The sequence below is a fragment of the Poecile atricapillus genome, chromosome 1 (genome assembly GCF_030490865.1).
Source record: "Poecile atricapillus isolate bPoeAtr1 chromosome 1, bPoeAtr1.hap1, whole genome shotgun sequence".
In the NCBI taxonomy this organism is placed as follows: domain Eukaryota; kingdom Metazoa; phylum Chordata; class Aves; order Passeriformes; family Paridae; genus Poecile; species Poecile atricapillus.
The window spans coordinates 28,993,832-29,065,920 of NC_081249.1; positions in this window are offsets into that span (position 1 = coordinate 28,993,832).

Here is a 72,089-nt window from a genome sequence, read left to right on the forward strand (position 1 = left end):
ATCTCACAGACTTTCTTCTTCTCTCCTCGCTTCACGGTTACCATTGCATGTCCTCTTGTGCAAATGGTATCAGTTACTTCCACAGAAGAAAGATTCCAAAAATGCACATTTTCAGAAGTGAGATGGCATTGTATCTTCAGGCATTCCTGTGCTTATCATCACTGCTCTTCCAAGCTCTTTAAAAATGATCATTCCAGAACTGAAGTCTGATCTGCATGAGTAAAAGATGAGGCTGGTGCAGACAGCTGTTAATTTTTGTGCAATTTTTTATTCTAACCCCAAATGTTCATTCAATAGCATCAGTCTGTAAGACCAGGGTCTTTGTCAAACTGTGTAAAGAAATAAAAATAGCACCAATACAATATATTTCTGTTGTGATATATAGCCTTCTTTTAAAAGTGGTCATCATGATTACATGATAGTTTTGAAATAGTGTTTTTCCAGCTAAAAGACAAATTATAATCTTGGAGGTAGAATATCTACATCATCTTATCTATATCTATACCTGTATTTGCCTGACACTCTTTTCTAAGCAATCATAAAATCTTTACATGTCATTGTATAACAGCACCTCTAACAGCAGGGTGGCCCCATGACACAAATCTGTCATACTACTTCACTGAAATAATGCCCAATAAAAAGTTAGATCATCAATATTGCTTCCTGTATGTAGCATTTAAGTTTCCCCTGGAGCTTTGATCTGTGAACTGACCCAGTCTAATCCTACTTAGATTTGAGTTCAGAACATATGGAATAGGTGGCAGGAAGTCAGATGCTCAAGAGATAGAAATGTTCTATCTGTTATCAGTCCCAGAAAATAGACATGACTTTTCCAGCCCTCTCAAACAAAACTGCATTTTACTCTGCAGGAGTGCAAAACATTATGTAAAATATTTTGTTTCTTGTACCTCATTACTTAGAATTATTTTACGTCTTATTACCTTCAGGTAGATGATTATGATACAACTTCAGATAGTAACTCTTTCCAAATAAAAGGCAAAAGAGCAGTTCACAAAGAGAATGCAGCAAACCCAATTTTAGTATTCATTCCTATAAAACTGTGTAATTTTTTCCTTGATGGACAAAGCAATGGCTTCCTTCGTCTCAGTAAGTCAACACATTTATTGCATAAGAGGTACAGGGATCTTTATTGCATGCAATTTACAAATTAGACATGAATATGCTCCCTTTTGATTCTGCTTTTTGGTTTGTTGGGTTTTTTTTTTTCTGTCCAGCTTTGGTTGTCTTTTTGGTTTTTTTTTTTCATTCTCCAGTGTAGCTCAAAAAATCTAGATAAAACTTTTTAACAAAAATTTACTTCAGATTTGTCACATAAGTATTCTCACTAAACTTTACCTCTGTGTGTAGCCCTATGCTGGAAAGGTATCAGTTGTTCCAGGGTGATGCTGGTTGACTCAATAAATCATTCTCAGAAAATTCTCTATTATATCTTCTCACCAGAGTAGGCTCATCTGCAAGTGATTGACAACAACTCAGCATTCATTTGGGTTTTTTGATTTATTTAAATACATTCATTACTGCTCCAATACCACAATGATGTGTATTAAAAATAGATGATACATAGCTAATCCTAGCAGTTCCATAAAATTGTAAATTATTATGTGGTAACTTTGCTGCAATGAATAGTCACATAATGCGTTCATTGTACCTTTCGGAAACACTACGGAAAGACAGTTCAAAGTCCACCTCATAAAAAAGGGTGTGCTTGAGTGTGGTAAAGACAGGGCTAAAGGAGGGTGAGAGTGCTATTTGTAATGGAACAGGGCTATCCAATCATCTCACTGCCACCCTGTTAGACCAAGCTGTCAATCAATCATTCGTTTAATAATCACCCATAGAAATCATCCCTAAACCCAGGTTATTTAGCACTTTATGCCCATTTAAAGCGCATTATGACCTTGTAGTTAGCTTCAGTTATGCAAAATATGTATACTACATTTTGCATACAAATAGCAAAGGCATGAAGTTAATCATGCTATTTCTAAAACAAAACAGCCCTAATGTTAAGTGAATGGCTTTTCTGCCATGGTTCAGCCAGGTAATGAAACATGTGCCTGAATTTAAGCACATGAATCACTCTATTGATTCAAAAGCACTCTGCAGGTGCCTAGAGTTCAGTGTGCACTTGAGTTTTCTGATGGATCAAGGCCTCCATCAGTTACAAGAATGCACAGAAAGATGTTTTTCAGGTGCATTTCAGGATTGTATGAATAGAAGGACAATAAGAGAGAAAATGACAAAATGAAAAATAAAATAATAATTAAAAAAAGAAAAAAGGGGCTAAGTCAAGAAAAGGAAGATACCAAGAGAAGAGGGATACCAAGAGGCTCTGTCTTGCTGCGATGTGAGCCCTTTGGGAAGGTCTACAGTGCTGCCCTTGCACCTGGGCATCAGCAGCTTTTCCTAACCCTGCCTTTTGGCTTCCTCTCAGATGCACTGTGCTGCATGCTGAATCTGCAGTTGTACCTTACTTTTGGTAGCTTCTTTCTACAAGTTTTCTTGATTGTGGCTCCACAAACCACCATACCCTGGGGTAGAAGAACAGTGTGAGCGGACAGTTGTGCAACTTGTAAACTCACTGCTGCCTGCTGAGTGCAAAACAGCGAATTAAATTGCACATGAAAATCATTCCTTCATGTTTTAGGCAAGATGGGAGAATATTGGCAGATGTAATACAGAGGCTTCTCATGCAACCCTGTTTAACAAAAGAACTGTTATTAATTTTTACTGTGACTGAGGGAAGATGAGTTTCTTTAAAGTGTATTCAGACAAAACTGTAAATAGCAGAACCTTTGCTACAGAAAGGACAAGTCTGAACACTAAAAGCAAAACTTGTGTCTAAAGAAGATGGCCCAGCTCCCACAAACTGCAAAGAGGCAAAAAGGCGCCTTTAAGAGCACAAGATTTAACCCAGGCATGAGCAAACACAAGGCAGTGGAGCATGCAGGCATCATTGGTGAGTAGGCAAACAAAAGAAGGCCTCCAGAGCAAAATGTGTTTTAATTTGATATTTGTAGGAAAAAGGGGGATAAGGGATTTAACTGGTTTATAAGTGTTAAAGCAAAGGATAAAGGAGAATAGCAGACTAAAATTTGAGGGCTTTTTGAGGTCCAGATGAAGTGAGAGAAAGAGTCTTGGGGGTAAAAGAGAAGGGATTGGTGAAGAAAGGAACATAAACAAACTAGTCCACGTAGTGCATGGGATACAGAACTGAGTAAGTCACTTGTGACACATTGGAACCCATGAAACTAAAGTCAGAGGAGTACTAAAATTTATAAATAATGGACATATCTAACTAATATTTCCATATCTCTCTTAACAGGTCTCACACTCCTATATCTCCCAGGCTGCAAGGAGAGTAAATAGTTAATTCTCTGAATAAAATATCTCTCCAGCCTACTTGTGATCAGTATGCGCTGAAATGTTCCTGCTCAGACAATCCCTTTGACCCAAGGAACATATAGTGCATTTATTAGTACTCTGTGCTACTGTCCAGGGTAGAAAGGGTTCAGCTCCTTCTAGTTTAGGCAATGTGCTGTTTCCTACTCTTCACTGCCTGACCTCAAACCCTATGCTAACAAGCTTTCCAGTTTTCCACTGTAAGCAGTGATCTTGGAAAAAAAAGAAATAAAAAAATTTAAAGACTCTAGAAGTGAAGAAATCCAACAAAAACTAGTTAGATCATGAAAAGTGCAAGCAACTTCAGTGGGATTTGGGGGTACCAGCATCCTCATTATTTGCTCCAGGGCACTGTAAGGAAATAACACCAGCTTCTTGTGTTAGAGGAAGTCTTCTGTTAAAGCAAAGGGAATGCTGTTTTGCTGAACAGCACAAACCAGCACAACAATAGTGTTTATAAAGAACTTCAGATGCTTTACAATAAATCTGGATGTGCTTAAAAATCCCATAAGGGTTTTAAAAAAATCCGAATGTGTTTTCTCAAGTAACTATTTAAAGCATATTAGAGTTTATTTAATTGCATTGGGATTTTTCAAAGCATATCAGGGCAAAACAGTAGAGTATAGGCCCCAATATGCTAATTAATAGCTAGCTAGACCCCTGAAATAAACCTGCTACACTTCATTAATCAGACGGTAATTGAATTGGCACAGTACTTCTGTGCAAACTATATGTAGATTGAACTACCAGTCCTGCCAATGGAGAGGGTATCTTCCTCCACACAAGTATGGTTTTGGACAATGCACCAACATTTTTTCTGTGAGCAGTTGGCCTTTATGATATTTTTCTGCATGGAAAAATCTTATATTACTGAACTCAGTAAATTATTCTTCATGCTGAGACACTTTTTAAGGTAAGTACATTTCGATGACCACAAGTTCAGCTCAGGACAAAAGAACAAATCAGAGCTGACACACATAGCTTTGTCATCTAATGCCATCTGCTTATTAATGTCATTAGGAAATAATAGTGTTGACAGATGTTTCATTTACAACATTTATTTTCAACTCTATGAAAGCTACCTACCTGGGGATTGAGCTGGCAAATAGCAACTACTTTTCTTAGAGAAAATAAAACAAGACACTTTCCAGCAGACACCATGAAGTGGAATTTTGAATATTCCTTGTCTGTAGTCAGACCTGATAAAAGACTTAACTGGATAAAAAGGAAATGGACAGAAAAAACTGTTTAAATTTATAACTTTTTAAAGTGAAATAACTACTGAACATTCCTTCAACTTTGGAAAAGAGACCACATATTCGTGTATGACCCTGGGCAAGTCACTTTGGTCCAAAGTACTTTTCAAGGTAATTGGCAGAAGCTGAAAGCTAGGTGCCAGAGGCAGCTTCAACAGCACTGAGCTATTTAATTCCAGTTTAAATCAGCGGGAGTCAAGCGCTCCAGCATTTCTGAAAGTTCAGAGATATGTATCTATGGGTCCCTCATCCGATCTGCTATTGCTTGCCCGTCTTCACTGCCATAAACTTCTGTAGGACTGTCCACAGGCTTCAAGTCAGATATCCATTTGAACATATGTCCTAAACTAGATCCATAGCATTTGGCAGCTTTGAAATTTTCAGTATCTTCTGTTAGTTTGCAAATGGTGTCATATCTACCTACCTACATACATTTCATTAATCTCTAGAGGTGTGCAGCACTTATATTCAGGAAAAAGACACTTTTTGATTTCAAGCAAACACACCAAGTTTCAGTGGTAAAGTAAGACAGAGAAATTTCTAAGCAGGTGAAAATGATAAAAAGATAATGAAAACACTTGAACATTCTTAATTAGCTATAAGAATTACAATGCACACCAGCTATGATGTGTCATACACTGCATGTATGTCAGAGTGTCAATACACTCAATTGCTATGGCAAAATAAACTAATGAGCAGAGAAGGATGGGATTATTTTTAAGATACAGTTGTATTAATACATGCCCATCAAGACAACAACAACAAATTAACGTCATGTTTAAGGGGAGAAACAGCTGTGATAGCCACATTGTTTATCAGAGGAAGACACAGTTCTTTGATCTAAGAAAAACAAAAGAAATTACCTACTGTTTTTTCAATGAACAGTTTAAACCGATTAGGTATTTTGAACTTCCATGCCTATTGAGGGAAACACTATCCTTAGACTTGGCTTGTTAACAAATACTAGTGTAACACTTTGGGGAATATACTCTCCAGCTATCTTATTTCTTCTAATCATTGTCCCCTTTCACTGGAGAATTTCACATTATTCAGCAACATATGGACCAAACATTTCTTCAGTAATCATGTCTGAACAAAGTAATCATTCCCTCATTAACCAATTATTCCTCAGAATCAAATGAAACAGACATATTTGCTAAGACAATTTCCTTTAATAAACCCTATGGAACCGTACCTTGTGCATACCCTACCCAAGTAGTTTAACTCAAAGATCAGAGTGTAGATGACAAAGAAGGATTCTTGTTTCACACTGGCAATAAGTGATCTCAGGAACAAGGTTAGGGATTAAATTAGTATCAGATTAAAGGAAAAAAAGCAGTTTTAAAAGGGTGCTAATCACTGTTTTTATTCCATGCCATCCTTTTTCTCTATGCTTAAAGCTCAGAGCACAATCCTTCTTATTTCAGAGAAGGTTGAACTATAGGTAGAAAGACAGCTCCAAAAAGGCCACTAGTCTATGCGATACTCAAAACGTACACAGAACCACAATGGAAAAAATGTTTCAATGTTGGACAAAAAAAACATACCTCCAAAATATGTGGGAGTTCAGAAAGAACACAAGCAAAATGTGTCTGGTGAGTCTTGAAAATCTTCTGGCTGTTTGGATTTCTAAATAGGCTTATAAAGAAAAATCTGAGCTTGAGAATTCAAAGTAAAATTTGTCAAGCTGGTATGCATTTACTCGTTGTGTACATTAGTTTCTTTACCTCTTTGTCAGAATATAATTCACTTCTCTCTTTGGTAGCTTTGATATTTCATTATAAACCCAGAAAACTGAAAATGTAATGTTATTCTAGCCTCCTTTTTAGTAGTGAAACAGACAGTTACAAAATAAACAACGAACTCTCTCCTTAAGATATAGCCAGGATTTCATCATTCTCCAATTCCTTTGTTTCATCATGCTGTTTTCAGAGAAAAAATACAACCCAATGTGCCATGGGAATGGTCAGCTGAAAAGCCATATCCTTTGTTTCACTTGTCTAAAACTTCCAGGGCTTGAAAGTTGTGACCAATATCTTAAAATCCATTTTGAAAATCTTAAGCTCTACTTAAGTATTACTCTTATATCTTACAATGAATTTTGAAAATTTTTAGATTCTTCTTAATTATTACTATCTTGAGATATTTCTGATTTGTGGTCTAGAGTTGGAATGGGAAACCACCTTCTTCTCTAACAAATTCTCTAGTGTTCTTTCTGCAGTAACTTGAAACTTAGCAGTACTATCCTCAGATCCCTCCTGAGCTTGAGTGCAGTTCATTTCGTGCAATTTTGTTCCTCATGAGAATAATTGTGTTACCTGAAATTTTCATTTCTGCCATAATTGTCAGTCTGTGACGTCCCACACGTTATCAGAGTGTCTACCAGAGCATCCCTGCTTCCTCAGCCTTCAGCTTGGTGGTTTCTCCAACACAGACATCTATCTATAAAGCAGTTCATTGGACTGCAGTAGCAGCCCATCTGAGTAACTATTGAAGTCAACATGTACTGCAAAACTTTAGATAGAAGCTGGGTAAAATAATCTGTTAGCCTGTGCTCATCTTGGTGAAAGAATCTGTCTTTTTGCATTTTAGAAGTCTTGAGTTATGTTGCCCTTACATGTTAATTCATTTGCTAAAGCAAACTTTTTGAACTGTAGTGCAGATTATGCATGCAGGAGACATTACTTACAAAAGAGAAGTATGCTAATTATAATTAACCCGTGATTATGTCCTTATTCAAACTAAAAATTAGCTCACAGTTGGGACAAATATGCCAAAAATACCTTCAAAAATGTCATTCATATACCCAATGGCCTGTCTTCATACTTGAATTATCTTTCTGGTAGTATAAGGGTATTGTTTTCAGAATTCTTACGCTTATTTTTTTTCTCTGCCCAAAATTCAGAATTATTAACCAGTAAGTCATTCACAAGTGCCAGTAAGACAGACTTCCACAAAGTAATGGTGACAGCTGTCACCCTATTGTGAAACACTGTAGAAAGTTTTACTCTTTTCTCCTAGTGCTGAGGATATGGACACTTTTGATAGGGCTGTGTTGTTCTGTCTGTAATTTTCTGAATATCAGCATCAAATCAGAAGCCAGCTGAGTCATAGTTCTCATGCCCAAGGGATTCTCAGATGATGTCACCACATCTTTTATGTTATTTTTTTTTTTTAACAGAAACAATTCACTTTCACTTCTGGCTTAGTCTCAGGGTAAATAAATACAATAATAATTTCTCCTTATATTTAGATGTATTTCACTCACTATTATAGTGTTGCAGTGGTTCCATTTCAGCCATCATTCTATGACAAACAAATAATTAGACTTTAAGAATCCACTGAGAAGCATGTTATCATCATGGAAACAAATTATTTACTTTAAAAATAAGAAAGCACTAGAATACATTTTATTGTTGTTATTATATTATTATTATTATTATTATTATTTTGCTCTATAAGTTTTTGAAACACAACAACTGAAAAACCTTTGGGGGATTCATAAGTCTTTCTATATAATTTCTCTTCTGTAACATATCATATATGTGATGACACCTCTGTGTCTTTCTGGAAAAACATTAAATTAAATAGGATCTTAATTCACACGCATTACTTTTGTTTTTCAAAGTGATTAGATAGTAAGCAAAGACACTTTAACTCCCTTGCTATATGTGCTACTTATACAAACTTGGGATCACTGTAAAAATGTAGTGCTTTCACTTTTCCAAAGCAAAAGCTGCTATAAATGAACACTCTTGGCCACTTGCTTCCACACAAAGCAGGCAGCACATTCACTACAAATCAAACCAAACCAAGCAGGTGTTGCCTGTGAAGCATTGACATTAACTGTATTGACCCATAAGTTATGCAGTTGCTATTATATGTCCTTTCATTAATATTGTTCCAGAATTGCTATGACAAGCCAAGATCACTAATGTACACTTTAGGTATCATGAACAGTATATTTTAATATGATAGTTTTAAGAGCCTTGACCTACATTTCTAAAAATTGATATGTTGATGACCCAGAGGTTTAAAGTTTCCCACATTCCCCCATGTCCCCCATGTAGAATAGGCTGTCATAGCTCTAGGAATATCTTTATCGTCTCTCTGAAGAAGCACCTGGACATCAAGGATATCAGAAGAAAGCTACTGAAATTCTCTGCACGATTACTACATATTCCTTCTAAGAATTTTGCTTCAATTGTCCTTTGTTGATCTATTTGAGAAACTCTTCTGTCTGCCAGCTGAGTGCCTCAACAACTCTGCAAATGCTTCTTATCTGAAATAAGGCATATTGCCATTGGAGAGTGGGACACCTGAACAAGCAACTCATCTCCCCTCCCCAAACTTTGCAGAAAATATTCGGCTTTTCCTATGCAAATTGCATAACATTACACACTCATTTATTCTTTTTACAGGTATTTTTCAAATTTCTACTTTTTTGTTTTTGTCTAGCCTTTATCAGTACTTTTTTTTTTTTTTTTTTTTTAAGTGGGACCAAATATAGCTGTTTGGTTTTTTTGTTTTTTTTCCCCATAATACATGAAATATTCAAGCACATGTTGAATTTGACAATATCAGCATGATCAACCCATGTGACAAGATTAACTTTGCTCTGCTTCTTTTAAAAGATCATCTGGAAAATTCATCTTTTGATCCTGGGTTAGAATTCTTTTTGGGGAGGGTGGGGGACATGTTTGTTTTTTCCCCTGCACCCAAAACAGAAGAGAGGGCAGGTGCATGCACAGCACACATAGCAGAGAATGCAGCACAATCCGGGAGTGTGGGAGCGGGGCTGCAGGGTGAAAAGCAGTGCCAGGTGATGTCCCTTGCTGGGCCCCAAAAGCAATATGTTTGGAGAGGAAAGACAATATAACTGAGCTACTAAGCCCCCTCTCGTTGCAAGGCTAATTAGTTAAAGTGGTTTGCCAAGTAAGTGCAATATTACTGCTTTTGGAGCTAGCTCAGTTAGATACTATTTTTGGAGGCCTCTCCATGTTAATTAAACATATTTCACTGCATGTTGTGAACATGTCATTAGCTTTCTTTCTATTTCTAATTAATGAAGAACCTTGACCACAGCTATGCATCATTATATTAAAACTTTATCTTTTGTCCTATAAACGGATATATTACAGAAATTAAATAAATACAGCAATGCACAGGATCTTATTATTCACTTCCAAAGAAACTTAAAAGCTTTCACTACTAAAGCACAGGTAAAAAAACCCACCAAAACTGCAATCAACCAAAAATATCATGCAGCCCTCTGTACAGAAATAACAGTTATCTTTCTGTTTCTTTAAGGTAGTCTGAACAAAACTACTAAACTAGTCCCAAAACCTAATGAGAATTCAGAGTAGGGTTTTTCAAAGAAATACTTATTTGGGTTTGTTTCAGGCAATTGGTTTCAGGTGATAGTATAATAACCTGTGAAGAATCTCCTGGCAGGAGCTTCTTGTGGATACAAATACATTGCTGACACTTTTCCAAGTAGATTTTGAATGCTTCAGCATTGGAGCAGAGTTCAGCTACATAATCCACTTTTTGATGATCATATCTAGTAAGGTGTCTCTGCCAGGATTACACTGACTAACAGGCTGGTAGCCAAGGTCAACACATGGTACACCTTTTCTATTCTTACCATAAATAGGGATTCAGTTGAAGGTCTATGCTGAGGAAGCCCAGCCTACTCTCTTTGTAGTGATGTGTCCTTATCAGGGCATCACAGAAAATTATGGTGTAGACAACTTTGAAAAAAAAGGTGCTGAGAAAAATTAATCTTGAGATCTCAGATTAGTTATCACTTTACTCAAGGGACAGTGTGTTCCAGAGCTAGAGAAGCACTCTGGTGGTGAGATAAGAGGCAAAGCCTGTTTGGCACTGCTGATCTTGCACCTCTGGAGCATGGAGGGACAAACTCCAAAACCTTGTCATACAGAATCAGTCCCTGCTTCCACTGTTTAAGACAAGGATGTTCAATTTAATTTTTAATTTCAAGGACAGTCTGCAGTCTTTAATATTTTGCTTTTTTGCATATGTTTTAGGTGCATATTGTTCTTGATATCAAACCCTGTGTGCTTCTCACTTAACTTTAACTTTCTCCTGTATCTTGGATTCATCAAATAATTTTAGAAATTTTCCTTGTTAAAAAGCACTGAGAGACTGTGCAAAGATTTTCTTTGCCTTAAGAAGTCAAGAAAAAAAAAACCCCAAACAACATGCACTTCAGCAAAAATCATCTGGACAGCATGACCTGAGCTCTTCACATTGATGCCAGGGTGACTGGTATTTGACCATGAATTTAGCATGGTATGGGCAAATGGACATTTGTTGTCCATTTATTGTTGGTAGTCCTTTGATACAGTGCACAAAACTAGTGTACTGGAAGAAAAACTTTAGAGTCAGATGAATTCTGTCATTTATTGTGAGCACTGTGCTGTAGAAAAAATATGCTTGTAACCAAAAATTTCCTTTGCTGGTAGCCCTTTTCTTGGTCATCCTAATTTGTTGAAAAGGCATCTAAAACCATTCTTCACATCATTCTCTCCTATAAGCACTTTCAATAGAGTTTGTCTCTGCTTTATTGATCTGAAAAGCCTTTAAATATTTGACCTAGTAAGGAAAGTAAGAAAAGTAAGAAAAGTAAAACAGTAAGAAAAGTAAAACAGTAAGAAAAGTAAGAAAATCACACTATGAAAAAACAAACATTCTCTGACTGACATCCTGTCACAAAAATTTGTCTGGGAGGTTTTTGAGAAACACACACACACATGCCCATATATATGGAGAATATATTCATCAGCTTGAATACCAATGTTGTACCTAAAAATTTAAAAAATAAAATGAAAAAAATCTCTATATTTTTTTTTTACCTGAAAGTGTACAAATGGTGACATAATGTGGTTAATAAGGACTTGAAAGATCTGAAACTTCCAGGAGAGGTTTGTGGGTTTTTTTATTACGTCAAAGGTATTTTGTTAAAAACAATTTTCAATTAGCTTTTTTTTTCCTATATGTGACTGATTTGGGTAACATATGAAGAATATTTTTTTACATGGGAAATAATTCAAAAGTTTAGAAAAATGAAGCTTTTCTTCATGAAAGTGTTAAAGCAGAATATTTCAAACTTTCTGAAATATTTTGTATTGAAACTAAATTGTTAAAGAAATAAACTTGCCTTACCCAAAATATTTTATGCTGATTAAATAGGATTTTTCAATAGAAAATAAACAAGCATTCTTCTAGAAAATATGTTTCTAAATCTAGTCACAGTACATTTGCACGTGGCCTTATCCTAACCCAGATGGATGGGGTCAGGTTCTTATGTGATTCATTCAGGTTGAGTTTTATATCCACTATCCTTGAGTGCCCTCAGACAATACAGCTTGATATCAGTTCAAGGGAATTGCATTTCAATCACTAGAAGGTTCATAGAAAGTGATCCTAGAAAAGGCATAAACACAACAACCCATTTCTAAAACTGAAGTGAATATTCATCTTCTTTTTTGCAATACTCATTCAACTTCATAAAATATTCACTGTTCATAAATAAATCAGCGCACCTTAGAGCTACAAATACATTAACTAAGTTTCGTTTTCTGTCACTGGGGCTAATTTTAGAGCTGTATGAAAACGATTAAAATGTTTTCACAAAAAATTTGGCTTGTAGATTTCCATTTTGTTACTGGCAACGCCTCATCTGCAGAACACTTTTTTCTGCTCACTCTGTTTACTGGTTCACAAAATTTTTGCATTATTAAATGGAAGCAAGCAAGGTAACTCTGTCATTGCCTTCCTGCTGAGTACTGTAAGGAAGGAAAAAAAAAACCTGGAAGCAACTGTGCTAGGTTTTTAGGACTGTGGTCCTCCTCCCTCCTCACCAACCCGGTGAATGTGACTGCAAAATCCTGACCCAGGTATCAACATAAAGTGCTTTTCCACAGGTTTCTGTATGGCAATAACATGTCACTGGCATCAGGATTTTAATTATTACTGCTCAATGAAAATATTTTGCTTAAGGCAACCCACCAAAATGATAAAAAGAAAATGTAGGAAAAAAGCACTATGATTTTCAGTGGGAGGCTAAGTTTAGAGCTTTGTGAAAATGAACATGCTGAAGGAAACCAGAAAAATCCCCAGGATTTTGGTCACAAGGAAAAGATTCATCTCCATCCAACATTAGCAGCAGGACTGATGGAAAAAAGAAGACAAGACACTTCTTGCTGCACACATGGCACTACACTAAACGTTGTGTTAGAACTGCTCTGCCATTGGATTCTCAGGGGGTACTGAAGCGTGTCTGATCCTGACAGGCTATGGAATCCTGAAGTCCTACGAGTCAGTATGATGACTCATTAAATGTGCTACCAAAAATTGTTAAATTCACACAGGAATCTTCTTTTACAGAACTTCTAGCTTGCTCCTCCACCGTCACACGTCTCACTGCTCACAGATGAAGTGTTACACTATCAAACTTGCAGGCTCACAGAGTCAGTCCCTGTACTGAAAATGCCAGAAGGAAAACATATTCTGTACCCAATAAATCATATACCCTAGCATTGGCCAAAATAGTCTCTTCATTTTTGTCATCCCCAGTCTGAAACAAGTGTGCTGTTTTTCTCTATTTATATATTACTCCTCTTATCATCAGAACTATGATACAAAGCAATATACATCAAACTTATAGTCAGCATCCTCAAGTTCTACATAAGTTCATCCAGTGAATAAATTATGGAATGGAAAGTCTACTCTGAAGCCTATGCAATAATTTACCAGTCAAATCAGTGAAAAGAAAGGAAAAAAAATAACATAAAACCGTTTTTATACTTCACTAAGGTATTCTAAGTAGAACTGGAAAATATGAGATAAATGTCTCCTAACCACCTTAATGGGTTAACTGGCTCTATTGAGGGCAAGGAAACCTGGCAGATTTTCACCAGCTGAGAGCCTATGCCAAAGTTTTCTGATTTTTTTAATTCTGGCATGAACCTGTTTTCCTTTGGTATTTGTCTATTCCTGGCATATGTCCCCCATTCCTTTTATGAACAATAAATCAAAGAAAACATTTAATTCTTCTGAAGCGTCTACCTCTCAATAAATTATCCTTCTATTCTCTTTGAGGCACTGCCGCCTCCTTCACTGACCTCCCATTCCTTAGACGCTTGAAAAATGCCTTAATATATATCTAAACTTTTCTGTGATCCTCATTTCATTTTTCACCTTTGCTTTCCTCATAGTTTTTTGCGAAATTCATTCTCTAATACTCCCAGATCTCTCTCTTACCTGGGTGTTTTATACCTCACATATGCCTGTGTCTCAACCCTTAATTACTTTTTCACATCTTTATTTACCCACATTGACCTTTTTTACTTTCTAGTGTATATATTGCTGGATAGGACACGTAACCCTTGGCCACACATTAATTTATCATTGCACATTTTCCATTTCCCTTCTGTGGCCTTTGTACAAAATTCAATTACTTTATTGCATTGGATTTCAACCAAATCTTACCATATGTTTTCAAATTTCTTCCTCTGAATTTCAGCAACTTATCACCAACCATTTAGCTCTGACTTTATTATTAATGATAAAATCTGGGTTCCAAATATGTAGCCAGTTACACATACTCAGATGCACACAAGTTTTCTTTCCAAAGGTCCATACTGTGCAGCAGGCTGGGAGCCCTGTCAATGGAGCTCTACACCTACTCAGCCTCACACACAGTTGGAGAACCAAGGTCCTACTGAATTCTGGATTATTGCCAGGTTTTCACTGGGCATATTCTGGAATTTAATCAACACATAGTACTTATTCATAGGTGAACAGTATGTTTAATTAATTTCACTTCTTATTCTGTTCAGGAAAATAGTATTTTTTATTTAGTCACCTCCTTTTGCATCTATGAAATACACACACTGTCCCCTCAAACATAGACAAACATTTTATGTTTCTGGATTTCTGTTTAAGTTGTGGAGTCAGAGAGTGAGCAGTCGTGAGCCTGCTGGCACTATTTATTTCTGTGTTGCTGTTGGATGGCAGTGGCCCTTGTGATTGGGCTTCCTAACATAAGCACCCTGCAGCAGCTGCTTTTAAAGGTCTTTTTCAATAAGCAGTGGTGCCAGTAAGATGAAACCAGACTTGAAGCACAAAGAGGATGCAATCACAGCCAAATATATTTACTATGAAAATGTAAATCAATAATCACCGAAAATTATCTCTAGGGAGGGTTTTCCAGTATTATCCAGAGCAATCAAGGAATTGACCACTTATGGCAGCACTTCTACAAACAGATTTTTCAAGCCAATTGAAAATTAATCCTTTTCAAATTCCTGGCCAAACTGAAAAATAGATACATATTGTTTCTATTTGGTGTATACACGTTTGTCCAGCCATAAGTTCAAAGTGTATGAAAGACAGGTACTGCCATTTCCTGGGATAGAAATATCATGAGTAATAGCTATTTGCTGAGTATTAATGCTGAAACAAGGAAGCTGGCTTGGGATCTGAAGCTCTCCTTACCTGGCAGAAAACTTTTTTTTTTTTTTTGGATAGATTGTGTGGTTTTTGTGATTGCCAACAGCTGAGAAAGATCTACTAAATACAACTAAATAATTCATTAAATCAGCCTTAAGATGAATCAGATAGGGCATTCAGAAAGCAAAGGTACATAGGTTCAGGATTTATTTTGCATAACTTACTGAGCTGATAGCTATTCCCAGTCGCAGAACTAATTATGCTAAGCTTTGGTAAGTTTCATCTTTGCCATCTTTTTTCCCACAGTCTTAATTTCTCAGCTCTCTCAACCTGTTGCTTCATCCTGAAGAGTCTAAGGTCTCTGGCATATTGCTGCAACCTCTGATACAACAGGAAGCCCTCAGCAAGCAGAACTCCACAGGGTACTTTCATGCAGAGAAGTAACACTGGATTAAATTATATGTGTAAAAGCTAGCAGAACTCTGGAAGGATTCAAGAGCAGTAGGGCTTGTGCAGAGGCAGAGGAAGTTGCAACACCCATGTAAGATGTGACACTTCCAGAGGCTTTGGCAGGACTCCGCTCTGCATATCTGCTACACAGATGCAAATGCACAGCACATGCTTCTCTGTAGAGCTGTTAGCCACTGTTGCTACAGCGCACGAAGAGGGCTATTAGGCAGAAAGGATCACTTCACAAGACTTACTCATCAGCTGCAAGGAAACACCGGCTCATCGTGTGGACTCGCTCTTGTCTGCGTACCTATGTTCAGGATATTTAATGTGCTGAGAAGCAGACACGATCTGAAACATCCACCATACGCAGATCCTGAAACACAGTTTCAAGTAAGATCTTATTTGTGCATTTCAGCGCTTGTTAATCATATTCATTCACATTCCTAGCAGGCATATGGGGAGAGTCTATACAGAAGCCAGCCAAGAGGAAGAAACAACTAAAATAAACAGATGGGTGGACAGGGAGGAAATAATATTAAGTAGTTAAATACATAATATAGTGTCTGGAGAGAAAAATAAAAGGGCTAAGAAAAAATATCAGGGAAGAACACTTCTCTCCTTCCTTACAACACATGCAGAGCAAGTGATAAAGGCTTTTGGGGAAAAATGCTGTGTCTGTAAACAAATAAAGAGATTCTAAAGATTAATATAGGGACCTAGCAGCACATGTAGAGCAGATAATCTCCATTTTGTGTTACCCTGGAATAAATAAAAATAACTATCCTGTCCTTCAGTGAGGTTCTTCTAGATTTACATTAACATAATTGAAAGCAGAATCTGGCCCAGAAAGAGGATTATTGAATTTAACCAAAACATTATGATGAAGTGAAAAATCAGCAGAGGCTAAAATAGTGATGGATATAAACTCCAGCTGGTCAAATAATGAAAGACAGATTCATGAAGATGTGACTCAAATCAGATTATTTTGCTACCAGTGAATTTACTCTCTTCATTACTCTCCTAGTATCTTATTTAAAAGTTTAGTCATGTAGTCATGGCAAACAAACAATACTATGTGAAAACTGTCAGTGGAGTAAACAATTCACCAAATGAACTATCTGAACTACACAGGAAAAAAAATGAAGTATTGGCTATTGGTATTCACTCAAGTGCAGGGAAAGCAACTCACAAGCAGACAAATTCTTTGCATCTCTGATTCATCTTTTACTTCACAGCCAGATCTGGTGTGATCATGCCCTCATTAGGTGCAGGGCAACACCAATAAAAGGTGAACAATACAAATCTTTCACTCAAGGATTTAAAGTCTGGTTAATGAAGAGCACATACAAAAAGATACAAAGAGCACATACAAAAAAGGAAACCATAATGTGTATATTGGGAACTCCTTAATGTCTCTGAGATGACTCATAGTGATGGTGGCAAGAAAGAAGGGATGCAAGTTGGATCAACTCCACTTCCAGTTCAGCAAAACTCTCTTCCTAGCACACTAGTACAAAGCTAGCAACAACAGTCATCACAGAATAATGAAGAATGTTGAAGCACTGGTAACCACAGGACAGAAGCGTAAAAAATCCAGTGTCTGGATTGGGTCCAACCTGCCTGGAATAATTTGAATTTACAGAATTTCACATTACATTTTAAATGCATATCTGTAGTCTGTGTAGCTGTGTAGCAAAACAAGACATTGCCTTAACAGAAACAAGTAAGCTCTCCTTTCCTGTTTGTCAGAGTGAGAGAAAAAAACTAAGAAGGACATGAAGAAAAACTGAAAAGAGCAAAAAAGGATGTCTTGGAAAATAGTGATAGAGTTACCATTCAGTTAGAGTCTCCTGCACAATGGCAGCTTCATGGCTGTGCCCAAGAAAGCAGACTGCCTTTTCATGAAAGTTGGTGACATTTGCTGCTTAGATGCAGTAGAGGAAAGAACAACAATGCAGCTCTGCTCTCTACCTTTTCCAAGTGGAGAAGATATTCCAGGCTCTTAGCCAATTAAAAGGGTTCAGTGAGTGCATGGTACTTCCCTTTTCATTCCTGCTGTCTTCTCCCCTGTACCTAAAGGAGAAGAAAACTATTTTGGACCAGTATAAATCCCAGTAATTCAGTGAATCAAATGTTCATCTTTTAGGATCTGAAGTAGATAGAGGAAATACTGTAACTTAAATGAGCAGACAAAAAGCCTATCTTCCTAGATTTTCTAATGACAATCTACTATGTGTATTTTCTCTGTGAGATGTTCCCCTTCATCCCAAGAAATATGGTTATTCTACACATTCACTCGAATGTTGCTATCTAGACAACACAGCTGTAGGTACTGTGAATGCAACAGTTACTGGTTTGTTCTTTTGTTTGTTTGTTTTTGGGGTTTTTTTTTGTTTGTTTGTTTTTAGTTTTGTTTTTTGTTTTTCCTTCTTAAACATGAAAATAAGTATAGAGGAAGGGGAGGAGCTGGGAGACAGTTATTGTGTTTCAGAGGCACAAAAAAGTCTGAGGAGAATCACATTTATGGAGAGACAATGATATTATTTTGCTTTAGAGCTTGAGGGGAGTGGTGAGGGAATTCTGTAAAAGAAAAAGGTCTGTTCTGAGGCTGCTTGCCTGGGGATTACTTTGGGTTGCTGCTGGGAGCAAGGAAGAGATATCCGGAGGAGGAGAAAATGGTAATAATAAACCACAGGTTCTTGTGAAGATGGGAAATGGATCTCAGGGAAGCACAAAGTTTGCTGTGCTCCTCGGGCTGGGCTACGCTAGTGTCATGCTAGGTCAGTGACTTCCCAGAGCAATGAGCTGAGTTTCCACATTCTTCTGTCTTAGGACATTGGTGTAGCTACAGACTTACACTGCACCACTATCTGGTATTATTTCCAAGTTTATGAAGCCAGGAAAAAAAAAAAAAAGTAAATTAATAGCACAAGTTGTTAGAAAATAATTTTAAATGATGGTATGCAGGTTTTATTCTCAGGATCTAAAACATTTACTATCAGTAGTTTTAACCTTTTCACCAAGAGCAGCAACTTTCCATTTGGGCTTTTTTTGCATTCAGATTAGCTTGACATTCCTCTACTTGTTGCAAAAAGAGAACCTTTTGTAGACTTACAGGCTTACAGGCTGCAAATCATGGGATTTTTCGCAAGCCATTTAGGGTTTTAAACCCTAAACCCTTGGGGTTTTAAAAGATGTACCCAGAATTTTATGTTGCCTGCATCATCCCTCAGAAGATTAGCACAAGCCCACTAAATTCAGGGTTAAATTTAAAAATGAACATTTCTTATAATTCTTTATAGATTGTTTTCTCCCTTGAAAGTACACACCTGAAATTTCCCACATAGTAGGTTCCCCCAGGAATGGAACACCACACTGTGCTCCCCATTTTTGGATGAGATATTGCCATACTATATTCAAAAGGCTCATATGAATTAATTGTTTTGGAGGAAATGACTCTTCACTCCAAAGGGAGTAGAATGGATGAGAAACCGGATTCTAGTTTCAATAAGTTTTACTAGCAGATCTGAAGAGTTTCCTTTCTATTTTTCATAAATAATGATATTTTCCACTACTGGGAAAATTCCCTTGCTCTGTGTTTGTGTTTAACTGCCACTTGTAAGAATTATGCAGAGACTTCAGTAGGAAAAATTCAGTTCTTCAATTGTGTTCCAAAAGCATGGGGATAACTTTTCTTTATTATTATTGGTCTAAAAAGCATTAGTATTGACTTACAGATGGTCACCTATGCTGGAAGCTTATGAAAGAATCTTAAATTGTGGATAGATTATTCTAAATTTAGGGAAACATCAACTCCCTAATGCTAAAGGTGGAGTCATGCTGCTAAACATATTAGTATTTCTTAATTCAAACACCTGTTCTGCCTGAAAGATACATAAAAAAGCTCTTATTTATTGCTTGCATCTCCATTTCAGATTTAATCTCACTATAAATTCATCTCATGTTAATTTATGTGCAAACAAAGACACACACATTTTAAATATCCGAAATGCTGGAAATAAACTTATTTTTAATTTTGTGCTTGTTTTCCATTTGTCAACCAGCAAATGAAAGGACTGAATAAATCATGCACTAATTGCCAGCGGTGCTAAATTTAGTGTGAGATCTGGAATCCTTTTGATCAAAACCGCTGAATATGAAATCGTCCTCAGCTCTCTAGGCAACTTTATCCGCCTTTCTATTCTCCATCTGTCAGTCACCTGGGAATTTGTGAACTATTCCATATGTCAGGCTTGTCAATCACAATGGAATGTGGGAACTATCTGCCTACTGCATAGGAATTCTTGTTAAAAATTAATCTGCATTAAACTAGATGTTCTATATTTTGAATACCTTATTGTTTAGTGTTGCTAAACATTTTTACCTATATAAGGCTAATGAGAAATTATATTTGACATGATTATTTGGATATGTTTTTGCAAGATTTTTTTATATACACAGAGAAGTTTTTTTTCACTAGTTCTGGAAGACTTGGGAAATGTTCGTTTTTTTCACCTATTTCACTTGTTATGAGTTTTCTCAATCAGTTCCTCAGGGTCTGGAATTTTAGATTCTTTTTCTTGGCCCAAAGGTGATTTTTGTTTCTAAAGAGGAGCAAGGAAGTTTGCTACAGCCACCTATGACTCTATAATTTTAGGGAGAGAAAATATATTCTCTCCAATCTCCTCTAAGTTGTTCTCTAGAACTTGTTGAACAATTGAACCCAGAAATTAAAATGCATAATCTACATTAACAAAAACATAATATGGACATGGACAGTTGTTTCATGAAATGATAAGTGGAGGGAGCTTCTATTTTGACTTAAAGAAATTTTATTTAAAAATTCTGTTTGCTTTCCCTGTATTTTCATAAAGAATGATTTAAATATACCTTTTGTTATAATGGGGCGAACTAAAAAAATCATGTATTGAAACTTCTGCTATTAATAAATGAATTTTAATAAATCACTTCAATTAAAGTTGAAATCACATAATTTTAAGTAGAATCAGTTCTAGTCAACTACAATTTGCTAAATAAAGTTGAAAGAAAAGAACAACATTACATAGCCTTTCCAACAAATATTCCAAAAATTTTGGATTCATGTTTATGGTGTTGCATTGCATGCAACTGGGTTTGGTGGGTAAGGAGCACCTTGCTGAACAGCTCTTACAGTGGCTTCTTTTCTTATTCCAGCCCTTCCCTTTCTATGCCCTGCTTGCTGCTGACATTTTTTTTCTGTTAGTCACCCATTTGCAGTGGCCCAAATGTTCAGGTGGGCGGGGAGCTGAAGCTCACCTGGCTTTTCTTGCATGCAAAGGGGACACCCACTGAAAGTCAGCTTGGAGCAGTGGCTCTGGTAGCCCACTCAGGGCCAAGGCAGCATCCTTCTGCCTTTAGCTGCTCTTTTGCTACACTTAAAATTAGTAATGTTCATATCCAAATCAGCAAAATAATAAAGTTATCACTGACAGGCATCTTACATTATGTACACTTTCTCTTTTCTAGTTATGTAGCAGCAGCATTGCACAACACATTATTTTTTCTTCTAATGTCCTCATTAAAAGAAAATGTAAAGTTTATACATGTTTAAACCACGAAATATATGCATATTTTTCTGTATGTCACTTAAAATCAGGCAAATATCAAAATCAAGTTTCTCCTTTATCTTCAATATATAGAAGAAATGCTTGAAGGTTATTTAAAGGATATTTACAAGCATAACTTATATAAATTTTTAAAAAGTTATTTATCATATGAAAAGGCAGACATGTAATGAAAAATGATTTTCCTCAGACTTATAGTACATTCCTTGATAATTCTAAGTTAGAAACAAAAAATGGTATTTCACTGCAATGAATACTAACACAATTTGTTTCTCTTATTATCTATTGTCTTAGTACCCTTCTCTAAGGCACATAAACATGAAATTTACTTTTATTTGAATTGTGATTGTGTTACTATGAAGTTTTATTTTAAAAAGCTATACTGTCCCTTTACAAAGTTTTCATGACTTGTATTTCATAGCCTCTCTCAGAAACTAAAGCCCAGTTTTATGCTGTCTTCACAGTCTACCTCTCCCTTCCTATTCTGTACTTTTGACTAGTAAAATTTTGAGTATTTCTACAAACAGCACCACCTTCTTTTTAGCAGTCTTCTGAACTTCTGTAAGGAAGGAACTTCATAAATGCTTCTGAAAAAATTTCAGGTTTTTTTTAACTATGTCAGCAATTTAAATAATTTCTTCCTTTTTGGCTGTTAACAGTATCATATTGTAATAAAGATGCAATAGTTAAAAAAAATTGAATATAATAAAACAGCATAGAGTATATACATAACACTGAAAACACACATAGTGCAATTGAAAACCATGTACTACAGACCAACGTCAAAGGAAAAGAGTCTGCATGAGCAAGGTTTGGTTCTAAATCCCTCTCCTACCTTGAAAGGTACTGAGTTTTTCCTAAGCTTTATTTTTTTCTTCCTTTTAATGAGATTGAAACTCAGGAAAGAACTTTGCCTCTAATCCCATGACTACTTACATTTTTATTACAACCTCTCAGTTAGGACTCTACTTCAAGGCTTTCTGGAGAAACAGACACATTGTGTTGCTTGATAAAAGTGTTGTACTACAGTGGCTTCTCCAAAAAAGCTCACTAGTCTGGAGGAAAATTATTTTTCCTTTCAGAGTCCAAGATCTTTTGTATGTATCAAACTGTAGCTGTCTCAAAAATTTGTCACTTCACCTATGCATTACCTTCATGGTTTATTTTATGTTGTCTTGAAAAGAGGCTGGAGGAGTCAGTGGGTGTCCCCACCAGACACTGCTTCTGTTGCTTTTCAAGGGAAAATTAGCAGGAGCAGTTGTACCTCATGTTGACTAGCCATTATTAGATAGTAAAAGCAACATGTGCATGCCTTCACCTCTAAATTCTAATGATTTGAAGCAGAACTAAAAAGGAAAATTAGGAAATAAACAGAAAATTAAAGCTGAGTCTCACCAGTGCATACAGGCAAAAAAAGCTTAATGCACTAGGTGACTCAACAGTTGCCCTGTTTATAGCTATCCCAAACCTGCTGGCTGGTGCAGGTAGGCACTACAATTTGCTGTCTGCAGGCCTCACATGTAGCTTTACATCAGTCTTCAAGAAAATTGATAGAGCCTGGAGACAAGGCTCAAAAACAGCTCAGGCTCATGCCAGCTGGCAAGTCTATTTTGAAACATAAACATTTCTGACATAGGATTTCCTTCCCTGATTTTTTTCTTTCCTATTAATTTTCCAACTGAAAAGTAAAAGAAAAACCCAAATCCTAGTGATTTTCAAAAGTTTACTTTCAAATGTTAAATATTTTTAACTCTTCAAACAATACTTCACATTGAGGACTGCTCTTCCAGGAACATCAGACAGCTCCCAAACACTGAGGAAGATGATCTGCTCCTCACCTTGATGTCACCTGCCCCTTCACAGTCTGCAGTGATGTGACAGTCCTTCTCTGACATCATTGCTCTGTCCCAGTAAGCCTGGATCAGGAACCAGGGTGAAGAGTCAATAGACAAAGAATTTTGTAAAACATTTAAAAATGTTTATATATCAGCACATTAAAAACAAACAGCCAAAAATGAACAGAACCGTTATATGATATCTTGTGATTTTAAATTGATATGTGTGTTTATATGTATTTTATACGTATATATGTACTTATTATTATATATCTACGTTTATATATGTATATGTACCTATATCTGTGTATACACACATATGCTGTCACAGGTATTTTCTTTTTCAATTGCAACATATGTGTTATAGAACTGCTTTCGATATTTTTCAGTAAGATACTCCAAATTGGTAAGAGGGTGAGCATGTAAAAAAAATTGAACAACCTAGAGCTGGGCAAAGGCAGTTGTTCCTTTTTAAGTTAGTGTGGTCCTGTGACCATGCTAAAAAATTATAGCAAAGTAACATGAGCTGCAGGGGGAATAAGGGAGAGATCAAAGTTTCAGCAACCTCCTCCCTCAGAGTACTTCCCTAGAGTGCAGTTTTGTCTTGACTCTTAATTGTAAGACTGCGAGTTTGGAGAGGTAAGGCTTTCAATGGTGAGAAAGAAATGTTTATTGTTTTGAGAGGTACCATGAGTTCTAAAGACTGTATTTAGAAAGGATAGTAAGAAAAAAGAGAAGCTTAAAGGTGCAATGTCTGATTTTAGCAGAGTTTTTCTTCCTGATCCTTACAGCAGAAAATTTTCTGTATGACTGTATTTCCATGTCTGCATGCTTTGGGTGTACCAAATTATCCATGAAACTGCTGATTTACTATGAATTAAGAGAAAAGCAGATCTATGACAGTACAGCTGTTAATATATTTCCCTTTTATTGTGATTAGCCAAGATAAATAATGTTTCAATAAGAGAGGAAATTATCTATCTATAGAAAATGAGAGATATCCTTAATAGAAAGATAATCCATCTTCTAAAGTTTATACCCAAGAATATAATGTCCTTCATATGATTTTTTTCCTACAATCATTCAAAAAAAAAAAAAATCATTCTGTGCTGCAAAAAAGCACATTATCTTTATTGAAGCCACAGAGGCTATCCAGCCATTTTATCGGGATATTGGGATGCTTAAGGAAGCAGCAGTCAATTAATGAAGCGTTACATTTTCTTTCTTCCTCAATTTTTTTCTTTCTCTTCTTGCCCTCGCTTATAAGAAAAACTGGAAAATAATAATAGTAATAATAATAATAATAATGATAATAATCACACCTACTCCCCAATATGTTATTGGATATATCTTTTAGAGATTTGTAACCTCCCTATGTACTGTAACTTAAAGAGAAATCCATCATTTTATAAGTGGCCATCACATTTTTTTGCATTTTAGGTGAGGCATGGATGTGCACAAACACATCATACATCATACACTCACACAAAATGTTCAATATTAAAAGCTAGGCATTGCCAAACAGTTCAGTGCTGACCAGGAAAATGTAAATTCTGAATATAAGGAATAGTCATGCTTAGTCTTATTTTGGTTTTGGTGATCCGTATATTCCAAAATATCCTAGTAATAAATTTTTAAACAGCCTTTTTTTTTTCCTTCCCTCTGCTACCTAAGGATGACTTAAGCCTCGTGCTGTTGCTGAGCATAAATCTTTTCCTGCTTCTTTCCCTGATTTCCAGCAATGAGTAAGTATCACTTCAGCTTCTGGCTGATCACAGCTGATTGGCATCCAGGACAGAAGGGTTTCTCTCCCAGAGACCACAGGAAGATGCACTTCAATATGAAAGCTCAGCAGTCATACTGAGCTTTCTTACTATCAGCCATCTTCAAATAAAAATTAGTGGATGCTTAGACTGCTTCCTTCACTGCTCTTGCCTTCCACTTGAGACTGCAGCTTGTGCCTTCACTGGTGTGGAGATTTTTGGATGACAGCTACTTATCAACCCTCAGCCCAAATCCAGAGACAGTCCTTGCTCTCCATTCAAAGTAATAGGCTTAAGAAAAAGATCTGAGCAGCTCTTGCCTTCTCCAGTTGGAAAGGGTGGACTCTGGCTGATATTACATCATTTGCAAGATGCAGCTCTTCCTCTGTAAATGAACTGAAAAAGGAGCTTCACTGTCAGGGAAATATCCAGGCTTGAATCTAACTTATGGCTGGTTCTATTAATTTATTTATTTATCTGTTTTGGAGGCACGGTTATCTTGTGTTGTTTTGGTTGGGCTTTTTTTTTTTTTTTTTTGAACAGTGGAAGAACACTAAAGCAGTACTTTGAAAAATGTTACAAGGTATAAATAGCACTGCTGAGAGCAGAACACAGGCTTTGTTGTGTTATCACACAGCAGATCCAACAATATACTACAGATCCATATTGTCAACTGAAATGGAAAAGGAAAACAGTTCAACAAGAATGCTTCTTAGGAAAACTACCCAATTTACTCATGTGTGTCTCAAGGCCAAAGCATCTTATCTTTGCACAAATCATTCTTCTGTAGTGAGTAACAGCAATACTTCAAGTGGTTTTCTGTTGTGTGTCATAACAGGCATTCTATTGATGTTGTTAAAAAAAAAAAGCCTGTACCATGATTTTAAACTAGAAAGTGGTACACAGTTTTTATTCACGAAGAAAAAAAGTTGTATAGCAGATATTTTAGCAGCATTATGATCACAGAACCTGAACAAATACATGTTTTCCATAATAGCAATAATGTTTTTATTCTTTTATTATAAACACTAAGTTTGAACCCTTTTACTGCACACTTTTTTAGTTTGAGAGATGTTTTTTTAGTCTTTTGAGATTAATTTTATCAGTTTGAGAGCAAATCTTCCCACATCAACTGAAAAAAACTATTCAGCCAATAGTGATCACTTTTTATTGTGCAATCATTACTCAGTTACTCTAGTCAATGCACAGATATTGGCTCAAGTATACAAGGCCAATTAAAATAGGAACACTGGCAAGAAAACATAATGATACTTCCTTCAATTTATTAGTTACGGTAAATGGCTTACAACAAACCAAAAAGCCAGTAACATTCTGAGATAGATGCATTGCTTCTGTACTGTGGATAATTAAGTGTTTTGGTGGGAATTTGTTCGTAGGACTGATATACAATTAGACAAATTTGTTCACATATCATGTTTCATTGAAGTCTGTATGAGTCTTCTATGCTTGGCAATGGGTCCTGATCCTACATGCTTTTATGCCTGATTAATTGTCAATATTAGGCAGGAGTTTGCTCATTAGCTCCTAGCAGGGCACATCTCAAATTGCAGTAAGCTCCATTTAGAGATGATATGCTAACTGTTAATAAACTGCATGGATTGTGCGTGTGTGTGAATCTCAGCTGACTATATGCATATACATATACACATATATTATGTATACACACACACAAACATGTACATACATGTATGTGTGTATATATATATATATACACAGACACATATACATAAGTTAGATCCATGGAAGAAAGGAATAAATACAAATTATTCCCACGTATACAAGTTGTGGCTGCAAGTGCTGCTAACTTATTCAGGACTCCCTAGTGAATAAAAACATCCCAACATAAATTTGCTGTGTATTATTCATGCTACATTTTAAGTTTTCAATCTGTCATGTCAACTGCTTTAAATCATATCTAAACCAATGTGCTAAACAGACATCACTTTTAAACAAAAGGAAGTAAATTAAAGAACATCTTGCTGTACAACAGACATTTGTTTTGTACATTCATTTTCCAAGGACTTCATTTCTTGATCAAGAGACATAGAAGGTTGACAGAGAAGTAACTGATAATGCAAACTATTTCTTTCCAGATCAATTTTTCCTCCTAACTAGTAATACTGCTGTGCTCAACAATTCAGCCTCAATGATAAAATCTGACTGTTCCCAGATTATAAAGCACTTACCATGTCTAAAAGTAAATATGCTTTATTAACATAATTGTTTCTGCTCCTAATTTTTAAAATCCTCCCATCAGCTGAAGTTTGTATGACAGTATCAGTAAAAGTCTTTGTCCATAGAGCTCAAGGGAACCAACAGGAAGTTACAAAAAGGAATCAGAAAACTTCCCATTGTAAAAGATTATGTGTGCTGAGCATGAGCACTAAAGAAACCCTGTAAAAGTAAAAAGAAACAAACTACCAAAACAAGCATGGCTTATTTCAGCCTCAGGTGTGAAGGAGCAAAGGTGTGGAAGTAGTAGTAAGGACTAGTATTTAGGTATAAAACCATGAACAAAAGCAGTGATCTAGCTGGTTTTATTCTTCAATGAGACAATGCTGCCTCCACATTCTCTGGTGCTGTAACTACATTTCAGAGATGACAATGAGATACTTTCATCAGGAGATCTTCTGTCTTCACAGTACCAACTGCGAGTTGTTACTCACAGTGCTCAAACGTGAGAAAGGCTTGTTTGTGTGTTTTTTCATGCAATCCCACTAAGAACCAAAGATTTCCAAGTTGAATGAATGCAACACTTAAACCTTGGGTTAAACAAAAAAAGACTACAGAAATATGAATATAAATAGCTGTGCAGATCTCTGTTGGGAAGTACATGAAAAGACAAACAAATGTAAAGAAATGGCCTTTCAGAATACCCAGAAGAGACAAAATTTTGCTTTGATTAGTTTTTACAATATTTGTCAGATATAGTATTCCAGTATCAGCAAAATAGGGCATTGACTCATATTTCAGTAACTTCAGTTTAAAAAACCCAAACTATTTTGATAATAGCATAAGGAGTTGAACATTTAAAGGTCTATAATCAGTCCTCACGTGCTAACACGAGATCAAACATGTTTGGAATATGGTTCTATCAAACAGGGGCCATTAATCTGTTACTCAGACATCTCCTAAAGCAAGCAACTGCAGCAGAACAGACTCCCAGGCAGAGTTCACCAAACCTGGGAATAAGTAAGATGCTGTAGTTCTCTCTGAAACTGAAGCAGTTAAAATGTCATTTTTCAAGACTATTAGGTTTGAGGTAAAACTAATGCCAATGAATTTCTTAATTAAAACCAGCTATTTCTTTCTTTCTTCAGACTTTAAATTCTGCAGCTCCTATGACACTATGAAGGAACATATTTGTATGTAATGCAAAAAATTTGGGGTGTGAGTTTTGATTTTATAGGGAAAATATTTTCTGATCATTTTCAAAGAATATGAGGCAGCATTTTGGTGACAGAGAAAATGTGCCTAGATTGGAAACTCACAAGTATTTAGTGACCTTCCTGCCATTGTCCTCCCATCCTTTCACACTAAATACAGATGAATCTAGGCACAGTTTTGGCACAAAGAGAGATCAATTCACATCTGTTGAGGAGCAAGCTAGAAAGGGGTGAACATTTAATAAATTAAGATCTTTACAGTCTATGAAGGAGCTGGAATCGAAGAGATTACTAAAACCTCATTTGAGTTTTAATCTAAGGATTAATCTAAAACTGTGACTAATGCACTTTGGGGACTTAATGTTCCACCAGTTATGTTAAAACATATGCTAAAATTTACATGACCAAGAATATGTCTAAATACTGCAATAACAGGAGTTGGTCACTGCTGAGAAAACGTGTAGTGGGAATGAACTAATTATGGGGAAAAGCTTCCTTCTTCAGTGGAATTAATTGTGAAAAAAAATTATTGTCCTTCATAATATCAAAAGGGAGTTCCACGTTCAACCGCAGTGTGTGGACTAAGCTCACACTTTCCTCTTTACCCATGTTAGTCACATGAGGATTCTGCATTTTTGATAACTAAAATAACATGAAACCTTATAACATAAAACCCTACAACCTCTCTAACCTACAACTTCAGAGGAAGAGGCTTTCAGGGCACACTTTGAAAGACATTATCTTTTCAAGGAAGTGTTGGATGCCCTTAAAATCATGAAAATTTAAGCAGTTTCAAGTGAGGTACTAGAATCTCTCTCCTTCTTTAATAGACTCTTGTCTGAACTTTTCTGCTCCTGAACCTCTAATAAACTTTATTTTGGTATCTTGCTGTTATTAAAACATTTTTTTTCAGTGTCACAGCAAGGTTAGTGTATAGGAATCTCTTTTAAAGACAGAGATTACATTTTAGTTACTTCTTAGCTCCCTCAAAATTCTGCTGATTTGCTCGTGTATACAGACAGTGGAAAAAAGGTTGACTAATAGAAGCAAAGTAGCATAGACTTCATCTACTACAAAATAACTTGCAACTTTTAAAATTTTCGCTGCAGAGCAACAGAGATAATAACTTTGTCCACATCAATATGGAGAAGCCTTCCTCTTCCTAATACCTGACACACTTTCACACTCCAGGTTTCATTATAAAGCAGAATATGTTTCTGCATTAAAGGAACAATCTCCAGCAATCCACAAAGTAAATTATTCATTTATCATACTTAGCCCTGTTTCAGAGCAAAAGCTTTTATGATGACATACCTGCACTCAGATTCCTGGTTCTAGGGTTGTAAAACCAGATCATCTGTCATGATTGTCATCATTACTGTCATGACATGATGGTCATTACAACATGAGAAGAAAGGAATATTCTTACAAATTCCTTAGGCAAAGAATAAAGTCTTGAGCAACAGAAAGACAAAACATTAACCCTAAACCTGAGGCTGTTTCAAAAAGCCTTTGGAGAAAAGAAAGACAAGTTCAAAAGAGGGATGAGTTTTCTCTACCTTGGCTGGTGGTAAAATAAGCCTAAGCTCAACTCTTTGCATGATCAGCACTGAAGGAGACTTAAAAAAATAGAAATGGCAAGGGTCAAGACTAGCTGGGTCTTTCATCTTCATCCCTGATCTTCTCCATTGATTTGCCAACTTGAAATACCTACTGCAGGATAATGACCAGTCCCCTAGAGGCATAGTATTTTTAAGATGTGAAGGTTGCTACTCCTCATCTTCCTCTTTATAAAAAAAAAAAAAAAAAAGTCAAAGGTTCTTGAATCAGATGACTTGTTGACAGAAAACATGGTATTTGAATTATGAGCGCATCAGAGAAACACATCAGTGAGTTTTGCCTCAAGAAATGTGGAAGATAAATACATAACTATAGAGCACTGGAGTATAGGGGCACTGGGCTTTCCTGCAGAGTGAAGCATTAGGTATTGAAGGCTGGACGACACAAGCTGGTGTTTGGTGCTAACCATCAGCAGCTGCCCACAAAGTGTAAGGCAAGCTCCAATACAGCCAGCTGTACATGATCAGCCAGCATGAAAGATTCTGAACAGGAACACTTCCACATTTAAAATACATCTAAATGGAAACAGGGGAGAGACAAAGAAACAAAAAACAAAAAGAAAATGAGAAAAATTGAAGCAAGCATGAGCTTGTCTCTCAGCCCAAGTAGGCACACCTTTTCTGATGTGGTTTAGCACTAAGAGGAGAGGTGAGTGTCCCCCCTGACAGGAATGTTTGCTGGCCACATAAAAGACTGGAGGGTCCTGATGCAAGACCACTGTTGATTAATGCCTTTGCCTGAAGAAGCATATTTGTTTCTGTTGAATAGCCCCAGGGAATTATGTTTCCAGAATGCCAAGGTACAGCAAAAAACCCAGATCATCTCCATGCCTACTAATTTTTAAGTAACCTCTATTGAATACTTTAATACTAGACTTTTCTGTCTGCCTAAATCAATGAAAAGGATTATCTGCTACTAATAAGAGTCCATGAAGAGACATGTTTTCCCCAAGCTACAAGAAACTGGAAGAAAGAACCAGAAGAAAAACAGTAGGAAAAACAGTGTGATTGTGCTTATCAAAATGCTCAGACAGTTATGGTAGTTCATGCTCAGGATTTTCAGATACTGTGTTTCATGTCAAGAGGGATCCTCTCAAAATCATTTTACAAAAAACTTGTTTGAAAATTGGAGATGGCTGACATGGATGGCATGTATTTATTTTTTTTGTATTTTTTATTTTTTATTTTTCTAGTCAGACATCATTCTCTTAGCTTCAAAATTAACCATAAGCAGTGAGCAAACCCAATATTTTTCCAAAGTAAAAAAACAACGACTGAGAAAGCTCAGCAAGGAACTTAATTTAAATTATTCTTGCCAAAAAAGTATAAAAAAGACATGCTTCTACTGTAACTGGATACTGAATCTAAAATCACAATAACAATCCTCTTCTGGGAGGGGACGGAACTTAGGCCACCATATATAGGGGCAACAAAAATATTTTAGAGTGGTTTAAAGAAAATGTCACCTAAATTTTTGGAAGAAGAGTTGACAATATTTTCATGATTTATTAACTTTCACATGGCCATGGCTGCTCTTTCAAAGATAGGTTGCACAATCAAAACACCCACAACACTTTTTGGCTCCAGAGGTTTCCAAAACTTACTGACTTGGTTCTGAAGTAGTTTTTGCCTTTTCTTCTCTCAGGTCAAAGATACAAGTGGGCAGGACAAGTTTCTTTGTGGGGTATTGTGTCTGGAATGCCTCTCTTTCTGGGAAGAAGGTTAATGAGTGAGAAAAAAGAGAGACTGAGCTAATTTATAGTGATAACAGAAAAAGGAACATAATTTCAAAATCCAAACCTTATCTAAACTGCTTAGGGACTTTAAGTTCTTTTGTATTTTATCAGTATTATCAGCTGTACTTTTGCACTCAAAAGTTATTTTTAAGCCAAAGTGGAAGATAAAATTGTAAGATAAATACTAAAATGAAAAGAACAGAGACCTGGAAATCTCTTAAGAAAGTCAATTATTAAGACCCTTTCTTATAGTACTGACAAGTAAACTGTTCTCAATTATTTTGCCAAAATATTCAGGGGCTTTAATTCATGTAAACAGAGCCTTCCCCAGTTTAAATTGAAAAGCACACAGGCATACTCAGGCATATTTCACCCTTCTTTCCACATTCATTGCTAATTTTGTAGCTCCAACACAGTGAGTGAGGGCCCAATGTGTCTATTAGTGGTGAAACCACAATTCCAAATGCCAGTAAAGACACTGAAGCCAAGCAAAATTTGTCACTGTAGAAATTTGACTGGGTTCTTATGAAATTCAAGCATATTATACACAACTCCTTTGACCTCTCCAGAGTTTCTTCAGTTTCACCCTTTCTGGAGCAGAAGTAAAATCTTTCTTTTTTTTTTTTTTTTTTTTCTGCAGTTATTTATGCTTCATTGTCTACTTTGACAAAACCTTACTTCCCAAAGAAGAATTTTCCTTTGCATTTCTTTCCATTATTCAGTTGCACAGAATATAACATTTTCTGAAGAGCTTACATCCTTGTGCTGGATCTAGTAGAACAGTCTCAACATATCTGCATAGGCAGAGAAAACTCATTTCTGAAAGGAAACCTTCCTCCCTTCCTCCCTCCCTTCCTTCCTTCCTCCCTCCCTTCCCTTCCTTCCTCCCTTCCCTTCCTTCCTCCCTTCCGTTTTATTTTGAAATTATGAAATCAAGGGAGAAGCAATCCAAATAAGCTGTGGAAGTCACTCTACAAAAAAGAGACGAATAAACTTATGTACATTACCTCAAGACTGTCCCACTGTTTTTATCTCATATATGTAGAGGTAAGTACAGTATCTATTTATCTTAAGAATTTCCTGAAGCAAAATGAATATAGCAAAATCTCAAATACATGTAGCAATGAGAAAAATCTGGGATGTAAATTCCAGTGACTGATTTACATTCAGAAGATTCCTTTACCATTTGCTTCTCAGATTTCATTGATCCTCCTTTCTGCAACTTGTACCACCTGCAGGTTTCTTTCATTTCTTTATAAATAGAGTCACTTGAGGTAAACCAGGCCGCTATCAAACACCCAGGGGCCAGTGCAGTGCAGTATTTTCTTAGAAAGTCATTGAGAGGATACAGACTCTGGGAGTCACATCCGGGGTCAGCTTGGGCACTCATTTCTAACTCTGTGCTGGGCTCAGTCAGCAGAGATGCTGGCATCCTGATGAGGGCACAGGTTGTGCACGACGGGAGCTGCACAGAGGCTGCTGCCCCAGCTGCAGAGGTTGGAGTGGAACAAGCATTCACCAGTGACACAATCACTTAATCATGCTGACTAGTGGAAGGGTCAGACAATAATCTGACCTTTGAGGAGTAACTATTAAAACAAGGAAGTCAAAACCATCCGTTTCCAGAGACAGTGGTAGTAGCATACAACAGGTGTTCAACTAGACTCAACAGTGGACTGTATCTTCAAGCTCTTCCAACATACAGACCACACGTTGTTACCAACAACAGAATCTCCTCTCAGTCCCACCTTCACAGAATTCCACAACTAAACTAGTATTTTTTAGAATACTGTTTATGAAAGACAGCTAATAAACTTATTTTATGAATTAATGTTCTTTTCCTGGGAGAGGCAAACATAAGTTACAAACCCTATATGCCATTTTGCACAGAGAACCATAGGTGCTCCAGAATCTTCAGAAGAGCTCCATCGATGGGCAGAGTAGTGTGGTGAGACCTATTTGGGGAACTTGTGAGAGGACAGACAAATCAGTGCTAGTTCCTTTCCTCCAACCTCACCTAACACAGATGAGTAATAGCCAGCTATTGCTGGTGCCCTGGAGATGGTACAAAGCAGCTGCTTGAAGACTGAAACCATGTGGTGGCTTTGTTGAATGCTGGAGATGCTGCTCAGCTTTGTACTCCAGCAGGATTTCATGGACAACTCTAACTCCAAAGACCACAGGACTGGATTTTCAAAGTCATGATTCATGCACATTAACTAGGAAAAGTAGGACATAACACATGCTCCTATTCTAAAGGACTTCAGTGCCAAGGCACAGTGATCTCTGACCATTGTCAAATTGTAAATTAACTGTTGGGTTTTGTTTTCTTTGATGTTCTGTTAGGTCTGAAGAATAAGAATATAATGGCAGTCACAAGCAGACGTAGGTAATGAAACTCTGTGACAGGGCTACTATTTTCAGAACTGTCTTCTGAAAACAGTTTTTTAATTTCAAACACATATTTAAATACATATATACACATGCACAGACAGAGAAAGCATGCTATCCAAACTTTAATGAAATTTGTCTATTTCTCTTCAGGCTAAAGAAGAAAAATATTTTTTTTTCTTTGTGTTTAGATATTCATCAGAGCCTCTGAGAGAGAGGTTAATCTGGAGTCTCATAGAATTTGTGGTCCCAACTTCCTTAGAAACATTTAATCAGCCCACTAGAGTCATTGCACTTTCTGAGTCTGTTTTTAATTTAAGATCAGGAATGCAGGCTTTTTTGAAAGAAAGTCCTTTTTCCGCTGTGAAGCGAGTTTTCCTGACTGCCTTTTAATGTCATATGATTAGATAGAAAGATGCACTACAGGGATAACACATTATATGACAGAGGAGAGGGTGACCATAAGCTGCCTGATATTCTCCATACCAAATATGATTATTATATAAAATCGCTCTTAGGACACTTTCAGTGATTGATCGGTACTCGTTTTTAGGATTTCAATGGAATCGGGTCAGATCATATAAATGTTTTATTTTTAAATCTAAGTTGTTTTCCAGGTGCATTCTTATGTGTCTGTCACTGCTTAAATATCTTATTTAGAGAGCTAAAGAATGATATCTCACCACATAGGTAGTTCTGTGTGTATTTTGTTTTCCTGTCATAGATTATTTTACTGCGTAACTCACCTCCGTTCTGGAGAACTTTGCTACAGTTCACACAGAGGTAACCACAGATATCTGCAAAAAAGTAAAAAAAAAATGATCCTTTCACACTAATGGATAAGTATTAATTTCATGCTCTTTTTTAGAACTTAATAACATTGCTCTTGCATATAATTTTTAATTTAGAATTTATCTTATGCATATATATAAATATTTGGTGAGCTTAAGACCAAATTCTATCCTTATCTATAATAATGAAAAAATATTAAAGAACAAAAAATAGTTCTTACTGACAAAGTAAGAACTGAAATAAGCTTCAGCTTTGTGTATTGACTTTAAGTCATGAACAATAGTAAGAGTAAGATAATTCAGCCTTTACAACCAGTACAGAAAGCTGAATCTGTCTCATTTTCAGCATTAGCAATACATGAAACCCACCTGGGAATCCTGGGAAAGCCCATTCAACACTCATTTTCAGCTTTGTTTTGTTTTTCTCCTCCCACTTCCCAGCCTACATGAACACTGAAGGACATACAATCCGTGTTGTTTTCCCACCTGTAATGAAGTACGCTGGGGCAAAAACCCTGCCAGAAAACTAGGCTATAAATGGTCTCTTAACCCATTACAGCTGCACCAGACATATAAATTGGCTGCATGTGTTGTGTTCTTTCACTTTAAATACACTCTACCTTTAGAGGTTATTCTTTAAGCTATCTTCTGTTGCCATAGGCACACTAGGTTGAACAGATCTAGTTAAACACAAACAAGACAAAAATAAAACGTGTGAACCTGTGCCTTGAGAAAAAGACACCCTGCCTTTTCCAAGGATTCCACAGAATGAGCATTTTTGACAATATTTATATATGCTGGGTTTTCAACTCTACCTTGGACCTCCAGCGTACAACGATTCTACACATACACACCCACACTGTACACACATTGGCATATGGTATTTACAGTACACCTTCCATATTATCATATAACTTTCTTATTTCCCACTATGAAACACAGAGAAAATTTATGCTGTGTTGCATACAGTATGCTGTGTTCAAGTGAACTTTACTACATACAAAGTTTCAAGAGCAGGTCTGTGCGAATCATTAACTTTTCAAAAGGCACCAGTTCCCTTCTGTCACTAATGACATGCGTAACAGTTTAATGTAATGCTACTTTTAATTATCAGAGCCCTTTCTTTTAAATATCAAATTTCCCTCTCTAAATTGTCCTGAGTTCTCTTTACAGTCTCATCTGTCACTGTAAATGTCATCACTTTATTCCTTCTTTGGATGCAGTGACAGGCCCACTCTTATCCCCAGCTTTATCTCTTTTTCCATCCTTTATTGTACTACAAAGATCCCTCTTTCATAGTTTACAGCTGTATCCGCTTTCCACACGTGGCAAATGATTGCCTCGGTAAAGGTATTTTCTGTTTCAATCTTGCATTTTCCCAAGGGAGAACAAAAGGGACAAGCTTTCTGGAGTTGGTTTCACTGAGAAAATTGTTTAGAATTGCCTCATTCCTCAACAGATTAACGAATGCATACAATCCCGGCTTAAGTGCTATTGTACAGCACAATTTGTCCATTATACTTTGTCCCTTCCATTTATAAAACCCCCTCACCAATTAAAGTAATACAGCCTTCCAATACCTGCTCCCAATTAAATCTGAGCTGTATTACCTGCCTTGATGCAGCTGGTCACAGATTCCTACCACTTACTAGCATTCATTAGCCCAATTCATTATACAAGGGCTGGTGGCAGGAATTCAAGCTACCGGCTTTATTCAGGGGCCATCAAAATTATCAGCTTTCAGCACAAGGCCCCAGTAAGAACAGGATTAAGTGAAGGGAGAGAGAATTCATACAGTAGCGAAATGCCATTGTTTCTACTTTGCTCATGTCTCTTCTAGATCAGTGCATCAGGAGCATCCACTGGGTGTACAAAAGAAGACAGCTGGTCACAATTGGAAGAAAGCCTTTTGCTCATTTTCTTTCAGTATAGCTCCTAATTTTGTTTTCCTGTGCCTCTTGCCTCCCAGCCTCCTTGCTCCAAAAGATCGCCTATTGTCTGATCTAGAGCCTACTTACAGATGTGATCATTAACCACTTAATGTCTGCTGCTGCAGACTGGTTCACTACAGTTTAAAGACAATCTTTCACTTACTGAGATGAAATAAAACCCTAATTTTTCTGACAAGATGAAAAATTGCTGGATTGCTAAGGTTTTACTGCCCAGTGTAACAGCGCTTTTCCAGGCCTTTGGTGCTCCCAAGATGCTCTGGTAGGTGATAGTGTGCGGTGTGGCAGGTCGTGTAGAAGGAAAAGCCATCTGCCACTCTGAAGCGGTTTAAGTGTCAATGACACTCTGTCGGTGAGCTTCCAGAATTTTCTGGCTGATGGTGACAGTAAGGCAGGCAGCCCCATCATAAGCTTTGGGACTATCACAAGGAAGTATGACAGAGAAAAAGGGAGATTTACTCTTGCCTGCTGCTTGGAGATGGCACAATGCTGTCATGCTCCAGCTCTGCCCAGTCCAAAGAAGACTGTGGCCATGTCATGGTTTGCTGCTGACCCATCTGAGGATGGTGCAAGCAGGGAGATTAAAGAGAGAGAAGAAAAAAAAAATAATATTTCCTGTGAATGTAGTGAAGGGAGGGGCTTGAAAAATTCAATCTAGACAATTTTGGATCAATTTTAAGCTAATTCTTTACTGCAAACACTCATCTCTTGTCAAGGATCAGCAACATATGCACATCCATAGCATTTTTTAAGGTGGTGGAGGATGTATATTAGTGTTTTCCTCTCAATTAACTTCTAGGCAATTTTCCCAGCTAAATACATAGCATCTTTGGAAACATGCCAACCAAAACCTTAAGACCCAACGCTAAATTCTGTACTTATACAGGCAGCTTAGATTTTCGTGTGGTGAACTGGAAGAATGCCAGTAGCTCCCACCATAAACCTAGCAGTAGAAACACTATATATATTTTTTTATCAAGAAACTCTACTTTACTTTTCTAAGACCACTTCAAAACTGCACCATTTTAATGTTCCTTTAGCACAGAATAAAAGAAAGATTTAACCTGCTATTAAATTAACCCAATTAGCCATTTATTTCATGTAACCTTACACTTCTGATGGCATTAAATAAAACACACCAACATGTGGATTTTTTTCTTTTTTTTCTTTTTTTTTTTTTTTTTTTTTGTAAGTTATGGTAATTACACACTGCCTGCTAGACAATAAATTTCTCGCTAGCCTTTTGCCCTGTTCTTTCCCTGTGGAAGAGGATTATTAGAACAGAAGCATTTCAGGACCCCTCCTCATATACCTCATATAATGCTGTCCTGGAAAAAGATGGAATACCTATGCACCTTAAGGCATAAAATGAAAATAGAAATAAAAAAGAAAAAAAAGGAAAAAAAAAAAAAAAAAGGAGAAAAATGGGGGTTAAAAGAAGGAAAAAACCAAAAAGAAAAACTGAAAAAAAAGGGGGGGCGAGGGGAAGGAAAAAAAGTAAAATATTTACAAAGGGCTGTCTTCCAGGCATGATAAACTGAAGTGCAGGTGAGAGCAGACTCTACATGTTGTCCCTGTCATTTGACTCAGACCATGTACCAAAGGCCACTGTTAGCTGGATGTTATGTTTTTTTCCAATATCTTTTTTTCTTTTTTGGGGGGTGGGCAGGGAGTGGGGAGAAAGAAAACCCATTTCAAGTAAAAAACTGGCCAGAATCCATGATCAGAATGCCCAAATCTGTCTCTGACACATTCATAAAGACAGAAGCCAAACAACCATGTGTGGCACAACTGCCACCAAGGGTGATGCTCTGGCCCTCCTTTGCCCTCCAGGCAGCGTCTTTTGCGGCCAGGTTGCCTTTGCTGCTGCCCTGTGCCTGCAGGTAGTGTCCTGCATTTGCTGGTGCCATTTTGTCCCATTGTCAGGCGGTCGGTGAGGCGGGTTTGTCCCAGAGCGATGAGGAGCTGCAGCCCCCGCAGCGTGCCCGGGGTCCTGCCCGCAGTGCTGCGCTGAGCGCGGTGCGCAGCGCCCCGGACAGGGCTCGGGGCAGCTCGTTCCCATTGCACACCGAGCCTGTGTGCAGCTCCGGCAGGAAACTCCCAGCAGCATACTGGGCATCCTCACAAAGCAGGGAGAGTGCCCTCCTTGGTTCTGTTTAGATGTCTTCTTCGGGGCTTACTTTCAAAGATGGCTCTGACTTCTGACCCTGCTGCAGATGGCTTAACTGTTGCCTTGGCAGACTGCCACTCACATCCTGTTTCCAGTCTCACGTTCTCTTTCCTTTGCAACGTGGGTAACCCTGCTCCCGGCTTTTAATTTCTCCTCCTTTCCCCCCTTCCCCCTATCCACCCCTCCCTTCTTTTCTAGCTCCCCTGGCAGGCACAGCTCCTTGGCTCGAGAAGCTTGTTAGGTATTTGTCATCAAAGATTTTATTCTTCCTTGCATAAAGTTCACCCACGATGACAAAACTAATGAATGACTGTAAGAAGCACCATGATATTCTAGCAAAAGGAAGTGAAAAGAATGCCTGAAGTGTCTTTTTTATTTTTTTTTTTTTTTTCTTCCCTGGCTGTCAATGTTTTAATTTATCAATTAACTTCACTTGGAACCCTAGTAAGCATTAACAATCTTTTGAATCTTATGTGGGTTTTTAAATATGAAGAGCTTTGTTATCTTCACAGACTTTTAAAGATAGATTGATAAACTGTAAATAGTACAAATTTGATATGGCATCTTGAATTGATATATCTAGAAGATTTTTGAAATAAATTACTTCCAACTCTTTATCTGTTATTAACTCTTCAGGAATCACAAAGTATTCAGCAATGTGAAATATGAACAGTTCTGAATCTGAAATAATCTGAAAATATATGCCCATTACTGTTTAATTCAAATTCAGTACTGGAGAAGTTCAATCCTTTTAATTTTGTTTCTTCACTCTTGAGAAACTTTTGCAGGTCATTTCCTTACTTTACTTTTAAAAAAATATTGCTTCTCTAAAACATGTCCTCTGCATTCTGGATTTACATATCTTTGTATTCAAATGTAAAGATTCAAAATTTTAACTTTTAAAATACTTGAAATCACATTTTTAATGCAGAATTGCACTCAGGTCTACATAAACACCCTTGGACTAACAAGAACCAGATTAGGATTCTTCTTTTCTGGTTTAATTCTAAAGTAGTCTGAAGCAGGAAGCAAAGGGAATGAGCATGTCCCAAGCTGACACACCTTATGGTGGTGGTGAAGTTAATAGAAAGCCTATTGGAAAAAAACTGTTGTAAAGTCTGACCCACAAATTCTGACATAAAATGGGACATGTGTTTACACATGTGTTTTGCTGCTCTGAGATGCACTGTTACAGACCATACTGTTTCTACCTTTCTTGGGATTTTCACTTAATCCTGAAAAAACAAGGCATGAAGTATTCAAGAAAAGGTAGTTCTTAGGATGAGAACAGAATTTCCTCAAAGGAAAATGCAAAACTTTGTTGTGGATTAACCTTGTCCCTAATTCCTATTACCTGGAATGTTTTATGCTGTTGTGTGGTCTAATTCTCAAGCAGCTAATGGCTACCAAGTAATTCAAAACATTCCTGTCTGCTAGCTAAACAGATTTCTTATTTTAGTCCAAGCCAACTGCTCTGCCTCTGTGGGATCATCTTTTCCAGACACTAGTTTTTTCTGGTGAAAATACCAAGTACATGTGTGTCAGCCTCAACTTTACAGATCTGTGCTATGATTGTTTCTTTTTAGATTACTCCTAGATATAGCACTGGGTAAATAAACAAGGATTTCCCATCTCTTCACCTTATTTATTTAAAATATGAGAGTTACTTATGCACAAACAGACAAAAAAAAACAAAAAAAAAGGGGGTAAAAGAGAAAGAAGCATGCACACTTTTGGGATTCATCTTTGCAAGAAGGTTCTTCCATTTATTTGCATTGCCACAGCTCTTCACTGTGGTGAAAACAAACTTTGAAACACCTTTTCCAACCTGACTCAACAATCTCAGATGTTATGGTACTGTCACTTTTTTGTTTTGAATTTTTTGCCTTATGTAGACTGGATCTTTCCTTATTTTTGTGGGTACACAGTAGGTTCTTCTGACATCTGTAGTGCCCCCTGCCTGGGATGTATTATATTTCCAAAGACACTGGATTTTCAGAGATTTGTAGGATAACAGCTGGTTTTCTTACATGCTGTTGTTCTCCATGGGAGGTAATCCAGTTTGCAGACTGTGATCCCTTGGGGATCTTTGGCCATAGCTGGACAGTGTGCACTTGACGTCTGTGTTTCACATAAACCATTCAGCTGTGTGTTCAGCTACAATACCACAAATAATTGGAACTTCACTTTGATATTTCAGAAATTTCCATAAAAATATTCAGTGATGTGTAGATACTGCCTTAGAATGATTTTGGTCTTCCATTTTTCCAGAGTAGTGCCTTAGCAACTGCACACAGGAAGAGACTACTCTGCAGGTAGCACTGATGACACCTTTCTGCTCTTCCATCTGTACTCAGACTGAACAGGAGTTTCCACAGGTATGATTAGATGTTTTACACAGCTGAAGTAAATATTTTTACTGTCCTCATTTTTCTTGGCTAATTCCCCCTTGAATTTTTGTACAATTTCTGCTGTTGTGTTTTGCACTATTGATTTAAGACATTGAGAAAAATAGACATGTAAGTCTCTATGATACACTCTGGAAGTAGTTATTCTTTTTCTTTTTTTCTTCTTTGGCACTACTCTGTTAATTCTGTGTTTTTGTTTAATACAGTCTGTATCAAAAGCAAAGGTAAAGTTTTTATGCTGGTAATAGACATACCAACCTTACTATGTCTTTTGAAATCTACTTTTACTGCTTACTCTTTTTTGTTCTAACAAAGCTGCTTGAAATCTTGTTTCTGATAGGATTCAGTTTAATTTATACGTGACATTTTGAAGTGCATACCTTCTTTCTGTGAAACTACATGGAAAAAAAGCACGCTCCATGGTTTTCTTCTATGGCTTCTCTTCATCTTCTACTTGCACCTCTCTGTGGTTTTATGATCATGTAAGAAGCTGTGATGGTGCAGAAGTTGGAGCCTTGCCCCAAATGCTCTCCAGGACTTTGTAAATTTCTACAAGTCTTGCTATTCCACCATCTACACAGATGAAATTTGATTAAATTTGCAACTTTCAATGACAATGAGAAATACTTTTTTTTTGTTTAATTTAAGAATAAATAATGCTATATTGATACCAATGGTCTCCACCTGTACGTACAAAATTGATCAGACTTGTCAGACCAGTGGTCTATTTCCATTCTCCAACAGTGCACCATAGCAGACACATAGAGAACAACATAAGAACAGGGAAACAGCTCTGATACTTTCCAGCTCCCAGCACTGGAACTTATTAAGCCATGGATAGCAGCTTTGGGCTTAATAGTCCTTGATGGATTTTTTCTTCCAAGAATAGGGAGCAATCTCAGAATTTCACACTGGTAACATCTTATGTCAAAAATTCTAGTACTTAACTATGTCTGCATTGACATTTCTGAGATCCCTGACCACAAGTCACCCTTTCACATAACTTTTTGACACCATGTGTGTTCAAAAACTTGTGTGAATTTTCTGCATTTTTAAATTTGTATTTCATGTACCTTTTTATCTGATAAAACTCCATCTTCAGAAAGGAGTGTTGAAAATAGCTAAACTTTTCTCCAGACTCACCATAAGCTGAAAATTAATTATCATTGTGGAACCCAAGGTTGAGGAGTTTATTTGGTTTTATTTTTGCAAGGATTGATTCATGTTTTGACTTCCATATTTTTATAGGGGATTTTCTAGAAGATTGTAAGCTTCATAGCGTGTTCTCTTTCTCTCCAGACTTTTGAAGACATTGTCACCTGCAGAGTGGTTTGCACAGGCAGAGCAGTCTTGAATCCGCAACAATCTCATAGATACTACGTGACTAGTTCCTTTCTGAACAAAAAGATCCTTTCTGATCTTTCTCCAAGGTACAAAACCCTTCAGTAATTCTAATACCAAGTCTCAGTATCGGTTTGAAAACAGAATAAACTTTTGAATAGTTTTTTCTTTGCATTTATCATTTTGTTCACACACTGGATATACCAGATGCTGTACACATGCTGCCATTTTCATGGATGTGGACAGTATTTCTGCTGAGCAAAGGGGCAGACATTTCCTATAGTTTTTGCTCTGGGATGTCACTCATTCAGTCACATGGTCAGCTGTAAATATTAGTATTATGTCTTCCAGAAACTGTATCCAGGAACATACTAGTTATAAAAACCGTAGAACCAAGGTATTTAGGCTTGATTCACCGTTTTCCTTTTCCTTATTCTGTTTTGTAACCAAACAGTATCATTGTTGCTAAAACTCTCTCCTTGTAGGTGTTCTCCAACTGTATTACTCCCACTGCTTCACTGCTTGCCTATATGATGTACTCAAACATAATGTCTGGTGTAATTATCTTCCTCAGGAATGGGCGTTTCTTTTCCCTGGCATGGTGCAATCCAGCACTGTTGCAAATGTGCATCAGTGGATTTCTGTCACTCTTTTCAACAGAAGTACTGCACAAAAAGGGGCATTCCTCTCCTCACTATGAATTCCTTTCTGGTGAAAGTATGTATTTTATCACAGCCTGACATTTGCATACTAGTACTTCTAAATAATGTCATATCAATTTAGATATCTGGATAAGTAAAATAATTTGAGTATCCTATTGAATTATTTTTCTAATGCTAGCAATTTTCTTTCAATTACTTTTGATTTGGATCCTGTATAGTACAAATCTTATGCATTTCCATATTTTAAAATATATGGGGTTTATTTCAATCTAGTGAGTGAGCACATTCTTAGCTATTTTAGTGGGACATTTCTCTAAATTCTCTTTTTTAATTTTTTTTTTTTTTTTTTTTTTTTTTTAAGTAGGAAATCTTGCATATTTTATTCTTCAAGGCAAACAAGCTCAAATAGGTTAAATAGGCCATCTGGATTTTCTCCCTCTTCTTTACTGAACTTACTTCCAGCAACCCATGCACTGTAGATACTGCTGCCATTTTGCATGGTACATAATAGCAAAAGAATAGCTATTTAGATTTACAGATTGCTTATTAAGAAGATATGGTAAAGATATAATCTCATTTCATTCTTTCTGTCCTTAGTCCTATCTTCTGATTAGTTTCAGTAAGCCACGCTTTATTTCTAACACCATGATTTTTTTTTCCCTTTGTATAAGGCTCACATAAATGTGGAATAAATAGAGAAGGGCATGCTAAAAAAAAAAAATTAAAAAAATTAGTATGACAAATTTGAAGTACACTTTCTATCTTGCCAGCTCAGCTGAATTCAGCAAAATGGGGAGAGGACAAAGTAAGATTGCTCCATGAAGAAGATTCCTAGTGTCAGCTTTTGGTAAGAGATATCACTGCTTATGGAAAGGCTGCTTTAACACTGTCCTGGATTTGTTATTTATTTAAGTGGTTTCACATAGGAGACCAGATGTCTCTATATGTAACAGAATAGATGGTGTGGAGAAAATACTTTCTGGAAGTCAATCCAGAAGATATAATATATGTATATGAATATAATTATACATTCATGTGTATACACACACACACACACACACACACACACACATATATATATATATATATATGTTGCTTGCTTGTGTATATACATACACCGAGACAGCATGGGTGAACTTCTACAAAATTTCATCAGCCAAAGCTAGTGGATATTATTTCACAGATGGTTGGAAGGACCAAGAATTCTCTTTGTGCTAGGACTTCCGTCACTTCCCAAAGGAGCTATACAGTATAATCAGTTGATATACACGTGCAGTCATTTATATTCACACATTTTATGCAACTTTGACTCACACTTCCTTTCTCCTATTCTCCATTTTGACAATTAATGTGTTTTGTTACTGAAGCAGCTAAAACATGCAGGATCATTTTTCTCCTATGACACTCAGTTCACCATCAGTTTCAGAGATGTCGTTCTCTGACAACACATAAAACAAGTATGAGCTTTATTTAGGCATTTTGGAGTCAGTTTTTGCTTTTTGTTTTCTAATTCTCCATTTCTGTTTAGACCTTTAAGTAAAAATAGCTGCAAGACAGAAATGTCACTACTACAACTTCTCCTTCAGGGCTGTATTTCTTCAGTCACTGCTGCAAAATCTGTTCCATATAACTTACTCTACAGGATAGCCAGGAGTTTTCAGAAACTCATTACTTTCCATCATCCCTTACTCACAAGGTTTTTTACCTAATTCTTAGATTCACTCTCTTAAATCAGTGACATTGAAACTGCTAGAAACTGTCAAATATCTGAGCCTCAGACACATGCTTTGTATCTTCCTCTTTGAAGATGTGACCAAATGAAGACCTGATTAATGATATTTTACGTCTTGTATGCACACCAAATGAGATGGAGTGAGACCCTGGTATCCTCATAAAGCTACTTCTCTTGGCCATCTACCAGAATGCATGGTTTGTGACTGTAGCTATAGGGACCTGAACATCAACTTGTTTGTCTTCAGGACTTCTAGACACATAAGTGTCTAGATCACACCTTTTGATCTCTGCTGCAGGAATTGCAGGAAAACAGTTTTAACTAGGCCTCTAATAGGTCAAAATGATTGAAAGGGTGGAAGAAGTGTTAACAAATAAAAGACTGACCTACTGCTCAAGGCAGGTAGCACTACATGTCAAGACTGAGTAGAAGACAGGTGTTAAAAGACCTCATATCCCTGATGTAGGTAGGTTTGATCTTCCACAGGGCAAAGTATTTCAATCTCTGTAGGATGCCCATTCATCATTGTTCTATTCATCACCTCCGAAAATCAGTGGACAGGTCGGTTTTAGCCCAAAACCAGTATATGCAGTAGCATACTGAACAAAATAGCATAAGAAGAAGGCAGAAGAGAAAAAGAAGGGAATATTTGTACTTGTTTGCATTAAATGCTTAACTTAGAAGCCAATTTTTCTAATCCTCAGTGAAGAAAGACAGATTATCCTGGATCGAAAGCTCTTACAGAGGTGTCCATAGAAAACCCTTATGGTGCTACAGAGAATGTGGCAAATGACTCTCAACTCCCATTACTACTCTCCCATTACTTCTATCTGCCCCTAATTCTATGGTGGGGTCAACCAGAAGGAATAGTGACTAGTTTCACACTCAGTTTCTAATATTCAGCATCAGAGCTGCAAAAAAATAACAAAAAATAATCAAGAAAACATATAAAATTAGGAAAAAGGAGAAACCAAGGTCCCTTCCTTAACCTCTCGCTATAAATCCTGTTGAATATATTTTATTTGGCAGCAAGCTATTTCAATATATAACACTGTCATTTTTCAAGCAAGTCAGTTCTGATTTTGAAACCTGAAAGTTTTCAAGGGTTGTGGTATCTGATATCTTCACCTTAATTTTTTACTTCTGATTCACTTCTATGATAATATGTGTGAGTTTTATTTATTTTCCTTATTTTTGATACTTCTGCAAGTGAAACAGACAATCAGCTTCATATTAAGAGTCACAAAATCCACTAAGTACTTACTGATATAAAATCAATGATTAACAAAACCTTTGCACACTGGTGATGCCTTTAATAATTATTTCACAAGTCTAGACCCAGGTGTCATGATAATTACAACCAATAATGGCTCTAATACCTTTTGAATTGATTACCATGGATTTGTTCATACTTGCCAGGACAGAAATAAGCCAAAGACTGCTGCAGTTATTTTGATTTGTACCTGAAGGTTTTCAGCCTTAAGAAAGAACTCTTTAAATTAGAAGTGAGTCTAATTGAGTGCATTTTTTCCCAGACTTTCTAAAATAGACATGAATAGTGCATAGCACACACAATATTTTAAAAAAATAGATACAAATAACTAATACAATTTTACATAATTAATGGTAAAAACAAGAGTAAGCTGTGAACAGCAGCATCATTTATGCTAATGTCAAGATAAAATTCAGGCATAGAAATTAATTATAAAAATTAAAAATTACCTTTCCTTCATTTGAGCCAAGATGCATAGTATTTGTCCCTGGAAATAAGCATACTGGGTACTGTGCAGTGAAGGAGGCTGACAGGGGTGTCACATTTCAGTAGAGTCCTATTTGCTAATACAGAATGGAGGAGCAGGGGACCGCTTTTCTATATAACTGATTTCAGTCATTTGTTCCTCTAGAATGTTTTTGAAAGTTAGCAGTATTCAAATAATATTTCAATTTTTAATATTACACAAATCTCTTATGATACCCTCAGATCAGCTGATATGGTAATACATGGATGACTTGCCAAATGATGGAAAAGCATGTGCACTATGCACTTTATTAAAACCTCCAGCTGTAATCTTTGTATTCTGAAAATGACAACATTCGCATTCTGAGTATCAATAATAAAAATGCCTTACATGTTAATCAGGACTTCCCATTTTACTTTTAAATAGCTAATGAGACAGCAGAAAAATAGACATATGACATTAATTCATCAATATAATAGGGAAACCAAGTCATTAAAGCCTCCTTGTATCTCATCTAAATTTAAAGAGCATTTTGGGGTGTCTAACTTCAGGTTTACAACTGTCTGGGGTCCCTACACAGACAGTGAGGAGAAAGAGAGAGAGATTAGGATAACCAAGAGCAATTATGCCACAAAGGAATGTGACATTTAGCTTCTCAGCAACCTCTGAGGAGGAATTGTGAGGGGCTACCTAATACTAGATAGACATTGTTCACATTTTGACCCAAAGCTTCGAATTTACTGATGCATACAGGCAACCAGTGGCCTGTGCCACATCTAATTTGCTACCTAAGCCCACAGTTCAGCAGGCCTAATGATACTCCTTGGCGAAAAATATTAGAAGGAGCTGACTTTAGAGCCACTAGGAAAATTAAAACCTCAGGACTCATTCCCAGTTTCTAGTAGAGTAATTAATAGATTACTGAAATAAACACAGTTCAAGTATTATAATTATAGCTGTAATACTCTCAGGGTATTCGCACAGTACAAAGGCAGAGGCCTCATAATTCATTCTGTTTCTTCAGATATCAGTGAACCACATAGAAGATGCCACCAGAACAAACAATTAGCATACAGGTACTTCATCCTTTGCCATGACTATAAGGCAATGATCATGTGCAAAGGCTGTCCTCAGAAGAGTTATGTTACTGGGTATGGATACAGGTTGATCTGGCTGCCTAAAAGGACTGAGTGCCATTTGACATTGTGTTCTGCCTGGCCATAACTGCTGTTCCAGAGGAGCATCATGAAGGTGTGGGTCTCACACAGATCCTATGTACCTTCTGCCCACCCCAGGAGAATGTCTTGGAGTATATCAAAACAAAATGCCTATATTTAGGCAAAAAAATGCATAACTGTATTGTAAACCAACAGAATTACTGAACAAACACATAGCTACCTTATGAGAACAGAAGTAGCAGAATCTGATCCAGACATATTTTGCTATTTGCACCCCATGGGATGAATTGGTGCCAAGTACGTTTAAAATGCTGTCTGTGGTCTCTCTTTCCTTTTCTTGAGTTAGAGTGACTATTTATCTGAAAGGAGAAGCAGGGTAGATATGATCTAATTTACATTTAAAATATACCAGGATTTGTGGTTAAGGGTGTAAAACAATACACATTAAAGGAAATGTCAAAGCCATTCATAAAGTAAGATCTCTTTATAGGTTGCAATATAAGCAGAGATTCTATCAAGTTGTTATTTTTTCTACATTATGTTTATTGCAAATTTTATAAATTCTCATTTCATATTAATATTCAGTATTTGTACAGTATGTGGACACTATGTAAACATGAATGTTCACATTGTCATGTTGTTATGACAATTTGGTTCATTTTTTATAACTTCCATAAATTATCTATGAAACTGCAAACTAGCTTTATCACTGGCATCATCATTTTCAGAAGCATATTAAATATTTTGTGAAAAGTGTATCAACATAAAGGAACAAAGGGAATAGCTCATCATATTTGATTATTTTATGATATATTTATATAAATACTTAGTATGGTATGTTTGATGACTGCAATCAGGCACCTGGGACAAGATCAGAAGCAAAAAGCTTTACAAGAGTGTCGGTTCGATAATGAATTTAAATCACTGAGAATCTGCAAGTGAAAACAATAAGATTATTATATCTGTGTAATTTCTGGCTTTGGTGTAAGTGCTCTGGGACTGGAACCAGCATGCTTTGAACTGCTGTAGTGACCTGGTAGACCTTTTGCTCCTGCAGATTCATTTTAGTGGTCTAATGTCTCTGGATAGATTTACCCCGTGAGTCAAGGGTTGAGAAAATTCATTCATGTTCATGCTTGTAAGCCCCTGGGACCGAGTACATGTAAAGAAGAGCCTATGACGTTGCATTAGATTTTAACAGCAGGAGCATCATCACCTTTCTGGCATTTTCTCTTCAAAGACAGACAAACATAAAGCACTTACTTTCGTCTTACATGAAAAGCTTAAAAATGCTATAGACAGGCCTGACACCAGAGTTTGTCTGTAATTGAATGGCAATCTCTCCACACAGCAGAAGTTTCAAAGTAACCAAGCATGCCTGTTGCTTGCCAGCAAGAAGGAAAGCGTGAAGCCATATGAATAATCTGTCCAACTAGTTGAATAAGATTTTATTGTTATAGGACACCATTTGGCATGGGTACTTACCCACTCAAAATCGTGTTTCATTTTAGAATTTATGTTTTGTTAATTAAATTAATTAATTTGTTTTAGCATGGAATACTATAGATAGGTCCTATTGGCTCAGAAAATGAAAAAACTTCCTGGCTAATTGGCCAGAACCAGTTCATACTGCCTAATTACTAGCTGATGAGACAATAACCATCTTCTTTTTAAATATCTCACACCATTTTGAGAAGCTTTAATGCAGTTACACACATACATATTCCTTGGCACATAATAGACAAGCAAGTAAAGTCTGACATAATTTTCAACTTTTTTGTCAATAGTAGTACAACAGAGTTCTTACCCCAAGCATTATGCAGAGAAAGAGATGCCAATAAATCTCTTTTGCTTCTGCAGGATAAATGAATGAAACTCTGAGGGGTTTTGGCAAGTTACTGTGGTTTTCTACATATCAGTAATTTTCATTGTGGAGGAGGCTCAAACGTCACTGCAAATTATTAGGCACCAAATTAATCTGAAATCAGCAGGAAATTACACAGAATGTCACTGAAGGAAAGGTGAGGCTGTGCCTTAATTTATATTATTGACATATGTTAGTTCCAGCTGGGCCTAAACAAAACCTTTCAGGATAAACAAATCTGCGTTTGCTTTGCAGGAAATCTTCTGACTAGCTTTACTGCCAATCTACACTTTCCACTGGCCTGTTGCTAGACCAAAATATTTGACAATATGTGAGGTTTAGACATCTCTTCAAACCTCTGAATGATGATGTAGATTTACTTGTGTGCTCTCTCTTATTCCACTTTGATGACAGATTCCAATTTGTCAGCACCAAAACACAGTGTCTTCGAGATGAAGGTATGGGTCTGGGACATGTACAATGTCAATGCACCATGACAATGCACACCCATTTCACATGACTGAAATGCCTGGTGAAAGTGTAGACAGTGATTAGCCACCACTGCTGCCCAAGCTGTTAGGAAATGTTTTATCATGGTGACAAGGAAAGCACCACCAAGCAGACCTTGTGGAACCAAATTCACAGTGGCAATATGGGGCCATGAGTGCTTTTTGAAATTATTTCTTAAGGGATGTCATGCGATGTTCAGACATGGACTTTGAAAACAACTTTGTACTAGGGAATGAATTATGTAAATGGTTTGAGTTAGGACAAGCAAAGTACAGTCTTATGGCTCTTAAGTGATAGTATGGTTAAAACCATCACACTGAAGAAAGACTAGGATGCTAAAGGAGAATACAGCAATCTCCATGGCCATCTATGAAAACAGATAATCACCCTTTACAAAACTATGATCAAGGAAGTTTCTTGTGAAAATCTTTACTAGTCTGCTGTATTGGGTTCACATGGTCAGGTTTTTGTAGCAGAGAGGCTACAGAGGTTGCTTCTGTGAGAAGCTGTTAGAAGATTCCTCCATGTTCAGCAGAGCCAGTCTCAGGCAGCTCCAGCATGGATGTGGCACGAATGGTGGTAATACTTTAGGTGTGATAACACACTTAAGAAGGTAAAATAAAACTTATTGCACAAATGTAATTGCAACCAGAAAAGAGAGAAATGAGAGAATATGTCAGAGGAACAACTCAATAGACAGCAAGGTCACTGCAGAAGGAGAAGAAGGTGTCCCAGCCTCTGGAGCAGAGATTTCCCTGCACCTCAAGATGAAGGCAATGGTGAGGCAGATGTTCCTCTGCAGCCCATGGAGGACTACTGGGATGCAGAGGTCCATCTGCAGTCCATGGAGCAGACCCACACTGGAGCAGGTGGATGCCTGATAGGAAGCTGTCAACCCATGGGAAGCCCATTCTGGGGCCTGTGGACCCATGAAGAGAGGAACCCATGCTGGAGCAGTTTTCTTAGTAGGACTCACGACTCTGTTGGGAACCCATGCTGGAGCAGGCTGATCCTGAAGGACACCTGTTGAAAAGTGACTCACATAGTAGCATTTTGTGGAGAACTGTTTCCTGTGAGATGGACTTGCATTGTAGAAGTCCGTGGAGGACTGTCTCCCAGCGGAGGAACCCAACCCTGCTGCAGTAGAAGAACTCCTCCCTCTCAGTAGCAGTGGGGACAACGTGTGATCACCTGTCTGTAACCCCCCCTTCCCATCTCTCTACACTTCTGAGGGGGAGGAGGTACAGCTTGAAAAAAGGAAGGGATGGAGGGAGGTATTTTTAAGATTTCTTTTGCTTTTCATTACCCTGCTCTGATTTTGTTAGCAAAAAAACCGTTTAAATCTCCCAAGTTGAGTCTGTTTTGCCTGTGAGAGTATTCTGTGTGGGACCTCTGCCCCTTATCTCAACTCAGTATCTCAACCTTTGTTATATTTTCTCCCCCCACTCCACTTGTGGAGGGGAGTGGTAGAGCATCTCTGGTGGGTGCCTGGCATCCAGACAGGGTCAACTCTCTACACTATGTATGTTACATAAATTGAAATTATCTATGACATAAAAGATTTACTTAATGTGAATAACTAGGTATATATAGGTGATATCCATCTGGGTAAAGATGTCACATAGAGCAACCTCGACAGGCTTGAGAAGTCAGCCAACATAAACCTCAAGAAATTCCACAAGGCAAAGTCTGTGCCTGAGTTGGTGCAACCACCAGCATCAATACAGACTGAAAGATGAAAGGATTTTGAGCAGACCTGCAAAGAAGGAACTGGGGATATTGGTAGATGAAAAACTGGAGCCAGCAATGTGGACTTACAACTAAAAAAAAAAAGCCAGCTGTATCTTGGGCTGCATCTAAAGTGTGGATGGAAGGGGTAGGAAGGTGATTCTCTATCCCTACTGTGCCCTCGTGAGATCCCACCTGCAGTCTTGTGTCCAGCTCTGGGGTCCTCAGCACAGGAAGTCATGGACCTGTCAGAGCAGTCTTCTTTGAAAACCATGAAGATTTGATGCTTCTATATTAAATTTCCTTCCAATTGTTTGGGTTTAAGAGTGTTGTAAAATTAAATACACACATCATACTGAAGCAAAATACATAAATCATGCAAAGAAGGGAAGATTTGATGGTTTTAACCAGCTCTAATTAATGTGTTTCTACTGTTGGCAACCTTTTCTTTTTTTCTTTTGAGGAATGCAATTCAATATTTTGTCAAAATTAATCTCCTACCTCAATGCTCATCTATATTTGCCTGTGCTTTATTGTGTAACTAGTTCTACTACACACCCCAAATAAGTAATTTCCTTATAGGTTCTATTAATAATGGCAGAATCAGTTTTTGTTTGTACTGGGCAGGGAGTATAGGGAATGTGTTGGTTTTTATTAATGAACAATGCCAGAATTCCTTTATAAACTCCAGAGAATTTTAGAGCATTATTAGAAACTCATTCACGAGCACATATGAATCACTATGGTTTTCCTGAGCAAGAAAGCTTTACTCTGAGTAGGGTATTACACATAATAACTGTGCCACTAGCAAACATCACTCTGTTATGTTTTGCTCCCTATCCACATCTGCTTGCCAGACTGTTCAGTAGCTGTTTCCTTCTGCCTCTGTTCAACTATTCTGACTCCTAAAAATCTTATGGAACTTAGCCAACTAAAAATTTACATTCCCTCTTGCTAATGCCCAGAATGCTAATGCTTTTAATCTGTTTTCAGAAATCAGGTGGAATCAATGAATGGCCCCTTATTTGACATCCTTTCCTCAAAAATTTCTGAAAAAAAATTAGATATTTCCTAATTTCCTAATTCCAAAATCCTAGAAAGTTTTGGGAAGAAGCACCCTTGTGAGCTCAAACAGAAAATACTTCTCTATCCAAGAGGAAACAGAAAAGACAGACAAAATAATAAGCACAACTATGCAGACTATCCCATATTCATCCATCTATCCATGGGATTAAGTTAGAAACAGCCCTTAGGTCTTATTACAGATGAAAAATAGAGGAAAAGGCATTCTTCTGAAGGCAATTCGGCCCTCAGTCAGGCTGCTTGACTGTTAACTGTATTTTATTTTAGCTTTTCTACTGCTTTTGGGGCCAAAAAAGAAAACCCCGAAAACAAACAAACAAACAAACAAAAAAGCCAAAACCCCACCAAAACTTAAAGCATCATCCATTTAGATGTGATGAACCTGCAACAAGGCAGGACAAATCTAGTCCTGAGTGCTGCTGCATGTACAACGTAAGTTGAATAAACAGTGAAAGACTTATTTTCCATTAAGAGCTTGACATTTACAAAGTGACTGCATGACATATCATGTCATGTGTTATGAACTTTTAAAATAAAGATCCAAGCTGAGCACACATTCAAGAATTATATTAAAAGAGGTTTGGGTTTACTCACCATTACGAATTATTCACAAAGAGCCAGGAGGCTATCTTCTTTTTTTTTTTCTTTTATCGCATCATTATGACAAATATGTTTTTGCTCAAAATAACAAATAGTATATACTGTTATTATATTGAATTGGTATCAGGTGTTTCCACAGCACTTCTGTCACTCTCTGAGGAAGATCTCAACCTTGCTACTCCTCAAGGGAGCACAAAGATCTCTCCCACTCCAGTGCTGTGGAAACCAGGAAATGGCTAGTTTTAAGAGAAATGCCAAATTATTCCTCCCTTCTAGAGATCACTGAATAATAATAATTGAACTTATATCATTCCATTTAATTCCTCTAGTGACTCCATTTTTTCACCTTGTTCTGAATTCTCCTGGATTTTCTTTTAATATATAATACCGGACATCTTTTCTTTTGCAAAATATGTTTGGAGTTCTATTAATGATTTTGCTAATAATATTCCTTTTTAATGCTAGTCAGGCAAGTTCTTGCTTTTAGAACAAACCTTTGTAGCAATGTCAAACCTGTAGTTACAGTCTTGACTAAATGAAAATAGAGATTGAACATGAAATACTCTGTGACCTGGGTTGAAAACTTGAAGGTAGTATGACTAAGAGGAGGATCACTGTGTCAAGATTCACCAGTTCCCCCTGTCTTGAGAAGTAAAACTTTGCTACTGGGTCATGTCAGTCATCATTTACAGAACTAACACTGATACCCCGGAAGATTTGTGAGAGCAAAAGTAGATGATTTTGACATTTAGGTCCTTTCCCTTTCCTGCTACTCTCTTTTCCATGGGCAGACTTTTCACCTCTGTCACAGTACCTTGCAAAAACACAAATACCTCACACAGCAGAAACTCTCTTACAAGATACTGCTAATTCAGTCCTGCATATTTGTGTTCATCCAATGGAAGCAGCCTCACTGTAGCACAGTGTAAAGCCATGACGGGTGTAGGTGGACTTATATCAGCCATGGTATTGTGCAAGTGTGAGAAGAGACCAAAGACTGCCCTACACTGTACACAGATGATGCCAGACACCTCCAGAAGGATCCAGTAGCCAAGCTGGTGTCACCTATGGTAAGGCATATAAAAAAATGACAAAAATTATGGACACACAGAGGAGAGAATAAAAAAAAAAACAATAAAAACCAACCCAAGGGGGAGAAACAGCAGAGAGAACACCAAGGTCAGAGCAGGAGGTGGAGGAGATTCTCCAGGTGGGAGACAGTGGATATTTCATGAAGGGCAAGGACCTTGAGACCCCATTGAGAACCCCTGCTGGTTTAGAGGAAAAGTATGAAGAGGAAGAGGAGAAACACACTGACATGTACAGACCATAGTCTTCATTCTCCACTTCCCATTCTACCACATTACATGAGTAAATGAGACAGGAGCAGAGTGAGGTTGAGCCTGGGAAATGGAGCAGAAAAGCTATGGCTGTATTGTTCGTCATTTTATTTTGTTTGATTCTCACTATCCAAATTAATTCTAATTGTCAATAAACTATTTTTTTCTGAAGACAAGTCTGTTTTTCCAGATTTAGTAATTGGTAAGCAATCTCCTTATCTTTATCTCTGTCCACATTCTTCTATCTGATTTTCTTTTTGTCTCCTCTCATTCTACTGAGGCAGGGGAGATGGGTGAGAATCTGAGTGGGAATTTGGCTGTTAGTAATAGTGAACACACTGCTGAAATCAAAATATTTTTCAAGTACAAGTTCTGCTTTATCAAGGTGTGTAAAATCACCTGGAATATGAGGTGTGGAGGGTGAGCTGTTAAAGGTAATTTTTCCTCCGTATAATTGTGGAGAATAAGGTTTTGTCCCAACAAAGTAGAATCTCAGCTGATGAATTTACAAGTAATTTCAACATTCTTATTTCTTCTGCAATGTGTTGCCAAATTGCCATCTTTGATTATTTCTGTTTCCACACTGATAGCCTCTCTGACTCTTTAACTTCACCTGACTTCTCATTTCCTTTCCAGTGCTGGTATTATTTGACATGTTCTTCATCAAATGATGCTTCCACTTCAAACTCTTCACTACAGAATTTTCTTTACTCTTTGATCTCAGCCTCAAATATTTGTCCTTTTGTTTGTTCCTTTGTACTTTGTGAAGCTGTAAGGGGCACAACACATACAATTTGTCCTCATAAAACTTCCAATACTGTGGGTTGCTCTTCAGAAGACTTTTTGCACACTTTTGCAATAAAAACCTTTTGCATACACTATTGAAAGTACCCTGCGTAAATCTAATCCTGCTGGCAATCTTCAGGACAGGAAAGACAAAAACAAATGGAAAAAATGGAACATCTGAGTGGAATTTGTATTACTAAATTTCAAGATCAAAGATATAAAACCTGTAGCAATCTATACAGATAAAATATTGTTTTGACAAAAATGCAGGGAAATAATTAATAACACTGAATAACTTGGGATGTTTATATTGTTCTTTTTTTGGTTTTTTTTACCAAAGTAATCCATGTAAAATTTACTTCAAATCTTCTTTCCTAAGTGTCTTTAGATAATTGGCATTATTATATAACATCATAAAATAATAGTGTTAATTTCCCTCAAACACAGAAGGAGAAACATCATTGAGAGGTTTAAATTTGAAAAGGAAGTGATATATATTTGCAAAGTCATGAGATGCAGAAACAGACATAAAAGTATAAATGGGGTCAAGCAGTCTGAACTCATTCTGAAACAACCAGCTCATTTTTAAAAGGAAAATCAAATTAATAATTAACATTGTTTACCTGAGACAGGGAATCGGTGTGATCTGTAGGTCAAAAGCCTTATAGTATTTTTGAATTGTACTGTGGTACCTCTGATTAAAATGGAGATATGTCTCAGAATTTAAAAAACAAATAAACATACAAAAAAGCTGAACTTATTATTGAGAGCTTATCTAACACAGGACAGCACTATTTTCTTAACATTCATCTATGTGAACTTCTCTGGAAAATTTTTCTGTACTTCTTATTTGGAATATAAAGCATGCATGCTGAAATGAAATAGCATGAGGATATTGAGTAATAAACTTTCTGAGCACCAGGGGTGTTTTTTCCTATGTCCTTCTAGGGTCAATGTGTGGTTTTTCCAAAATTGTTTGCATGTTGTGACATGCTCCATAGAAGAATTACCATCCATGGTGCATTAAGATATCTTGATCTGTGATTTTCCATGTTGGCATGTCTATGTATTATATTCATATAAGTCTTCTGTGCCATCAACAGTTTTTGAACATAAGTCAGACATGTCCAGACTGGTCATTCTATCCTTGAACTCCTAAGTAGGTATTTGAAAAAGTCAGTGATCATTTTCCCTTTTTTCACTAAACAAACTGAATGGGATGCAGAACACTTGATGATTTATTAAATGGCTCTATTGCAGTTGGAAAATTTTACAGCAGCTGGCCAACAGCTGCAGCATGCCCCAGCAGTCAGTACCTCAGTCTTCAATCAGTTGGAAGGATTCCACTTTATTCACAACTGTGCTTTTGGTTTCAGTGGGGTGATCCCAAAATGCCCAGGCAGTTTGTTCCATTCATGCAGTAAAAGGCATTAAATAATACAGCCACAACATTCTCTAAACACTGACTTCTCTGCATGAACCCCTTCTTGTTTTTATAGTAAGCCCTTGGGGAGTGCAAGTGTAGTCATTCATAATGTTCTCAGTCCATTTAGAATGTGTGAGCTTCTTCAGTATATGATTCTCTGTGTGGAACTCAGATTTTTTCTTTTCTACATATGCCCAAAATAAACAGGATTGCAACAGTGGGCAAACAGTAGCGTGTTTCGAATCACACTAAATTTACTGGACTTGTGATTTCAGAAAAAAAAAAAAAATAAATCACTGTTTAATCAGATTGGTTTGGTTTGGTTTGGTTTAGTTTTTAATTGGGTTTTTGTACAATGTGAAAACCTGAGGAACATGGACATAAATCTGGTTTTTACTCACATGAAGCCCTTAATCTAGTCAGAATTACAAATATTACTGGTAGAAATAATACTTCTGCTATGCAAGTGGACTTTTGATTGTTCACACAGATGCTGTATAATACAGACTCAAGCACATTCCCACATGGTGGAGGCTACATGCTGTAGCCTCCACTATTAGGTCTTCTTACAGAGTTAAGCATAGAAATCATTGCTGATTATGGGGAAATTTGCCCTTTTTCAGATAGAAATTGTATCAGTCATAATATGCATTGATTTTCTCTCATGTACTTTATTTTGTCTAAAAGCATATGGTGGTATATGGTGTCAGACACAGCTGATTGGCCTTTGAACACTGCATCTGTGCCCATATCACTTTCAAACCCAACTTCAGCAGGTTGAATGATGTTCAATGCTCAGCCAGGACATACTTTTTCAAGTGTAACTCAAGCTTGCTTGGAAAGAAGGTGTTGTTCAGCCATTGGTGACAGACAATTTATAAATTACTTCACTGCTTTATCTTTAAAATCATATATTAGAGACATTGGGTTGATGGGGTTTGGCTCTGGAGCATCCTTCCCTCTTTAGAAGTGCTGTAACACAAGCTTGTAACAATTTCTTAAGGTTGTCTGGGTTGTCTCTGCAGCTTAGCATAAGTTATACAATCGGATCAGCCAGGCATTTGTCACTGGTCCCAAATGTCATCCCTGAAATAAGTCCTTACTTTACTCAGGTTCACTTGTAGTGTAATGTGAAAATGATACGTGTGATGGGACAGCCACTGGATCCAAAACTTTGCAGCTTGTCAGCCAAGAAATCTTCCTGCTTCAAATTTTAGAGATGGCAGAGGAGCAGGTGTGGCTCAGGTGTCCTTGATGCAGATGCTTTTGCTGGTCAAGAAACATTACTTAAACGTGGTTATTCATATAGAAAAAGAGGTATGCCTTTTTTTTTGTCAAAGGAGAAGCTGTGACTACTTGAAGCATGAGTATGATCTAACTTTCCAAATGCTAATTCACTAAGTCTTACCAGACCTTTTAGAAACTTCTGGAACTGAATCTGTTTTAAATTATTCTATTTTAAGTGATCACCAGAGTCTAGTCTGACATTCTGCATAAGGCAGGCCAAGGAATTTCACTGAGTTCTCCAGACCACAAATCCCTTCTTAGATCCATCAAACCTTCATATCTTTGTCATGCAACTGCAAAATCACAAAGGGTTTGTGGGGTGCTTCCAGGTTGTGGATTTGTGGTTTTAAATCCTTTAGTTAAGTAATAATATATTTTTGTTAAGACAATAAGTTTTATGGAAAACAGTTGCAATGTGCTAAAATTTTTTGCTATGGAGAAAGGGAATTAAACCAACTATTTCCTGTAAGAATTTGAATAAAATAATCCTGTGTTTGAGCTTTGAAGTATTATTGTTACTCAGTTTTTACACACATTTCCTTTTCACCTTGTAAGGCATCTTCAATAGGCATCTTATCCTGGCAGGAGTGCAGGTGAAACGGACCTCTGAATTCAGCCAGAATGGCCTGTCACTTTCCTGCATGACAAATGGGAACAGCAACAAAAGAGATATTTGTACTCCTTTATTTAAAAGTGTATTTTCAAATCTTTATTTTCTCCTAAACATGATAAAAAAAACCCTCATAGAAGTCCAGAAATTCTAAAAAAGATAACACCAGGTGTTTTGAGGGAAAGCTATGGGAACAGATGGCCTTACTGGAGGAGGTAAAATAAAAATTTCTAGATGCTATATTTGAAACCTGGTGAAGAAGAGCAGCTGAATCTGGAGGATGGTGCCAGTATCTACCCTCTGATTTGAGTGAAGAACTTGACAGAAGTGCAGAACCAAAGCAATAAGGTCTGTATTCCTTCTTATTTCCAAAAATCATACTGAAGGCTGGGACAAAATTAATAATATCACCTTCATATGGAGGCTGTGCTCTGACTTCATGTGAGCTACCATGCATGGCCTTGTTCCCAACAATTGTATAAGTCTGAAAGCTTCCATAGAGCCAGCACATGTAATCTCCACTGCTGGCACCAATTATGCTTGGCATTGTATCCAAACACCCACTTTGCACCAGATCTGTCAGTATCAAAGCCATGAGGCTGGAACTTTTCCTGTGCTCTGGAATACATTGATTCAAATAACTCGTCAAAGCTGTAATTACAAGTAACTGTTATATCTGCATGCTTCTTTGGGACTTGGTATCATGAGAGCCTAGAAAGTTAGGATTAAGGTAATAACAATAGCAAACATACCATACCATACTATATCTTACAATGCCATACCTAAAGTCTGTTGTGCAAATGGCATCCCGCACCTCAGGCACTTAGGACAGCAGGCTGCTGCCCTCTTACCAAGTTAGTCTGTGGTTGAAAATGGTGCCATTTACCTACTTTTTAAGTCTGTATGCTCTTAAGGGTGTATACATATAAAATAAAAATGCATTTGTAGAGTTTTAAACAGACATGCACACACACTTTAATAATATTTGTAAAGAGTAGTCTAGATTGTGTGGAGGCAAGTAGACCCATGAGACAGATAACAGGCAGGATCTATGGAGGAGTACAGAAGGAGCAATGAGCTGAGAAGACTCCTTGATGATGCACATGGGCAACCAGCAGGATATTAATCTGTGGTGGTCCACATGGTATAATTTGCTGTTCACCCAACAACCTGTAAGAAGTCCTGATGAAATTCATGGGCCAGTTATTCAGCAGGCAGCTTTGCATGTGCACGTTCACCAAGGAGGCTCTTAGGGTTTGGTTGTACATTTCACCCAGGCTGGTGCAGAACACAGTCACACAGCCCTTTTGTTCACAGCAGGTCTTCACCCTGTCCTGCTCTGCAAAATAGGTCCTGTGCGACAACAAGCACACACATTGACTATTAGTCCTCATCATGTGGCTTATGCCCCCACATTATAACAGTCAGGGAGAAGATGAATATACATCAAAATGTTAGGTCCTCTCTCTGAAAATATCTTGAAACGTTCTTAGCAGAACCAAAATTTAACCATAATAGCTACGCAAATTGTTTTGTAAATTGTTCAGAAGAATGAAAGCTATATAAGTAAGAATTGAAAAGTACAATGAGATATGGATTTCTGAAAATAATTTTAGGGCATTCAGTCCAGCTGTGCATCTCTTTCATTGGTTCTTAAACACAAGTAGTCAATTATGTGAAATATTTAAACAAGAGATATTTTCTTTGAAACTTGTAACATCATTTACTTACATCTCTATTCTTTCATATTAGCTTGCATTACTAGAAAATGGAAATAAAATATTTTTTACTACAGCTATATATCCACAATAAGAAAAATGGGTTGCATTGCAAAAATGGACAAACTGATGCAAGCTCTTTCAAATTTCACACATGTGGCAACTGCATGTTATGGTTTGATAGACATGAAAATAGCAATCAAAATACCAGCTTAACCCTCCTGTCTTGTATTACTCACCTCTTCTTTTTGTTCAAAGCTTTCAACTGCCCTCCCCTTTTAAAAAGGGCTTGCTTCCCTGAAGTTTTCCCAGTTTATTTCCTTAAATCTTGCCTCCCCCTGCTGGTTGTGCAAAACAGAGTTTCTGACTAAAAAAACCACCGTCCCAGAGGTAATTGATGTTAGACAATCACGATCAATAAGAAAGTCTATTCCCAATCTTTGTTCTGAAGTAGAAACAGCAAATCTCCATATATGGAATGGAGGCTCTTGGACCTCTTTCAAGATGCATCTTTGCTCATTCAGAGAGAGCAAGATCCGCTTTCCTCTGAAACATTCTAGTGCTGTTTTTGGATTTCTTCCTGTTTTTAATTAGTATGGGGTTTTTTTTGGTTGTTTGTAGTTTATTTGTTTTTGTTTTGGTTTGGTTTTTTTTTTTTTTGTGGGGGCGTTTAGTTGTTTGGTTTGGTTTATCTTTTTGTGCATGAAAAGGGCAGTGCAACAATGTTTCTGTAAATAGAGTGTTCCACCTTTAATGATTGGGTAAAGTTAGAAGAAAACACCGGTGGGCAAAGAATTATTTTTGGTTTCACATCCAGGGCATCTTTACTGAATGACTGAATGCCTATACTGTAAGTTGGTGCATTTTCTAATCTGCTAAAAATTTACGGAACAGCCAGCAAATTATTTCTGTAAAGTCTTAATTAGCTTTAATTGCCATAGGTCTATTTATACCTATTTTCACCAATTTATTCAGTCTTCCTTTATGCTTATAGAGCCACTATAAGAACATCTAGACTGTGAAAATGTTTTTCTATTTCAAACATATACGAACCACAGGATGTATAATTTTCAGAACTACATCTACATGGGCTGCAATTTACATTAAATTGCTGTTTTGGTTAAATGGCACCTTAGCTACCAAGCAACTCTTTGAATAGTTGTTTCTTTAATTATTATTTAATTTTGTGGTTATGACTGGTTTTCAGTTAAAGAGGGTACTACTGACAAATTCAATTAAAGGGAAATAGAGGACTTAATGGTCCATGCTAATGATTCATTTCATACATAATATTTTATCATTTTCTGTGCAAATTTATAATGAGTGCTTAGATTGTATTAATAAATGCTTACATTTAGTCTACATAAACTATAGTGATTAAAATATTTTGCTAATGATATCTGTTGATAAATGCTTTTAAAACAATTACGTCCTTTACCTTAAAGTACTTTATCAGCAAAAATTTGTATGAAAATGCATATTTTGTCATTAAGAAGAAAACATAAGTATAGGAACATAATAACATATCCATAAACAACACCTTTTGATATTAAAACAGCTCATGATATGCATCTGCTACACTCAGGAAAACAAACTTTGAAGAATTATAGCAATCAGTTGAATATGCTATCTGATTTTATAGTATCACATGAAGAAGAAGGAGTTTGATAAATCACCTTTTCAGGTATCTGAAGTAAGAAGTACTTCTCTATTTCACAGCAGAGGCAGAAATTTTAGTTTCTAGTGTTTCTAAGTAGTGTGTGTAGGAGTGAAAGGGTGGGTAAGTAGCTATTACAGTCTCAATTTTGCATTTTGCATCCTCACTGATGAAGATAGATTGTCTTCCAAAGTGAATAAAATCATAATTTACAAACATTTAAGCATATTACATACTTTTTTAAGATACCATGCTGTTTCATGACAATTTTGTTTTTGTGGCTTTTTCTTGCACTGAGAAATTAGTGCACAATCATTTGCTTTAATAAAGAATGCTATTAGCTTCAATGGTAAAACAGATATATTGCAGTTGCTTCTGCAAACTGGTTGATGAGTACTATCGGGACTTAAAATATGGGTTTCTTTAAAGATTAAGGGCACAAGAAAGAAAACAGAAGATAGGATCTTAATATTTTTAAGAGGAAAACAATAATCCTGGAACACGAGTCAATGCAAATTCAAGAAAAGTCCCATTCCTAAATCACTTACATAATTTGTCAATATCCTAGTGACTCCTTCATTTAATTTTAGGTGGGGACAGTGGTTAAGGACTGGCATAAGTGAGTTACAATTAGTTTAACTTCCTGAGTCTTAACAGTACTGAAATTCAGTATGCCATTTGGAAGTTGCTGTCAATTCTTCTATAAAAGGTGAAAAAAAAGAGGTGCCAGATTTCTTCTTTGAAGCAAAAGATTTCTTAGATCCTTGCCTGAAGAAACTCTTTATTTTGGCAGTCACAGACAAAGACCTTGTGATTTGCGTTTCGGAAACCTCAACTGCAAAATATGTTGATTCTGAAATCTCATGTTATTTAGCTTTCTCAGTAGTAAATAACAAGAATTTAAGAATGAAAAGAGGTCAGGATTATCAGAATGAATGCATGACAATCAGAAGTTTGTTTTCCTTTGTCAAATAGTGATGTTAACATATTTTTCAGATTCCATCAATAAGCAGTGAAGTTGCATTCTTTCCTCTATATGCATCAGAGCTCCATACAAGGTCATTTTAGAACTCATACGAATGTCAGCAAAAGCAAAATGTTGTTTGGGCATGCTCTTTTTATTCCTGGCTATTTCCCGAGAAAGGAGCTGAAAACTAAGATTTGCTTGTCAAGGACAAGGGAATAGCCTCCATAGCAAAACCTAGAAATGGCAGCACACTCTATGTCCTACATGGATGTGTTTTTTTCACATAGGAGGCCTACAAATGTAGATGACATACAAGGAATACAAATAAACTTGCTCTGTATGATGCATTTTCACCTCCTTCTTCAAATTTATTTAAAATTTCATCAATTTGTTTTAATATGTAGTCTGTGATTTCTTTCCAAAACCTTGGTAAGACTGACTGACCTGGTGGTATCCCTGAAACATCACCATGGGATCAACAGCCTCCAGTAATCTTAATTTCGGACAACTGGCTGAAGGTGACCTAAATGGGGGTCACCCACAGCTGATAGCTGCTGATCTGCTTGGCTGTATCAAGGCTGATTGAGGCAGCTGGTTCCCAGTGCCAAGTCACTTCAGCAGCAGAAAGGCTGGGAGAGGGTGACCTTATTGCATCCTCTGTCTGTGTCTAGGGTTTAAATTGAAGTTAGGAATAATGCCATTACCATCGTGTACTTCCTGAGGAAGTATTTTAATACACAACTTGTTATTTATTGGTTTTCCCACTTAAAGTTTTTCACATACTGAAGGACTCCCAAGCTGCAAGTAAGGAAAAAAAATCACCTGTCAAGAAAATTTAGATGTTTATTTTTTAAAGTTTCTAAGGCATGGAGTGCTTAAAGCTATCAATCAGGGAATAAGCCAAACAGGTGACAGATTTTAAAGGATTCTTAGTCACTGCACAGACTTTAAGTGCTACACACTTGGCAGAGGGGTTATGTTGCATTCATAACTTGATGATCTGGGTGGATCCCTGCTGCAACTGATTGCCAAGTAGTATAAGCTACTGTGAGTTCTTAAATGCAGCCTTGTAGCTTTTTCTTCTCAGTAAAGGGAGACAATGACAGTGAGATAGGCAGCCTCCAGTAGCAAACTCCACAGAGAGGTGCATGAAAGCATAGCCACTCCTCCTGCTGCCACAGATCCATGATGATTATTATAAAAACATTGAAAGGACATTTTCACTTTTAATATTGACTGGTACAATAATTAGGAGATATTCTCAGGAATCTTTTCCATCTGTTTGTGGTTATAATCTTTGTTGCTGCAATTCTATAACACAGTTGTTCATTTTGTGGCACCATCCTCTGAAGTCCTCTTTGGGGGTCAGCAGTGTTTACTGCCATAGCACGCTGGTTTTCCACATCTAAATATTTCTTAATATACTTTAAGGAATTTTTTATCATCACTGGTAGCCACCTCCACACTGAATATTCATAAAAACTGTGAGAGAAGGTTCTTATAATTCTCTAAGATACCTCGTAAAAGATATATTAAAATGTATGCAAAGCAGTGTCTTTGAAAGCGATAATTTTGAAATTGGAATGGTTAAGGGGAATTTCTCATAGAAGTACAGATTTGCTAAAAATTTTGTCTACTAAGAGATGCCATTCTAAGAGACAATGGAAAACATATTGCTAAAGAAAAAATAACCATATTAAATGTTTCTACCTTTACTGAAGATTTCTTAACACCTATGTTTGATATCTTTTGATATTGTTTGATGGGGAAGCTTTCTAACGTGGAAAAAAACCACATGGACTCAAATGTAAGTAATGTGAAAAGGCTGCAATATCTCCTGGATTCCAATCCCTAACCTGTTAGATTATCACAGATTTCACAGACTTCCCTGCCATAAAATGAAGTTAGCAGAGTGGTCATAGGATCTCAGGCCCAGGGATTTTTAGAACATCTGGAATTTGGTCTTCTAAAGTCTCCTGATTTTTCGGTTTTTTTCTGAGCTTGCAGTTGGAGTAATTTTTCATTTTGATGTCTACAGTTAAGTGGGATGAGTTCCACCCAAAAATTTTCTGAATAGTCCAGTAAGTTGTGCTGGGTTTATTTCTGAAAATGTTGCTACCTCCTGATTTTTAAGATGCCCACCTCCTTCTACATCAGTTTGATAACAAGATTATGGCCTAATTTGTGCAAGGCCAATGTTTAAACTGTAATAACACCCGCTACCTCAGATTTATTTTCACCATTTCTGACTATATGCTTTACAGAAAGGCATGGGAACTTATTGTCTGACTTTATCTTTCAAGGTATCTATCAGGTCTTTAATATGTTACTCAATTTAGTAAAACTGATTTTTTTATTTCCAATCAGCAGCTTAAGAAAGTTGATCAAACCTGACTGAAGGTTCCAACATAGCCTGGGTCATTTGTATAGCATAAAATTTTACTAATTATTTAATTTTTTAACTGTACCATAAAAGACAATTTTAATTACTTTAAAGTAGAAAACAGATGTTAGTGAATTTGCATGGGCTAATTAACTTTCTACAAATACCTCACTGTGAGTTCAGAAAGCTTCAATTGCAGAAATTAAACATATCAAAAGAACACAATCTAATATGCCCAAAACAAAGTAGAATTGTCTGAAATGTGAGAAACATATTAATGGTTATTCAAAAATTGAATTCCATTGGGTTTTTTAATGTGAGCTGCATTAAAAATGAAAAAGTAAAATAAAGAACACTTTTTTTCTTTTGTAACTACTTTTTCTTTTGTAACTAGCACCACAAGTCAGCCGAGAAGTCCCATAGGTTAAATGTTAATCTGCAAATAAAGTAGGGATTCCTGTGTTTGTCCCTGAACAAACACACACTGTCACTTTATTTAGCAACCACTCCATTCAGTGCAGCTGTTGAAGGGGTTGAAATGAAAGTTCAGGCCTTTTCTTGCAGCTAGCAGAATCTTTCAAGGTGATATCTCCACAGACAGATCTTCTCCCCTCTGCTCTTCAATCCACTTGTTGGACCAATAATGTCTAGGAAGACAATGATTTCTCAGGACTTTGGGCATGGAGTATTCTGTTAACACAATTAGTTAACAGTAGGTATGTCCTCTTTTGTTTTGCACCTGATTTTTTTTTGTTTCTTATTCCTTGTTCCTCTTTCAGTCACCACTGTTCACTGCTCCTCCAAAAGACCTACTGTACTATTTAGACACCTGATGTAGAACAAAGTCAGGATCTCCTTCAGGAAGTTAGCTGGCCTTTCCATTGGCTGTGTGAAGGATGTAAGCATTCACTGTAGGATGGATGACCAGTTGTGACCATTTGAAGTTTCAACATACTTTTGCCCCATGCAATTATTGCCTCATGTGGATATATTGGATCCAAATTACAGGATTTAACAAAAAACTGCTTAGTTGTGGGAAGGAAGGCAGGAAGGCAGGAAGGCAGGCAGGAAGGCAGGCAGGAAGGCAGGCAGGAAGGCAGGAAGGCAGGAAGGCAGGAAGGAAGGAAGGCAGGAAGGCAGGCAGGAAGGCAGGCAGGAAGGAAGGAAGGAAGGAAGGCAGGAAGGAAGGAAGGAAGGAAGGCAGGCAGGCAGGCAGGCAGGCAGGAAGGCAGGCAGGAAGGAAGGCAGGCAGGAAGGCAGGAAGGAAGGCAGGAAGGCAGGCAGGAAGGCAGGCAGGCAGGAAGGCAGGCAGGCAGGCAGGAAGGAAGGAAGGCAGGAAGGCAGGCAGGAAGGCAGGAAGGCAGGAAGGAAGGCAGGAAGGCAGGCAGGAAGGCAGGCAGGAAGGAAGGAAGGAAGGCAGGAAGGAAGGCAGGCAGGAAGGAAGGAAGGAAGGAAGGAAGGCAGGAAGGAAGGCAGGAAGGCAGGCAGGCAGGAAGGAAGGAAGGCAGGCAGGAAGGAAGGAAGGAAGGAAGGAAGGAAGGAAGGAAGGAAGGAAGGAAGGAAGGAAGGAAGGAAGGAAGGAAGGAAGGAAGGAAGGAAGGAAGGAAGGAAGGAAGGAAGGAAGGAAGGAAGGAAGGAAGGAAGGAAGGAAGGAAGGAAGGAAGGAAGGAAGGAAGGAAGGAAGGAAGGAAGGAAGGAAGGAAGGAAGGAAGGAAGGAAGGAAGGAAGGAAGGAAGGAAGGAAGGAAGGAAGGAAGGAAGGAAGGAAGGAAGGAAGGAAGGAAGGAAGGAAGGAAGGAAGGAAGGAAGGAAGGAAGGAAGGAAGGAAGGAAGGAAGGAAGGAAGGAAGGAAGGAAGGAAGGAAGGAAGGAAGGAAGGAAGGAAGGAAGGAAGGAAGGAAGGAAGGAAGGAAGGAAGGAAGGAAGGAAGGAAGGAAGGAAGGAAGGAAGGAAATGGGGTAGAAAAACAAATTGTAAGGTTTCTTAATCATAAGAAGAGACAAAACCTGGTATTAATATTCAAATATTAATATTCAAATATGGGAGAGGTGGCTTCAGGGAGAAAGACTTCAAATTGCTGTCCATGTTTGTTGAAGATGCAAGAGAGGATAATTATGAAAGGTGCAATATGGAGTTTTATTGAGTTTAGACATTAGGAAAGACAAAAGAAGAAACTGTGAGAACAGTGAAGTAAATGAATAGATTGCCTAGGGAATTTTTGGAATCTCCAGACTGGAGGTTTTTAAAAACGGGATAGACAAACATCTGTCAGGGAAGATTTAGATACAGCTGGTTCTGCCTCAGGGTAGGAGAAGGGATTGAACATACTTTCTATCTCCCTTCCAGCTCTACTTGCTATGAATCTATGATAAACGACAATAATACTTCAACAGTTGACACTGAGGTCACTCAGGTAGGGACAGAAAAGAAAGAGTAATAGCAATAAAAATCAATGAGGTTTTACCCGTCCTGGGTATCTCTTGTTTCTTCAACTGTACCTTTTTCAGGAATGTTTCCAAAGAAGGAAAAAAGTATTATGAAAGCACATTTTATTAATATTTTGAGAAGCCAGAGCTCAAGACCAAAGTGGAAACATGATATGGAAGATAAGACAGAAGACAAATTAAAAAAATCAGAATCCAAGCAGAGACAAGGTAACTGTCATAGACAAAGACCTTTATTCCCACAGTGGTTTTAATTGTGCATCAGGCTAAAAAAGATAAGACTTTTTACATTAATCTTTAAATGTTACAAAAAAGCAATTCTTCTTTGGGTCACTACCCAGAGACAATTAAGACAGATCAGATAGATGATTATGACAACATTAATACAAACATACAAAAATGGTATTTCCCTCCCTAGGATTAATATGCAAAAGTATGTGATAGTTTGCATTAGAATATGTAATCTGAGAAGCTGATATATGTGACTATATTTGTGAAACTGATTGTATTTAAATATCTTTATTGCAAGGCACATGCACAAAACAACGTTAAGACAATCACATTATTTTTTCTTTTCATGAATTTTGCATGTTTTGCCATAGAGAACTAATGCTGTATTCAACACTACAATGGTATAAAACATTTCCCATTACTTAAAAAACATTTTTAAATATATTAAGCCTGTATTATTTTTGCTACATTTTAACCATTAGAGATTCTCATGTTCATGTAATTTTTTTTTTTTGGTGGGGGGAGAGAAACACAAAAATCACATCATCCATGTATACACTCAATCAGCTGTCACATCGTAAGCACCCATTTTCTCTTTCTGAGGCCCAGAAGAAATTAATTTCTGAATCTTATTCAGATGTGTGGTCAACAATTTTACTTCAAATGGCACCAAATGCAATATTTTAAATTCAAATACTGATTTTAAAAGCTTTGTACAATTTTTACCATTTTGTCTGACAGAAGTAGGTTTATTTTCAAGAACACATCTGGAAATCCTGCTTAAATACATATGGAAAACAATAAGTAAAGGGTTTGCTTGATCAGTTTCTATATTGAATGCTTTCTTTCAGTTCCTGTTTCACAGAAAATTAATGATTTAATAAAAATGAAGAACTTGCATATGCATTAATCCTTTAAGACCATTCGGTCATCGCTATGCATACATGTAGGCAGTATAATGCATAAATGCAAACAAGAGATGTGTGTTTTTCTTCTCATTTATGCCATCATTTTACTGTGCTGTTCTTTACTTTGTATGCAGGCAAGGGGTCAATCACTGGACTTTTTTTAAGAGATTATTTCAGATACATATTAAAATGGAATTATTTTAAGTACTCAGATAAGACCATTTTCCACTATCTTCTGCCAGTTTCATTTTTTTTTTCCCAGAATGTCATTATCTGCAAAAAATCTTTTACTTTTTCACTAAAAAGAACTGAAGAATCAACATTTATCACTGGATCAGTCTTTACAGCACAAAATACTCTCTGATTGCCTTGACTGTTTGATGAGAGGGTGTGGGCAAAGCAAGAGGAGAGAAGAATCATAGTAGTATCCCAGTAAGAAGCAGGATTTAAATGGTATAAATAGCACCGATACGATGAAAACATCTCCTCAGCCATTCCCAGCTAAGCTTCACATCCTGCATTTCTATTCCAGTGATCCTGCAGCCTGTAACAGACACAATAAAGTTTGTCAGGAACAGCATGCCTGGGCTGACCACCTCTGAAAGCTCCAGGTCTGCACTGAGCTGCTCCCGTTTCTGCCCAGACTTCTGCTCTGTAATCATTTCCCAAATGCTCGATGCAGCCACGTGTAACCTCAAATGGGGAATGAAATGGGACAAGGTAGGGGTCAGTGGCAAGTGGCCATGCGCAGCTGGGGCTTGGGTGGAGTGGACTGGAACAAGGACAACAAAAAGGATGGCATTTTGTTTTCTCATGTTTTGACAGCAACTTATTGGAGACATTCCCACCCTCTCACAGACTCTGCAGAGCAAACTGTCTTTTAGCTGAGAAGAGAGCCATAAAAGTCTAAGTGCAGATGAGTTACAGACCTGAGAATAAAATGTGTTTGGTGAATGAAAGTGTAAACATCACTGAATATACCAGTTAATACTTCAGGTATGTAATTTTCTCTACTATGGGTTTCTCCTTAATCCTGCTCATTTGTTGGCACTCAAACAGATCTAACAAAGCCCAAGAAAAAGTAGAGGATAAATACTTTGCTGCCCATGTCACAAGGAGACTACTTTCAATATTTCTATATTTGAACAAAAGTCTAGATTTTAATATATATAACGCAATTTCCCACTGATTATCTTCCTTGTTTGCTATATTTAACATTACCTATGTTAAAATGGATTAAGAAATATTCTGCAAAGACACTGAAAAGACAGAGCTAGGATGAATTCTGGAATAAGCAGAAAGAAAAACCTTTACAACTGTAATGTCCCAAACCAGTTTCATTAACTGCAGTTCTGATTTATTTCTCCATCCTACTGTTTTCAAGATCTGCACCTTTTCTTTCTTCTTTGGGATGAACAAAGATCATGGAACAGATTGTAAGTGAGGCAAATTACATGGCTGTTTATGGTTGTGTTACACATATTATATATATCATTTGCAAACTATTCCCTAAAGAAATGTATCAAACTTTTGGGGACAAGAAAGGATCTGATGACAATCTGCTTTAATTTCTTTTCTTTCAGATGCTCCATGATAATTTAATGCTTTATTTTCTTAGATTAATTTCTTGTACTGCAGCTACTGCTTTCCCATCATTGTCCATTTGGGGAATTTTTTTGTTCTTTTTTGCTTTAACGTTCATTAACTATATTATTTGATTGAATGATGTCATCACAATTGAAAGAAAACAAGTCCAAGTATATTTGAACAAAATCATATATTTTCTCTGTAAGCATTCTACTTTAGATAAAATATAAAGGCTTCTGTGTTTTTGAGTTTGAGTTTGGTTTTTGGGGGAGTTTTGTTGCCTTTTTGCTTTTATGTTTAACACACACACATTTAAAGATATAGCAGTATTCCAAAATCCTTAAGTTATGTACACAATTAATCTGCAAACTTCAGCACTATGGTAATTTTACATGGATTCTTTTATGAAGTGACTTAGCATGAATGCCTTTACTTTTTAAGCTGCAAAATTTTAAAATAAAGTTCTGTTCTTCATATTTTCTTCTGGATAATCTCTGCACAGTGTTGGTTTGAGCAATAATTATCATACCATCTGGACTAAAAGATAACTTCAGCTAAACACCAGAATTATCAAAGGTAAGTGTTCAGGAAAAAAAGGACAACTCCTATGAAATTAATAGAATTATTAGCAGCATTTCCCAAAGACAGGATTATTATCAGCACTCTGGAGTACCTTTTAGTTAAACAAAAATCTGTAAACTTTAACAGAACTTCCTTCCTGGAAGCATCATTTAAAATGACTGTTAAAATGAAAATTAATATCTATTTTTCATTCCTTTTAAATCAACAGTGTGGAAAACCTGTAAATAAAAGAAAAATCTCCCTCTAACAAAAAAAACAAACAGGCAAAACAGAAACAAAAACAAAAAAAAGAAACAACTTCTTTAAATCAATAGGGTGTCATAAGTCATTTGAAGACAAAATCAAGCTGTTGAAAGCAGATGAAATTTAAATATTTGGTAACACTCTGTCTTGTGATCTAGAAAAATTAGTACAATGATTTTTTAAAATTTAATTTCAAAAGCAAGCA